The sequence below is a fragment of the Dermochelys coriacea genome, chromosome 7 (assembly GCF_009764565.3).
Source record: "Dermochelys coriacea isolate rDerCor1 chromosome 7, rDerCor1.pri.v4, whole genome shotgun sequence".
Taxonomy (NCBI): Eukaryota; Metazoa; Chordata; order Testudines; family Dermochelyidae; genus Dermochelys; species Dermochelys coriacea.
In genome coordinates this window covers 107002430-107074132 of record NC_050074.1, presented here as the reverse complement: position 1 = coordinate 107074132, position 71703 = coordinate 107002430, and the positions used below count along the sequence as shown (strand labels likewise).

Here is a 71703-nt window from a genome sequence, read left to right as displayed (position 1 = left end):
AACTGGTGGGGTTCTCCACCTCCCCAAGAGGTGGTAGCTAAGTAGAAGGAAGAATTCTTCCATTGACATAGCACTGTCTACACTGGGTGTTAGGTCTGCATAGATAGGTCTCTCTTGAGTGTGACTTTAATATTCCAATTTTTCATGGAGGGAAATACCTAGGTAATACCAACTGCTTTGGGTCTGATATTGCATATGGCAAAGTCAGTGGGGGTTTGCCAATAAAAGCAGAACTAGGGCCTTAGCCCCGGTCTGAGTCAGGAGTAATTTCCAGAAATAAGATATTGGGCTTGCTTTTCCCATTGAAGTCAGTAGCAAAATTCCTTTTACTGAAATAGCAGTGGGATTGGGCCCACAGTGTGTAATGGCCATTTTTAGTATGCATCTTCAGAATAGCACTGCTGTCCTCGTAACAGCAGTCAGAGCAACAGCAGCCCCCAAGCAACAGCACAGCCTATGAAGTAGTCATGATACCTTCTTGTTCTGTGGGAGTAGTAAGAAGCTAGGTTTCTTTAGAGTAGCCAGGAGTAAGTAAGGCTTTGTCTATGCTAGCACTTTTGTCAGCAAAACTTTTGTTGATCAGGAGTGTGAAAAAACCACCCCCCTGACCGACATAAGTTTCACCAACCAAAGTGCTGGTGTGGACAGTGCTATATTGGCAGGAGACATAGTTCATGCAGGTCATTGGGGGTGGTTTAATTATGCCAGCAGGAGAGCTCTCTCCTGCTGGCAAAAGCAGCTACATGGAAGACCATATAGTAGCACAGCTGTGTCACTGTAAGATCTGTAGTGTAGACATAGCCAAAGTTTGGGGGCAGGCCATAAGGGAACTACATAAAAATCTGGGGACAGCTTCCTTAATGGAACATGATCAAGAGCATTGCTAGGCCTAAAAACTGACCTACCTTGACAGCAGTTTCAGCTGAAAAATCTTACCTTATGGATTGACAGTATGTTTTTGTTGGTTTGTTTGTCTTGGCAACCGGACCTTTCTGGTCGATTACACAGAAAGATATTCCAAAATGGACAGTTTTAATTATGATTCACTATAATGTGTTAAACCCACAGCCAGAAAGAGTACCATGCCCTTAATCAGAAGTAGCAGCACAGGTTTGGACTAGATGGTCCAGAGATGCATTTGAGTACTTAACAGGTCTTTCCCATCTCTTATTTATATGTTCATAGGCTGTTGTTCTCCTTGTGACCTCACTATTTGTCTCTGAAGAAAGGGGAAGCAGCCTGTCTTCAGGCAGTGAGGAAAAAGCCAGGATCTTCTAAACTGGGTATCCAAAGTTAGGCTTTAAGTCCACTAGGTATCTAAATAAGTGGCCTGACTTTCAAAAACTCTGAGTAGTCAGCAGATCCCAATAAATTCAGTAGATATTGGTATATGATACTTTTGAAGAGCAGGTCACTTACATAGCTGCCTAGGTATATAGGCACCCATTTTAAAAAATGTTGGCTGGAAATGTAATGCAGTGGGAGACCAGAACCTCCAGTTTTTTGTGGTACCTTAATTTTAGGTTAATGCCCTTTGTCTTTTGGGGCACTGTACTAATAAGGTACTGCTTAAAGCAGTGCTTATATGCTGAATAGAGAGGAATGGTGTGTTTCTTTAGATCAGACTAGGGTGACCAGATCTCAAGTGTGAAAAATCGGCACAGGGCGTAGAGGGTAATAGGAGCCCATATAAAAAAAAGCCCCAAATATCAGGAATGTCCCTATAAAATCTGGACATCTGGTCACCCTATATCAGACTGATGTGCACTTTATCTTAACTCCCCACTACTAACATTATTCAAATGTGGCACTCTGAGTCCATGTGGCAGGACATGGCATGCAGTGGAGCTGCACACCGTGTTGTCTGTATGTTTGAGGACACAGATCCTGACTGTTGGGGTTGAATTGCTATGAACCCCAGTCACTTGTGAATGAACTTTGCTCAATTCTGGGAGGAGGAAGAGATGTACAGTTTGCTTGTGTGCCATTCAAGTGTACTAGATAGAACAACTGACCTACCTGAGAATGTGTGTGTGTGTATGTAAACAAGCAAGTGTGTGAGAGAGGACATCACACACTGTATACTGTCTGTTCTAAAGCATATAAACCTTCAGACTGCTACAACTAACAAAGTTTTCCTGAAGTGCTAAGAGACCTGTACAAGAGAGAAGAGAAGCTTGAGTTCTACCCCAGATGCTCTCTGAGGGCAGTTTAAATACCAGTCATGATATATTCAGCCATGGATTTGTTACAAGATGCATTAAAATAAAGCAATATCAAAAAATAAATTAATGTGGCTGCCTCTATGAAATTAAATGCAGAATGTTGCCAAACTCCCCAAAGGTTTCTCATGAGCATACTATTGCCCACCCTGTTTATTTATCTCAGGATAAAGTATAAGCTCATGATTGCTCTCAGTTGAGTATCCTACAACAGAGGGCACTGAATTTTACCTGGGACAATATGAAAAATCATAGAGAAAGGTCAGAGATTAGGTAAAAGAGTTGAGTTAAGGCAGCATGAAACCATAGGCTATTGTGCAAGATTTATTTTGCTAGATTTATACCAGCTTTTTAGGCCAGATTCCAGGTCACACAGCTACAATTCACAGTGGCAAGCACTGAAGCTGGCTGTTCATTTCATCCAGGATAGGATCTTTACGACAATGTCACCGTTGTCCAATCGGGTGGTGTTTCTTATTTGCCAACAATGCTGATAATGATTAAATGGAGTTTCTCAGCTCAGATGGGAGAGTTATTAGTGACCCTCGCTTCTTGCTATCGTTTTGAATGCAGAGGTTACAAAGCTTTCAAGAGCAGAGTGATTTTAACAGAGAAGGCTCTAATAGAATAAGAGGGTGAAACGATACTCTTAAATCTGTGAAAAACAAAATACTTGGACAGTATTACAGCCAAAATTTCAGGAATTACAAATATGTAGCAAACAGGCCAAACTCAACCTGGGCTATGCAGCAAAGATGAGTCAGAGATACCTGTATTTCCTGGCACAGAAATACAACTGCTGCAGGAGAGGATTCCACAGAGTATACCCAGTGGCCCACTTGGGGGAATGGACATGCCGCCTTGGACTATTCCCCTCTGGGAATAGTAACCCAAAGTTCACTGAAGTCAATGGGAATCCTTCCATTGACTTCAGTGGGTTTTAGGCCCTTTATGCAGGGATTGACCCCTTACCTGGCTGTACTTCCTGGTGCATTCCTGTGTACTATGGAAGTAATCTGCCTGGCTGCTTGCATGCCGCTTTCCCGTATGAGCATGCATGCACAGCAGAGAATAGGATTTAGCCCAAAATAAGGTAATTTACTTTAAGTCTCTGCAGAGCATGTTTCATTTTTGCATAATGCTCCAGTCATATTGTTAGTTGTTATATGTACATAAAATCATCACCTTTAAAAATAAATGCACTAATTATTATGCACTATGAAATCTAGGAGCATAAAACCTTAGCACAAAAATTGTTGTATTTTGCTAACTGCAAATCTAAAACTAACCTAAAACTCCAACAGAAAGAAATTGTTCATATTTTTGTATCATATTTTTCATCATTTGGTCATTAAATAGTGATGGATATAAACCTATAAAGTACCTAAACTGAACCTTTTAACAATCCATGAGCAATACTATCATTTGTTTAATAGAACTCGCTGACCGTGCCTTTCTTCAATGCCATTTGTCATTTTCAGCATGCAATAATCAATAACTTGGCTTTGAAATAAATAATATAACAGTCACAATATATTATCTTTCAGGCTGGCCTTATACTAACCATGAAATAGGACTTGGGAAGACACAAACTTTAGGTAAATGTTAAAAACTGAATAACACTGAAGACAGGAACTAAAATGAACTAGAAACTTCATAGCTTCCCTACCCAATTCATTTATAATTCTCTTCTATTTAGAAAAAAACAAAAACTAGTTTCTAAACAAAACAAAAAAATCTTGAATGGTCTGATTTCAAGTGCAGGGCTACCACTATGTCCATAAGTCATTCAATTGTGCCTACCCATTGGAGGAGTTTCAGCAAAGTGAATCATCTCCCAGACCCCAATGCAGCAAGGCTTTTAAGCACAATCCCTTGTTATTCAACAAAGCAATTAAACATGCTAAATTTTAAACATATGCTTATTTCAGAATATGCTTAAATTAAACATGTGCCTAAGTGTTGGAGCCAAAGTTAGAAGCCTGTTTATGTGCCCAAAGGTGCAGTAGGCACCTAGTAGGATAAGCAGGTTAGCCACCTAACTCCCAAATCAATGGGAGTTAGTTATGTACTAACTTGGGTGCTTTTGAAAATCCCTTATTTGTCTATCTGCATTTATGTGCCTAAATACTTTTCTAAATCTGGTCCTTGACTGCTGAATCAGAGTCCCAGACCACTGCAATACACAGGGCACAACTATGGAAGAAATGGCAACCTTCATTCTGTGTTTCCTTGTTTGGGTGGACTTTGTTTAAATCCCTAAAATGGTGTGCACCTATTGCCCTTTATTTATGCTAATTAGATATGGTCCAGAGCCAGAACATCCAACCTGAAGCCTGCTTCTGGGGCAGGTGCAACACAAGAAAAAGCCAGTTTTCTGGATCTGTTTTGGGTACCACAGAACTTTCAAGAGAACAGGTGATCTTATGAGATTTCCATCATTCTAGCTGGCCTAATTTAGGGATGAAATCTCAGAAGAATAATTTGCACAAGTTTAATACCATCAACTCCAAATACATGTTAATGCTGGTTTACCCTTGGATAGGAACTCTGAACCCCAATCTAATCCTAAAGCAGATCCAAGCAGCACAAAGGTCTTCACTAATAATGACACACACACAAAAAATGAATACAGTAGAAATTGTTTGGCGTATGCTTGTTCTTTTGCAGCCATTACATAGTTGTGCAGTTGTCAGTGTTGTATTCCACAATGACCCACTATTACACTTGCTAGACTTGTGCATAGTAAAAATACTATGGGCCTGATTCTGTGCTACCAGTGTATACATCAGGAGTAACTTCACTAGAGTAAATGAAGTTACACCAGTAGAAACCAGACCTAAAATACTGATGTGGTATACTCCCCATTCACATCCAGTCTTGACTGTTACATCTGATATGATGTTTCTGATTATCCTGTATATATTCACTATATATCTTATAAAATGAATATATCTGTACTTAGTATCCAATTGATATCAGTGAGATGATGTATCCACATCACACAGTTCATAGTACAGAATATTGATGTGTGGATGTATGTGTTGTGTGAATGTGCCATTTGTTTGCCATCGAGAAAGGGAAAATATAGCAGGTACTTACCATTCAGCAGCTTCCACTTCAAGAGTTCTCACTTTAAAGCTGCAGCCTCTTGGCTCTGCGAGCTTTAAAGGGCCAGCCCTCAGAAAGGAATGGTGAGAAAAAAAGTTTCTATAAGAGAGAAACCCTTCATCAGGAAGAGTTAGTAGGGAGCAGGCCTGGTGGTCTGGAGGAAGGGATTCTGTCTATCACCATTGTGTGACTTATAACTTAAAAATTTGTAGGTAGTAAGAGAATGTTAGGAAGTGAAACTGCATGATACTTTAGTAGAAACATCTAAAAAACCAAAAAGGCCTTAATCCTTTGCAAAGATAAAGGTCTAGGTTCTTGTTTTTGCACTTGGAGAGATGTGCAGCTCGAAAGTCAGCCAGAATTCCTCCTGCCGCTGCAGCCGTTCCACCACATTTGCAGATATGGCTCCAATAATTAGGTGACTGGACCCTGGAGAAGAGGAACATTTAAGGTGAGGTGGTGGCCTTGCGGGGAATAGGGGGTAGGGGCAGTGGGGTGAGAAAAGGGGGTGGGGGGAATTTGGGACGTGCAGGACTATAGTGGCCAGAGAAGGAGGTGACTTTCCCCAGCTCCAGGGCTGCGGCTGCCAGGGAGAGACTGCCCTCCTTCCCAGCCCCAGCTCAGGGGCTGACGTGGCGCAGGAGAGAGGGCACATCCATCACATTAAAAAAGGTAGGACTGCTGATATTAAAATATGAGTTGTCTACTTTTATTTGTAGAAAAAAATATTATTATGCGATTTTTTGTATCGCGTTTTTATCCAAAGCGCTTTACAGTTGTTAGCTAATGGTACAAATAACATTTTGAAAGATCATTAAGTGGTCCACCGAGACCCTAGCAATTTTCAAGTGGTCCACAGGAAAAAAAAGTTTGAGAACCACTGGTCTAGTGGATAGAGTACTGGGACTCAAGAGATCTGCTTTCTATTCCCAGCTCTTCTAGTGACCTGCTGTGTGTCCTTGGGTAAGTCACTTTTTCTCTGTTTCTTCTCCTATACTTTGTCTCTTTTGTCCATTTAGGTTGTAAGCTCTTCAGGGCAAGGACTGTTTCTTACTATATGTGTGTACAGTATATGTATGCACTATGGGGCCCCGATCTTGTATGCAGTCTCCAGTGTTACCCATAATACAAATAATTAATAAAATGTCATCTTTTTAGGAAAAGTGGAACTTTTATTACAGAAGTAATTTAATTTGATTTACTCTACTATATTTAAGTAGAAATATAAAGTTACAATGGGAGGCAGGAGGGAAATTCCTAAGTCTACTAAAGAGAGATGATTAGAATCAGTACAGCATTTATTATAAATAACATCAGCATGTGAATCTAAAAATAGTCTCCCTGATGCTGTGTGTTTATGACTGATTGATTTAAAAGAAAGTGATTCACCTCTGTTGCCAAACAAGAAGGTAGGGCTCTAGTATTCTCAGACTTAAATGCTGCCAGTATTTCATGTTAGAATAGTCATAAAGTTAAAGGTTAATAGGCTGTACAAATGACAGAGTTTAAAGGGGAAAAAATGAGGATGGGAAACTCTTTAGCAGTTAGGGAATATTTTTAAAATGAAGCTCATCTGTATAATGTAATTTTTCTATGTTCCTTCTCATGCTGTTGATCATTATTGAAAATATTTCTATTTGCATAAGTGATTTCTCCTTCACTACTCATCTCTGTTTGCTTTTTGGATGATCATTACTTCCTACAGTACATGATGACTCATAATCCTGCCAACTGACATAACAATCTGCTACCATGAAAATGTAATAGTGCAAAATTAAAACTGTGGCCTTAGAGGGGTGATGAGCAGGGAGATATTGTGAATGGGAGGTGCTTTTATTTAATTGTGAATCATTAAAATTGGTGGGGAGTAAAGGCAAACAAAAGCATTACAGGTAAATGGAATTTTGTTTTGGTATTTCAGATTGGATCTACACAGTTAAAGCTTTCTACAGTTGTAGTGATTAGCAAAGGATATTGCACTAAAGTCCTTGTTGCAGTTAATTGCATACATTTTGCTGTTCCTAGGCTGTAAGATAGTGATGAGATAAATATGACCTGATAAGAAAAATGTTTCTAAATGGAGACCATTGTTTGTCACATTTGTTTTTATATTGATAGATGAAAAGGAATTCTTGCTTGCATCGTCATTATTATGATTGTATAATCATCATCATGATGTTTATTATAGCAGTGCCCCACGGGTAACCAAGAGTAGGGTCCCATTGTGCTAGGTGCTGTTCAAACACAGAGTAGTAGATGGTCCCTGCCCCCAAAGAGCTTACAATTTAAATACCATTCTGTATAGACCTCAATGTAACTGGTATACATGAGTTGATGGCAATAGTTTTAATGGCATTTATTGGTGCAGTATTGGGATTAAAGTGGAAAAGAAGTATGACTCTGTTTAAAATGCACTGTTTTTTGGATGCTATTCCTTTAGGGCCTGATCTAGTGCCCACTGAAGTCAATGGAGTCTTTCCAATTTGGTCCTTAATATATTAGTTACAAGTTTACCAACTTTCCTTACAGGGCTGAGTTTTCAAAGAAGTAGTTGCCATCATCCAGTGCACCTTCAGGCAAACACTAAATGGTGGGATTTTCCAAAGGCTTATGAATGGTGAAGGCAGGCTGAACATCAAGCCCATTGAGGATGAGTGCAAGATCTGTGCAGGTAGGCTCTGAGCATGTACATTGCCCAAGAATTTGTAACAGGAAAATCAGATTGACCCTTGGTTTTGCTGCCTGCTGCTCCTTGCACTACCCATTTCCCCTCCTGCATCCTCCCCACAAATTTTAGGAACCCTACAACATGCCCTGAAATAAAAGCAGTAAACAAAGCCTGTTAACTAAGTTGAATGTGACTGATTTACTCTTAATTGAAGCGGCAGCAACTCAATATATAAAATAAAAAAAATAAAAATAAAAGAACAGAGTGCTGCCTGATCCTCCTTAGTTTCTGAGCAAGAGGCAAGTAGGGAAAGGGTCATTAATTGATGGTCCAGTGTGGGTCCCCTGCACAGGGTTTATTTCATGCTTAGAGACCAGTTCCGTGAGCTGTTCTACACAAACAGACCCCTATGTCTTCACAGAGCCCTACTGAAATCACACAGGGCTGGACATGCAGAACAGCTGGCAGGGTCAGGACATTAGTGAATATTCTGCACGTATTCTGTGCACAGATCAAGGCAAAATTGGAGACTCCTCCTAGGCATATTTTTGGGGTTGCTTTGCAATTATTTGGCACTGACCCAAGACTGCATTGGAGTCATCCTTAATGAAGAGGGTAGCACAGAACAATCTTGCCTCTATTTCCATGAATTTTAAAGAATAGCCACATTTTCCCCCTTTCTTTATTGCCCTGCCTGCATTCAATATCTCAACTTTTACAGCATCACTTTTCTGCCCATTTTAATAAAATTATTTTAAATGGACAGCATAATGTTGAAGCTCTTATTTAAAATGTATGGGACCATAATGCTCTAGTATTTTTTACATGTAACACCAAATGGAGCACTGTAAAAGTACTTTATCGAGTGACACCAAAGGAGCCTACATATCTTAGCTTACATTGCATTCTAGATTTTGGCACCCACTGTTTCTGAGATTAATAAATGCTTATAATCAAAACAGATTACCTGTGGCATTAATTAGGGATATATCCTGCTATTGCTTATGCACAAAAATACTGATTCAAAGCCCACTGCATTAATTGGAAAGACTCCTACTCACTTCAGTGGGCTTAGGAACAGGTCCCTAATTCAGATACTGAGCAACATATTCCTTTATCTCAAACTGTGAGTCGTAAGCTACTTTTGGGGCAGACTGAGATATCCTAACATTGAGTAGTACATCACTTCACAAGTAACTTCACTGATCTCAGTGGGACTGCTTATGGTCTAATGGTGTGAATAAGGGTATCACAATTGGGCCCTTTGTTCTTTTGTGCACAATTGCTATTGAGGTCAAAGGAGGCTTTGCTCACAAGTCACAGATAGACTATGCCCTATGATCTGGCAGCCATTAAGCAAGATGGTGGCTTCCTGTCTCTCTAGTCATATTCAACTGATATTACATTGAATACTTTGGGAGCTATCTTGCGATTCCCCCTTAATCCCCATGGGTGAGCAGTTACCGATGCATGGGATCCCGCTGAAGTTAATAGGATTACTTGTGTGAATAGCTGTTCACCAATGGGAGTAACAGTGGATTGCTCTCTGGCTTTTTGTAATTACTAGTCCTTTACCCATTTTTACAGCCAGATAGAACAATTATAACACTCCAACAATAAATTGCACTTTCTTTTGAAAAAGAGGCCAGGCCTGAAAGTTGAGGGAAAAGAGTGATGCCTATAATCGTTTATTAGCTTCACTTGTGATAATATATCTGGCTTGTATGCCAAGAAAAGTATAAATAAATGGCAAGTTATTGGTTTTTCAATAACAAGGTTTAAACCAAGGCAATAAAAAACAATTCCTATATGATATTATTTATGAAACAGTTAATATTGTCAATGTCTTTTCCATCTGCTCAAAGTTCCACATATTGTATAAACTTTGATCTATCTCTAAGAAGAACAAAATATTCGCTGTATAGTACACAGGGCAGTGAGTCACTCTGTTGGAAAGGGAAACAATGTCCATGTCTTCTTATAAAATTCTCTGACATTAAAATAAACAAAACTGTAATTTTCTTGAACTTTGTCTGAAGAATTGGAGGGCACAACTAACACAAAACCTTGTTTTTAGTCTCTAATCTTAGAATGTATACTCAAATGTGACTACTTAATTATTTTCATGTCTGAGAAATATATAACACCATAACATTTCTAATTCTTAGTTTTGACCCAAGGGACAAAAGCATTTTAATACTTTGCTCATACAAGCACACAGAAAACCTGATCCTGCAGCCCATGCATACATGCGACTACCACTGAAGTCAATTACAGGTCTGTGAGCACAAGTGTTGCAGGATTGGGCCAAAGACAATAAAACATGCAATCACTGACAAAATTCTGGTCTTTACAGTGCTGATCTCTACTGTGTATTCTGTGCATTAAGTTGGATACCTAACTCACATTTATTCCTTTGAAAGTCTCCCCCTGAACTTCCATTGATATTAGTGAGATTCCAGCAGATAGACTTTGTGCAGAACATAGGAATATGGAATAGAAATCTGCACCAGGAATCACACCACTAAAATCTAGTTTGTTCTGGAGACATTTGCCCTTGTAAAAAGAAGAGGAGTACTTGTGGCACTTTAGAGACTAACAAATTTATTTGAGCATAAGCTTTTGTGAGCTACAGCTCACTTCATCAGATGCATCCGATGAGATGAGCTGTAGCTCAGGAAAGCTTATGCTCAAATAAATTTGTTAGTCTCTAAGGTGCCACAAGTACTCCTTTTCTTTTTGCGAATACAGACTAACATGGCTGCTATTCTGAAATTTGCCCTTGTGTATAGTATATCTATGAACTCCTTCACAGACACACATACAAATTCAGTGGGGCAGATCAGAGATGGAGTGCCTGTGTCACTGTCCAAAGTGCTGAAAACAGGATCCATGCCATTCAAAGTAACTTTTTTGAGGAAGCGTGAGATAAATTCTAGGCAAAGTTGGTAACACAATGGGAAGACCAATTTTTCTGTGACTGAAACAATTGTGACTTTAGAGACTAACAAATTTATTTGAGCATAAGCTTTCGTGAGCTAAAGCTCACTTCATCGGATGCATTCCTGGATGTCCATCTGTTTGCAATACATCCGATGAAGTGAGCTGTAGCTCACGAAAGCTTATGCTCAAATAAATGTGTTAGTCTCTAACGTGCCACAAGTACTCCTTTTCTTTTTGCGAATACAGACTAACACAGCTGCTACTCTGAAACCTGTCATTGTGACTTTGACATCGACTTCAGTGGAGCATGTTTGAGCCCTAAAGCATATACATTGGGAATTTCTGGCTCATCCAGGGGAACGTATGTTGAAACCTAGTTATTAGACAGAGTTCCATAGAACCCAGCTGAAGTCAGTTAGCTAGAATAGTCACCTATAAAATGTAGGGTTAAGTCCTTCTCACAAATAGATGGTTTTGTTAACAAGGCCAGATATCTCTCAAGCTTTCTTAGATATGGTTGCCACCTGAGCATTGTATTCATGGTTTGCCATCTCATTATATTTGTCTCGTGAAAATTCAGAGCTATCATTCAATAATTTGCTCTCTATCATACTGCCTCAAAGCATTCTGATCAATGAAATATCATTTCAAATCTTATTTACGAATGTGCAGGACATTATCAATGACATCCAGAAATTTTGAGCAGTGTTCTGCAAACCCTGATCATTTTACTTGAATTATTAAAAAAAAAATCACCCTTGCAACAAAAAGCTCTAACATTCTATAGCTAAACAGTAAGTATCTTATCATCTCTGTTTGATTGAAATTTCTTCCTAATGAGGATTTTTTGTACAGTTGATCAGTCAATATCTGTCCCTAATGTGAAGGAACTGCCCAAAGGCCTTACCTTTCAATTAAATGAACTGACTATGAAGCAGATTCTGCGTTGGTTACAACTTGCAATAAAGCTCAGGAGTAAGATATTACTGGCAAATATTAAGTGTTATATCTGATGAATAAAATGGAAAAGGCATTGGAGATGTCTGAACATTTGCCCTGGATTCTTCCAGAGTAGTCTGTATATCCTTCGTTCCTTTGCAGCTCTCAAGCATAGCAAAGTTGCAAAGCATAATGAACTCTGCACTATATCTTGATGTGTGCAATGTACTATTTTTCTGACTGAATTATATAAGGAGCAAGGTGATCTATCTGATTTTCTTAATACTCCTAGCTCTGCTATAACTTGCAGTAAATGCATTGTGCAAGTCCCTTAGTCTTTCTGGGACTCTGTTTCCCCATCTATAAAATGGGAATAATAACATATTATAAGAATACATATCTGTAGGGTGTTGAGGATGAATTAGTTATCATTTGTATAGGGCTTTGAATATATAATGTGCAACATTATTCATATTATTTTGTTAATTGTATTCCATTGTAAATAAACTGTTGTGTGTATTAGTATCACATTTCATGTACATGCTAAGTCATAATCATGTCACTTGTTGCCTTTCACAATAGTGAATGAAACTTTAATTCTCTTTGTCTGCTAATATGAACATGTCGTTCAATCATACACAGTCCCTCTTTACCCATTCTTACGACAATACTCATGGATGGTCTTAAACCGAGGAAAAACTGTAATATCCAGATCTAAGATGGAAAGTCCTTGATTCTGTAACTAGCCTTCTTGTAGCCTCACATGGTTTCTCAGAAAGGAGCAAATTCTAAGCCCAGATCCTAGGCTGCAAAGCTGAGATGGGCATCGGGCACATGCATGCAGGTTAACAGGTGTTTCATGGAACCATTGCATGGCTGCTCCACAAAGGTTACAGCAGTCCCTAATGAAGCTATGTATTTATGTAAATGGAGGATTTCTATAGCAGTGGATCCTCCCATCTCTCCATGACTCTCCACTGGCCCAACCATGCCCCATCCCTACACCCTGCCTGCATAATCCCACGTCCACCTCCCTGAACAGTAGGACCACACCGGTTCCACTGTCAAGAGGCCCTCTGCAGATAATGAGGCAGGAGCAGCATTTGGCCCAGCATATGAAATATCCATCCTTGTTCAGAGATCCCTGGGAAAGGATCCAATCTGCTGTGATAAGCAGGCATGAGGTGATGAATTAAAGATGGTTTATTTGCCAGTTTAGCTTTAACTTTCCTGGCAGGTGTGGGTTTAAGGCAAATTGGTGATGTTATTTTGATTGAGTTTATTGTTGGAGAATTTCCAAGGTGTTTTTCATAATGCTCAACTAGAACATACAATTTTTTTAAAAAGTCTTCCATATATATGTACGAAATGTATAACAATGAACACTTATCTAAATACACAGTTAGCAGAGAGGGACAAACTTAGAGGTTTTGAATTTCATTTTGGAGGAATGGGCAATCTTACAAGCTCAGTCATGGGCTTCCTAGGTGACCTTGAAAGTGCGTCTCTCTGTGCCTCAGTTACTTCATCTGTAAAATGGGCATATGAATACCTACCCACGGGGGGGATAAGAAGCTTAATTAATTAGGGCTAGACTGTACTCAGCCCTAAGTGGGTGTTTAATCGGGGAGGAGAAATATAGAACTTCCCTGGCTATTTGTCCTCGTGGAGAACCCAGGCTTGGGTGAGTTCCTACTCTCAGAAGAGTATAAGGACAGTGTGATCTTATTACCTCCGCAAAATACATTGGACAGTCTTGGTCTATGGCTGCACCAGCCAAAAAAGCCAGTAATTATGGGAAGAGACAGAGGAAGGGAATGAACACTGCAGCCTATGAAATGAATTCTTCCTGGGCTTCTTAAAATTCCAGGAATCATTGCACCTGCCTGAGGCACAGGGCTTACCATTGCTCCTGCTGGAGCAGCCTTCCTCTGCATAGAAGTATTGGGGCTTAAAAGCATGACAGAGCCCTTTATATTTGAAAGGCACAGTGAGATTATTGGATGGAAGCTGCTATCTATATATGAAATACAAACACAATTAGCTTATGTTGCAAAACCATAAGTTATTTTTTGGTTTTGGTAACCCCAGACTGGGCTTGTTCCTATTCAGAGTCCGTTTATCCCAAAGTTCCAAGAAGGGGTAAAAAGAAAAGGAGTACTTGTGGCACCTTAGAGACTAACAAATTTATTAGAGCATAAGCCTTCGTGAGCTACAGCTCACTTCATCGGATGCATCCGATGAAGTGAGCTGTAGCTCACGAAAGTTTATGCTCTAATAAATTTGTTAGTCTCTAAGGTGCCACAAGTACTCCTTTTCTTTTTGCGAATACAGACTAACACGGCTGCTACTCTGAAAGAAGGGGTAAGGTTATCTTAGTATCTTTCCATAAAGTGCAATATTTAGCTGATATCTATAACTGCTCTTGTGGAATTGCCAGGGTCTATGATATAAATCTAATGCAAGAGTCTTTTTAAGAAACTGATTTTTGACTCAATGGACCGTAACAGCTTTTAAATCAATGATTATCTAGGAACTCCTAAAACTGCAGATAATTTAGCTGCTGTACACACATATATTGTCTATTCTGTTCTCATTGAGTTGCACATAAATAATCTATATTTGTCTGGGTTTTGACTATACAAGTGGTAAAGTGTGGATTATACCAATTGTTTTTCCAGTCAGTTCAGTAAAATGTTTGGACACCACTCTCCTTCGGAAGGGGGTTAAAGGATACCGGAGAGGTTCTATATCTCTTGTTGACTTCAGGTTCTCTGCAACTCCTAGAATGTGCTCAGCACAGGTCTGGTCCCAGTATGCCTAAGAAGTGAACTATTTGTGACAATGTAGAAATTTTCTTCTCCATATTATACAATAACGAATGTTAGCATAACTTGTATTGCTTTTTCATCACTTATATATGTTATTCAGGAGGTTTTGGCTTGGTGTCATAAGCATCAGGCTCGGAATGCTGGGTCTCAAGAACCACAGGTTCCAAAATCAGCAGGGATGATTCAACTCTTCAACCTGCTGAAACAGGTGAATTGAGTTCCCATGAAGTTTACTTCATGTGGGTCATTTAGATGAGACTTTGAGAGGTTAGGTCCTTTCTGTTCTACATGGATAGCAAAGATCCCATTACAGTTTTCATAAGACCAGGTTTTGCCCCAGCATCTTTAGGCAACATTTGCTCTTCCTCCAATACAGGTCTGTGAGTTTGCTTCTGATTGTAAAGGATGATGGATACATGTTTAATGGGGCAAAGTGAAGGAAACAACCTTCTAAGTTGTTGATTGGGTAGAGTGCAATATAAATTGACTGTAGATTTCATGGGCTTTTAATATCTGGGTTGATGGTTGCTTATTTTATAAACTTTTACTACTACACAGTATAGTACTGTAAATATAGGAAATAGACTAGTGCATGCATTCATGGGGAGGGGATAGCTGTGCAGACTTGTAATAAGTTTCTGACATAATATCACCTCCTCATACCTGTGCAATATTATACATAATATGCTAAGACCATATGACATGCCTACTAATCCCTTTTTCCTGGACTTAGTGTCACACTCCAAACCACAGAGCAGCTTCAGACGGATGGCATTTTACAATAATAAACCCACCTAGAAATGTTTTCTCCTTCCTTCAAAAATTACTCCATCCTGAAGACCAGCACAGGTCAAGTTCAGCCCAGGTTCCATAAATAAAAGTGTCAGAAATTAAAAGGTCTGTTTTCTCACAACCCCACAGGGCTAGAAAAGAGAACTTTATCCTATTTTGAAGGGAGCTGTTAGCCTTCCAGTGGGTCACTTCAGGTCCTGGAAAGGTCTGAGACGTGAGACTTGTAAAGTCATTCCATTTGTAGGGATAGAAAGGTTATTTTAGATCATTTTTGGAGGTGTTTCATATTTGCTACTTTTAATTTTTCTCTCATTCTGAGCCCTTGACATTGTGACTCCTAGTGATTAAGGCACTTGGCTTTATTGATGAAGGAATATGAGAAAAAGTTAAATAACATAAGAATTTAAAACTCTCTAAAGCATTCTTAAAATAGCTTTCTCATGCCTTCTGTTGCATAAACACAGAACAAATCATAGTGGAGTGGGATGTCCAAAATAACTTGCTCATGAATTCTACACTCGTGAGTAATGCATCTATCCCAAACTCATGCTGATGAACTCTTTAAACTATTCTACACCACCAAACATTCTAATTGAAATTAAAGTTGCTTTCCTTTTGCTGGTAATTGACATTTGATTCCAGTTGGATATTACAAAGGAAACAATTGAAGAACTGACAAATACAGAAGATTTTGTATATAACTGCAATTTAAAATATCCCCTTTAATTATTTAACAATTTGCAATAAATAAATAAGAGCTACCATTTGTAATGTTTATATCATAAAACACCCTAGACTTTGGTGGTGGTTTGAAGCCTGCACTGATCCATCTTTGGTTAAGGAAGGGGGTTTTGCTGCTCAGATAAAATAAGGAAAGAGGCAGCCTTAAAATGTATCTGACGGTGGAAGTATCCATTATAGATGACTGCTGAAGGTTGAAATTAGTCTGCCCATGCTGGAGGAATAATTTACCCACAGAGACAAACAACTGTTCTCTGTGTTCCTGGTCCCTTTTCTTCTGTCTCTGCACAGACATGTTGCCACCCAAGTAGGCCCCAATTCAACAAAGTACTTAAGCACTCCATTACTTTAAGCACCTGCTTAAAGTTAGCCATCTGCTTAAATACCTTGCTATATCAGACTGCTGGGCAGATGCACTAGAATGTTAAATGCAAGTCTGGTCCAGCCTAATCCTACAACTCTTCCTGCAAGTGTTATGCTTCTTCAGTAAGTGGTCTGGGGCATGGCCCATGGTTAACAACTCTATTCCTCTGACAAACAGAACTTTCTACTGCAAAGGCAAAGCTTGTCTGTGGGGGAACTAACTCCCACAGGAGCTAAGAAGTCTCCAAGTCTAAATTGCACTCTTCCAACTTGCTTTCTCTAATAGAAACACAAAGCAGCATGGGCCCTTTTATAACAAACAAAATAACTTTCAAAATATTCTACTGCACACACACACATACTGTGGAGAGGATGAGAGAAAGAGCAAACCCTATGTTTGTCAGATCACTTAATTAACTTCTTGAAGATGCTCAGATACTGTGGTGGTGAGAGTGGTACAAGAACCTGAATAGACTAACCCAGAATATCTTGCAGCTGATAATTCTCCAAACATATAAAGTTGGTATGGCTTATAGTACTGCATCATAGAGCAAAGATGATATAACATGTAATCTCAAAATCACATGGTGCAAACATGTTCCATGGCTCTACAGAAATGTTTCTTTATAAAAATAAAATTGCAAAAACAAACAAACAAAAAAACCCCACAAAAAAGAGAATGTATTTGGATAAGACAAACCATCAGATAAATCACTTTGCAGTATAACACAAGGCTAAACCTAAAAATAAGCAATTACTCTCAATCACATCAAGCAACTATTGCAAACATCACAGTTACACAAGTTATTCATGTGTAGATTAGCCAATTAATTTTGAATGGAAACACTAATGAAATGATGATTATGTATTTAAACCACAATGATAACAATCCAGTTCTAGAAACACAAATTAAATAAACAAAATTAGGTGACGCATGGAGCTACCCTGATTTACACTGGCTGACGATGGGGTCCATTGTGCCCACATCCTGTTGTAATGGATGTAAAAATAAGAACGGTGTTTCCTTAGCCTGATAACAAAAGAGACCTGAAATGGGAAAAGAAAAAAAGGATGGAGATGTACTTTTTTTTTTTTGCTTCTTTATGATATATAAAAGAGGACTGCAAGATCAAGGTTTCTTTCGACAACAACAGAGGAGTCTGTCCCCCTGCTTTTTACATTAATAATTCAGGTCTCATCTACCCTGAAAGACTTCATGGACAACTGGAGAACTAGTAAAATTATGACAGGTTTCAGAGTAGCAGCCGTGTTAGTCTGTATTTACAAAAAGAAAAGGAGTACTTGTGGCACCTTAGAGACTCTATACCAAGGGAGTAAAAACTGAATAAGAAGGGGTGTCCTTTTAGTACAGCCAGTTAAAACGCTCTTTTGGATGGGGAGTTTTGAAACCTGTTTAACTCAAACACTGAGGAAAAGGGAGCCTTTGTAACAGATTTAGCACCTCTGCCCTTTCAATTAAGAGCAGAGAGAGCACCCAATCCACATTTTTAGTCATCTGAGGGACACTGCCAGCAACACAGGGGCGATCAGACTTGATTTCTAAAGTGAAAAGCAAGCAGAAGGTGGAAACACCCCACTTGCCAGGCTGCCTTCCCAAAGAAACAAATAAAAAAAGGGCATAAGCCTGTATCGCCGTCCGCCTTCCCCTTTTGCAGGCTGCCTTTAAGTGAAAAAGATGCCTATGTGCACAGAAGGTGCTCATAAACAACTAATGCCAATTGCTGGCATCCCCTTCCCCTCTCCTTCCGCAGATATGCCTTTCAGTTTAGTCATTTCTGTATCTATCTTGGGACTTTTTCTGAATGCAGTCATTTATTTGCAGGACTTTGTAACTATAGTGAAACTACAGGGGCCAAACTATATAATATATAGGTGACCAAGAAATGTAATATACATTTTCACTGGGGACTTCATTAGTTCCAGTCTAATGAATGAGGAAGCCATTCAGATACTACCGTGATGGGCAACGGTGCAACCCTCTAAATTGGATATTTAAATTTGTCTCTAGTTCTATCCCTACCATGATTGTTACAAGCACATAACTCAGTAATACCAGAGCAGCATTTATTGCAACATGCTGTATGAGCAATTCCCATTCTGTTCTATCACTCATCATGGTCTGAAAAAAGTTACATAAATTGAAGAATATCTGTTCGAGATTGTAGCTGTCGCAGATGAAAAGATTACATTGCTGGATCAGTGTAATCCATTTGTGCGTTTATAGACCCCAAATTTTCCAGGGATGACATAAATCCTCAGGCTGTCCCTGGCTACAAGAGTTTGCTTAAAAAACTCACATTGCTGGACAGCTCCTTATTGTGAAAGGAAGGTTATACCTGTTTGTTCCATGTACTTTCAATGAAAGCTAGATTCAGAATGAGTCAGATTAGTTTTTAAAATGAAAGGACCCAGGAAAAGGAATTTTACATTTTGGAGTCACTGAATCGTTTAAAGAAACATCTTCCTCCTCACCCATCCCATTCTCGAATCTACAGCTGAAAAATTGATTTTCCTCTTCTTATATGCCAGACTAGATGTTCATTATAGGTCCTCACATTTATTTCAGATTTTCAGAATAGTACTTGGTTTAAGTGGGTGGGATACTTTGTATTTATTTTTTCCTTCAGAATGTTAATCCAGATTATGGATTCAGTTGTGAATTGAGAACCATATCAGATTACCAGTCTAAAACCCACATGGGTAATTCTTTTCTCGGCAGCTTGGGCAACATCGATACTATTCTGTGCTTAATAAATCTTTCAAGTATAATGGAAAATGCAGGGCCCAGAATCTGGTCCCAATGGTTGGGTGGCTCAGGCCATAAGCAGACATGTGCCCTACCTCTTGATGAAGTCAAATGGCAAGCCTCTCCCACGGCATTGTTCAGCCTGACACACCCCAAAACCCAGCACTTGCTTTATCTCTATTTGGTCATCTATTTTCATGCACCCATCACCATTGCACCTAGGCGCTCTGAGACAAGAGTATGGTTCACTGTCGGGGCTGCTTGGCAGCCTACAAGCTAGCCAGTTGCTGTGTTCTGATACCCATGCTGGGAAAAGACAGACAAAGAAAACCCGGTGCATGCTGCCTGCCGGTGAGCGCAGAGACAGCCTGTCCTTTAAGTGCTGTAGACAGTCGGCCCTATTTCCTACATAAGATTGGCATATCCCGTATGATAAACAAAACTGATAGAGAATTTGATTTAGTTCTTTTTAAAATAAAGGTTTCAGAGTAGCAGCCATGTTAGTCTGTATTCGCAAAAAGAAAAGGAGTACTTGTGGCACCTTAGAGACTAACAAATTTATTAGAGCATAAGCTTTCGTGAGATACAGCTCACTGCATCCGATGAAGTGAGCTGTAGCTCACGAAAGCTTATGCTCTAATAAATTTGTTAGTCGCTAAGGTGCCACAAGTGCTCCTTTTCTTTTTTTTAAAATAAAGTATTTGTTTTTCCTTATTAATCTTGATCCACATTCTGATTGTACCATATGTTTTTGTCTACACTGTATTTCCCATTCACAGTTTATGCCTATACCTATATCCCTCTACATATCCTCCCTTCAACCTGCCTGTTCTATATACATGCAGTTCTCCCTACATATTCTTCCCTTCAACCTCCCACTTCTGCGTGCATGGATATTCCTTATTTAGTCCTTTTTAATCTGCTTTCACACAATGTTGGCATATACTGCGAAAGAACTAGAACTATTTCCCCCCTGCAATACAACCTGTATTTTCTCTCACTTCTCACTCCCTGTTCTCAGTTAGAAGTCACTGATGATCAGGTATTGTTAAGGCTTTTCAAAGAACTCGTGGGAAAATAAATGCACTACTTGCTGCAAAACCTTTACATCTTCAGATGAAAGGCCTGTTTTAGCTCAGGGCACACACCCTATTCCTAATTCTCATTCTGCTGTGTCGTTGCAGGCTTGGCACTCCGGCCGTGAGGCCTATTCTGACAGTATGAAATAATGTTTACAAGACGACTCCTGTTAGGAACAAAGGCCAGAAATTGCAATGCCTCTGAACACAGTTCGCCCCGTTCAACCAGCCATATTTTATAAAGAGGGGCCAATTCAGTGCGACTGAAGGCGGGACCGTAACTGTCTTGATCTCTGCACTTTCTTCCTTCTGATCGAATTCACGACGTTAAAAGCGAAGTCCGCCCAGTGTAGTGCTCTTCTAGCAGAGGTCTTTTTTAAACGCTCAGTTTAAATGAGATAGTCGTGTGCTGATGCAATTCTCCTGTCCCCTGTACACAAAACTTGTGCTGGTTTTACAAATATAGAATTAAGATGGATCTTGGAGAAGGACATTTTCCCCCTTATAGCCTTGTAAAGTAGCAATGGATTTGCTTCCGTTCTGTTTCTCATACTGGAGTTGCTACCGAAATATGGGGGATGCCAACAGAGGGCGCTATGCGCTTTAGTTTTGTACTAGAGATAGCTGAAGCGGGACTGGAACAGTCATAGAAGGCTTTTGTTTAAAAAAAAGAAAAAGAAAAAGTGTTTTTCACATGAGCCGAAGTTCTTGAAATATCATTTAAAGCGAGAGAATTCGGTCCGGAGTGACGGGAGGGACGCTGAGGTAATATGTACAGACAACTTGCAGCTTTTCTCTTTCTTCTGACCTGTTCTCCCAGGAGGAGACCATACCAACGTTAAAGTTGGACAATCAGGACGACATCATCGAATGAAAGTGAAGGAGCTGCACGCTTTGGAAATAGGGGACCAGACATTATGTGCTGCAAAGACCCTGAGAAATAAACTGGTCAATCTAAAGGGGAAGTATATACAAAAATAGAGGTGTCCTGACACGTAGTTTTAATGTCTACATTTCTTAGATGTACTACATCAAATATCCTTGTGAGGGCAAAATACCAACCGGTCCAGTAATTCCCTGCCCCAGATTCTGAGTCTGTAAGGATAAAGTCTTTTTCACTAAAAGCATCAAAGGTACAACTTTTTCTGGTGGACTAGAGCTCCGGACTAGCACTGAATGCATCCAACCCGTGGAATCAATGATGTATTTTATTCTAAAAAAGTCACTATACACAGATCATGATTTTATTCTTTTATTGCTGGACAGAAGATTACAATGACGAGACGTCAGTATTTTGAAATCGAATGGACACGTGGGGCAAACTTTGTTGGAGTTTCTCAGAATAAGCATAGCATCATTGATTCCAAGGTACAGAAGCTTTCTAATTGCTTTCTAATTGCAGGAAAGATTATTGCAATATCATTTATATGAATATTGTCTGTGTATGTTCATAAAACCTACATATCCGTATAATATCGAGACAGATATTCCAGTAGAGGAAACTATGTTTAAACATCTTCAGGACACAAGCTAGAATGTAACTGAGATTCATGAAAATCCGCAGAAAACTATGCTCAGAAAATGCCTGAACACAACATAAAATTGGGTTCTTTTAAATGGTGTTATTTTAACAGAAGTTTTTTTATAGGAAATCAAGCCAGCAAATTTTGTAAACTTAAAAATCCCACTCCAAATTAACCATTCATATAAAAAAAGTACAATGTAGTTCATCTGGTCTTAATTTTTAAAAAGTGCCAGTTGTAGATGCCAAGTCAAACACAAAGGTAGCAAAGGGAAAAAAGAAAAGAACTCGTAAGAGTGCCCAGCAAAGGAGTAAACGCTGTGGGGTTTACTTCGGATTCTACCAGATCAGCTTTCGTATCTATTTGTTACCATTTCCACTTGAACTATTTAAATAGATGACAAATAATGTTCGACCCTGCAGGTTAAAAGCTATTGGCACATTGGGCAAAATTTGAAGTGAAGTGTCAACAAAAAACTGCTGGTTTTGGCGTATAAACACAAGAAGCGATCTTCCAAAAAAGTACTGGCCGTGTGAACGTTGCTGGTTTTTCTCCCATTGTAAAAAATTAATTGCGAACAATAGCCTAGTTCTTAAGAAACGTTGACAATAGGTTTGTTACAGCGCTACCTGTCCCAAACTCTGTTGTGTTCTACTTCAGAACATAGGTGTGGCTAGGAAATATTCGTAAAGGGAAAAGTGTAGCGTCTGCTATCAAACTGATAATCATCTGTAAATAGGACCCTTAAAGTATATAATCCAGATCATACTTTCATAGAAATATTTGTTAAAAGTGTTTTAAAACCAAACTACACTCTACAAATTACCTGTATTAAAAGAACTACAGACTTTTCGGCTTCCCTCATTGTTAGCCCTATATGTAACAGGTTGCCGTGCTCAGTATCATCTATCTATCTAATCTATATCTATCTAAAATAACATAACATAGTTAATATAATAAGTGCCATAGCTCTATAATAGACTTGTAGCCAATATTTTTTTCTGAAAGGAGGATTTTTGTTAATCTAAAGACAACGTTCTGATCTATTGATAAAGGTCAATTTGTCAATGTATTTTGGGTGAGTCGAGGACACCGGTTTAAAATCCGTGTCTACACAGCTGGGTGGGAAGGCACAATAGTCCCCATTCCGCGGAACGGTGCGTCACCTTCCTGTGACACGTTTGGGCCAGGGATCTGTAGAAGCTCGGTTCCTGGGTGTATGTTGGAGACGCGGGTCAGCGATCTATGTGGGAGTGATACATTTGTGGGACAACCAGCCCGCCTAGATTGTTGTTTGGATTCATGTTTAATCTTCCTTCTGCCTTGGTTCTTCTGATGATCTCTCTCAGGGAATGACCACGGGCTGCCCCGGGCGATGCGTGCCCCTCTTCCCAGTCGGAGGGACTTTGGGATGGTTCTAGGAGGAGAGACAATGCATAGCTGAGCCTCTCCCCCTCCTCCCCCAACCACCCCAAATCCTACCCGCGCTAGCGGCGTTTTCCAAAGATCTCCAAGCCAGGGGGACCTGTGCAGCTGGGGAGGAGAAGATGGGGGGGGGAGAGAAAGGAGGAAGTGTGTGTGTGTGTGGGGGGGGGGTTTGTGGCCTGAGCGGTGAGATCCGTGTCATTTGCCTCCTGCGCGTCTAGTGGTGCTTTAGCAGAGCCAATATCCTTTTGTGCTAATAGCCCTGTCCTCATTTGCTGCCTAATTGGACTATATAAAGCCAATAACAGGCGAGCTCTGGGAGCCCGAAGCCAAAGCACCAAGTCTCAAGGGGTGGGGGGCGGAGGGAGGCGGCGGCCACCGCTGCGGCTGCTCGTGCGGCACGGGGCTGGGGCGGCGCGGAGCCCTCTCCTGTGGCGGGCCGCCTAATCCCATTTGCCATCGTGCGCGCCCAATCGCCGTCTGCGCCCCGCATTTCACCGGCTTGACATTTTGATTTCATCATTAGCATCCGGCGCCAGGTTGACGCAGCCGCGGCCGCCGCAGCCCGGCTCCGATCCTCCTCCCCGCGGCTGCCCCCGGGCCCGGGCTCTGTGGGTCTGAGTGTCCCGCGGGCCGAGCAGCCCCCCGCGGCCGCCCGCCCCGTGCGCCGAGGCGCTGCCTCCTGTCCTCGCCCGGCCGCCCGCCCCGCCCGCATTGGGCGCCCAGCGCCGGGGGCGGCTGCCGCTGCCGCTCGCGTGTCCTTAGAGGCTGGTTTAGGGTCTGAGCCGCCGCTGCCCTGCCAGGGACCGGGAGGAGGATGCCTGAGACGGGACCGGAGACCCCCAGCAGCCAGCCGCCGCCGCCGCCGCCGCCCAAGGAGTCGCCTTTTTCCATCAAGAGCCTGCTCAACGGGGACCACCACAAGGCGCCTCCCAAGCCGCCCCGAGCGCTCTTCGCTCCGGCCGCCAAGGGGGCTCTGGATGGAGCCGGCTTTTCCCTCTCCCAGGTGGGCGACCTCACCTTCCCCCGCTTCGAGATCCCGGCTCAGAGGTTTGCCCTGCAAGCGCACTACCTAGAGCGGTCCCCGGCCTCCTGGTGGTACCCGTACACCTTGACCGCCGCGGGAGGCCACCTGCCCAGGCCCGAAGGTACGGAATGAGTCTGTCTGTCTGTCTGTCTGTCCGACCCCGCGAGCGCGGATCAGAGATGCCCAGCTGGGTGTCTCATCTCCCGGGGCAGGAGCGAGGGCTCGCTCTCCCCACGCGGCTACCCCTGAAAACAGGATGGTTTGGTAACTGCTTTCCCGGCACCGTTAAGTGGCCCCCAGCAGGCTCCTCTCTGGCGGGGGGGGGGGGGGGAGGTGAAGGTGCCAGGGAGGCCCCGTGGTGAGACAAGCGTCTCTTCCTTTGCCCTTTGTGGCTTAAGTTTGCAGCGAGGCATCAGGCTGGTTCCTAGGGCCTGGGTGCGTTTGCGGCTGGTGACAAAAGTGCGGTGTGGTTTTGGTTTTCTTTAGCTGCAGAGAAATCTCTCCTGCGAGACTCCTCCCCGGCCTCGGGCACGGACAGAGACTCCCCGGAGCCCCTGCTCAAGGCTGACCCGGACCACAAGGAGCTTGACTCGAAAAGCCCCGAGGAGATCATACTGGAGGAGAGTGACTCGGAGGAGGTGAAGAAGGAGGAGAACGGGGAGGACTGGAAAGGCAGGGAAGACAGCCCGGAGAAGAAGCCCTGCCGAAAGAAGAAGACTCGCACTGTCTTCTCCCGGAGCCAGGTGTTCCAGCTGGAGTCCACCTTTGACATGAAGAGGTACCTGAGCAGCTCGGAGCGGGCCGGGTTGGCAGCATCTCTGCACCTGACAGAGACCCAGGTCAAGATCTGGTTTCAAAACAGAAGAAACAAGTGGAAAAGGCAGCTGGCCGCGGAGCTGGAGGCTGCCAATCTCAGCCACGCTGCAGCCCAGAGAATAGTGCGGGTGCCTATCCTCTACCATGAGAACTCCACCGCCGAGAACGGCACCTCGGCTGCCAACGTGCCCGTCAGCCAGCCCCTCTTAACATTCCCTCACCCCGTCTACTACTCCCACCCTGTAGTCACATCAGTACCACTCCTGCGACCCGTCTGAGAACTGACCCCATTCAGCTTTCTGGTGCCGCAGTGGGGAGGGGGTGGCTTAAAAAAATCACCAAACCTCTAGGTCAGGAGAGAGGCCCGAGGAAACGGAGCAGCTGTAAATGATCAGTAATTTTTGTAAGTACTCAAATGATTTGTGCACTTCATCAAGCGAATATTTGATGCTCTTTTTTTAATGGGTGGTTGTTAGGAAGTTGGGGGAAGGGTGGGGGGGGGGAGAAAGACCCTAAAAATAAAACCAGAGTTGAAGTGGAAACTTGTAGAGAACACTAGAATTGTTACATCTTTTGTAAACGTGAACAAAATATTGCGCTGATCTTTGTGGCTTTAGTTTTATTTTTGTAAACAACAATAAATAAATGATCACGGTTTACTCCTCCATATATGCCAAATCAAACGGAAAATGGAATTTCTTTTCCTTTCATGCCTTCCCTTCTTTCTCAAACTTGTTAATCCTCGTGGTTCTATTACAACTCAAAGACTCCACCAACCATGGCTTTTAATTTAATCAGACCTTTGTTCAAATTTGCCTGGTCACTTTTCCGTGTTTTGTACCCTTAGGTTTCTGTGATGGGACTTTATAACTCGAAAGAGATACAGCTAAAAAGGAAATGCTTAATTATATACACACTTTGGGTGATCCTTATTTATTACCATTTGTTTAGATTTAAAAACAATTGATTGTGGATTATTATTGTCCTTGGGGTTTTTTTTCTTTCATTCAAATGGTATTGCAGCATTAAGAAAAATCTGTACCCTTTTGTTTTCTTTTGTAAAACAAATACAAACAAAAAATTATTGTACTTTTGAACTGTGCAATATTGTACGACAATTCTTGAAGCACTGCTTTTATTTTAATGGTGAGAAAGGAGGTTTTTTCATTGTATAATTGCGTTCCTTTATGTAGTTAAAAAGAAGGAAGGAAAGTGAAAAGAGAGAGATAGGAGGGGGAATAAACACTAGTCCTGATTAAATAAATAAAAGAGGTTCAGTGTGCTGAGCGCTTTAAGTGAAGGACAATCAATCTTTGAAAAATGTTAACTTATTTGCTATTATGTACAGTTTTCTTGTAGAGTCCATGGGGTGTGTGGATTTTAATAGACTGAAATCGAGTGCTGTGTGGACACCTCCATTCTCTCTGTCTTTCCTGCTGTCTGCTCCCCTGTTGTAGGACAATTGTTTACTATCATCCCAAGGTGGTTTTTTGTTTGCTTGTTTGTTTGTTTTTGTTGACTCTCTAGTTCTGCCAGGAATCGATCCTCTTTTTAAAACAACCCATACTGTTATAACTGAATGTTGTGGTGGAAAAATAAATAAAACCCGTTCCTTATCATTTTTAAGTGTGGCTTTGGAAAATGAGACAGAACAGGTGTCTTTCCAACCTTCCCCATTTCCTCCTATTGTTAGACACACACACACACACACACTCCCTCCCACTGGCTCTCATTCCAGGAACTGGTGAGACAGAGGGCGCCTTGTTCTACTAAATGAACAACCACTTTGCTTACTCCCCTGTTGTTATCACGGGGAGGGGGATTCGAATTTAGCTTTTATACAAATATTGTCAGGGTCCGGGCTGCCGGCACTATGAGTGGTCTGCCGCTGTTTATTGGCCTTGCAGGCGTATGGTAGGTAGCAGGATACCTCCCGGAGTCATAAAGCTTCCTAGAAAACAGAAGTGTGCCAGCTGCACCCGCTCCCTCTTAACTTCAGCCCGGCGGGTATATTTCTGGCAGAGATGATGTATGTAACTGCTGGAACTGGAGGGGTTTAAACGCCCTTCGAATCAAAGGGAGCTGCCCAGCGACACTTCCAGGGCCGGTTCCCTGTTGTTGAAATAATAATTAGAGAGCGGGACAGAGGACATTTCTCTACCCAGGGCCAGCCCGGGAGGCTTTGGTGCTTTTGACAAACATCCTGGCTCGCGGGACTAGATGAAAACTCTCCCAGGTGGAATCAAAGCCTAGCGTTGCCCCGTGGCCGATGCTCTGTTCCCCGGAGCAGCGGCTAGGGGGTGGGGGTGCTCAGGTTTCCCACAGGGAAGGGAAATGTGGCTGGGGCAGCCCTTGGATTCCCGCGCTGCGCGGCTGCGGGGGAGCCCCTTGGCCCATGCGGTGACACCCCGCAGCCACCGCAAAGTTCACTCCCTGGACACTGAGCCCCGCAAGGCGGCCAGGAGAGAAACTTGCGCTTTATTCTCGGCTTCTCCGAAACACTGGAGGCCAGACGCGCGCACACCCCGCCTGGCTCAGCAGCACCCTGCCCCCAGAATTGCTGCGTGGGGTGACTCCTGCAGCAGCAATGGCTGTAGCCCGGGGGGACTTTTCTCCCCCGGGAGGTTATCAGCGAGGGGGGTGTCAGCCCGTGGCAGGCAGCGGCAGCAGCAGCCGGGGTGCTCGGGTCGGGCAGCTTTCCTCTGCAAGCCGCGCTGATCCGCTCAAACTTCCGGCTTCAGCCACGCAGCCTTGCGGCGCATCCCAACTTCAGCACCGCTGGGCGGGGGCTGCTCGCCGCCTTCGCCCGTTTGCCTTGGGGCGGCCCCTGCGCTCGTTCCGGAGCAGAACTTCTCAGCCCAGTCCCTAGCGAGCAAAGCGAGCAGCTGCGAAAGCAAGAGCACCCCCTTCCCCTGGGCCGAGTGCGGGGGACCAGCCCGCCCTGGCGCTGGGGCACTGCCTCTCTGCAATCCTCTGCTGTCAGCAAGTTCTCCCCGCATGCAGCCGCCTATTCCTGCTTCCTTTGGAGAAGGTCACGTTTGAAGTTCACGCCTGAGAAGCGGCCCCGAATGTCTCTCTTGAGGATTTTGCTTCATCTCATGCGCTGGGCTGGCACTGCGTGCATCGTTATTATATTATTATTATTATTAATTATTATTATTATTATTAGTTCAGACTGGAGAGATAGGATCGGTTCCCGTTTATAGAAAACTGCCCCGAATCAATGTGTGTGTACAGTGAGGGCAGGATTTCACAAAAGCCCCACTGAAAAGAGATAGTCGGTCATTTTCTTTGCGGTTTGGGAGCAAAAGCCTGGCATGTGTCGTGAATGAAAAATAAACAGAAATTCTCAGTCAAAATATGCTGTTCCGTGTGTCACCTACAAACAAAGTGATGCCTTTTGCTGTTTGCAATACTAACTTTGGGGCAAGTCAATAGCAGCCCATTAAAAAGCATGTTGTAATAGCAAATACATCCTGGGATTTCACAGCACGATGGCACGATGTTATCAAACGCCAAGAAATAGTTTATTTGTGGTCAGTGCCTAGAAAACGGTTATTAACTAACCCAGTTTTCCCTAAGTCGAGAAATGACTAGTTTGTTGCAAACACAGGTCGTCCTCTGTATTTCTTTTATCTCCTCAGCTCCTACACCTGCTGCATCCATCAACACTCCAGTGGAAGCATCACCGTGGAATTCATAAGAATATAATTGCAGCAATAAAATGACAGTCCTTGTCTAGCATGCACGAAAGCATCAAACAAGAAGGACTGAGTTTAGAAATACACAGGCCAAAACTCCTGAACAAAAAAAATGTAAAAGAGGACAAATGCAGGTATATCACGCTGCCTTTGCTTGCACCTTGTGGCTTAACTAGGTCCAAGTATAATCAAAAGCCATTTTTCCTTTACATTTTATACTTTAAATTGAGTAAATACTTAAATTATACTTCCATTGAGTGAGATTCGCAATAACGTGCCAACACCTCATCTTTCAGGCGAGCAGCTTTGTCCTTTCATCGGAGCCTATTAACCAGATTAACCCGGCTCTGGGAGGATTTTCTGGTGTGGTTAGAACATGCTAAGAGTTTGCTATTTGGGCGTTTGGAAATTCACACCACAATCTTTTAAAACTAACTGCTACTCATAAATTACATTTACTCCAACGTTAAGGGAAGTGATTGCTTAAATCATTCCTGCGATTAGCAAAAATGATTCCTCCTGTAACTTTTCCTGGTGGTTTTGAATAGTTGACAACCCTCTAGTAAAGTCCTACACTGATCTGCAAAATATACAATGGAGAAAGGCTCCCGGGTAAACAAGAGGTAAAGCCCTCTTCGCTTTCTTTCGAAGCAGGGCCAAATTCCTAGAGGAAGCACGTCTCACCATTTGGCGGTGGTGGAAAGTTTCTTGGGAACTAAAAGCAAGTACTGCACTTTAAAGGATTTAAAACAATCACTTTTCAAATAAAGTAAGAGACTGTTTGGTCTCAGGGTTTATGTAATTCAAAGAAAGTTGCTTCATTTCTTAATCTGTAGCAACTGCATCACCACTTCTGTTTATTGCTGCAGCTGTGCTCTGCAAATCTGTGCCTTTGTTTGCAATTAAAGAGATACATAGTTCTTCATATCCACTGTTTTGAGCGTGGCTGAACAGAACTAGCTTTAGTGTTTGTATTAGAAACATACATGTATTTCTTTTATTTGGTAGTAAATAGAGACTTTCTGTGTATAGCAAACAGCCGAGAGAAAGATATAAACTTCTCAACCACCAGATTATTGGATTCAGAAGTCTTTCGCCTCTTGAGAATTGAAGTTGAGATTAGAATCCAGACTAGGTTGAGCAAGCGATTGATCGGTGCCCATCTCCAGGCAACTGTAGACGTCTATTGAAGAAGTTTAAGAGGTTGGTATTTTTTGCTGCAAATTATGTAATGCATGCTATCTGGTAATGTCCCCTTCTGCTGGAAATAGGCATGCCTAAAAGGTAATACGATGAAGATGCAGAGGTAAGAATGTTGAATCAGATTATAGAGGAAAAGGGCTGTAAAACAAATACACCTATTCTCAGCTCCGAGTGAACTATTCATCTTTAAAATAATGGTGGGGGATACATGTTTTTTTTCAAATATGCTGCAAATGTCTTTGTAATAATCACTTTACTCTATCGACTTAATATAGTGTGCAACCGGAATGAGAAGACCATTAAGAGCATTAACAGATTGGTACAGCATAATGCTTCAGTTCATATTGATCGTGAAACCTCTGTAAAATATTGTTTCAAATGAATCTATTGTTCATGTGCTCTTTCGTCAGTGTTGATGACCTTGGTTTGTTCTCAAACATCCAAATTAGCCTTTCATGGCTCCAATCTGATTAGCAACTTTGCAAAACAGCAGTGGGGCCGCAGGACGGACGGAAAATAACAGGAGCCGTGTATCCTGCCAAACAATATTCCTTGGCAGTTTTTAGATTAATGGATTCATATTTGGAGCAGCTTCTCAAACAGCACTTAGTTAATGTGATCATTTCAATCCTCTACAGGTTTTTTTTTCCTCTACACTGCCCGTAACACTGCGCTTTGCTGTATTATAGCACAAAGTCCTGCATTTCAGAATGAATCTCTATCATCTCGCTCTTTCTTTAAAATCCACACCCACATCTGCATCCTTTCATTATACCATCAGGACACCTTACATCAATAGCATTTAATAAAAGGCATGGTTAAGAGAATATAAAATAGTACACACATATATGACAGAATAATAAGGGATAGAAGTTAAACAAGTAGGAGGAGATTAAAAAAACAGTTAAATACACATGTTCTGATTTGCTTTTCACCTGTGTGTGGAAAGAATATTGACTAATCCAAGAACTGCAGTCCGGGAATATATCCGTCCCCCTTACTGAATAGTTTAAATAGATGAAAAATGCCTTTAAGTATTTGATCATTGCTTTTTATACATATGCCTGAAAGTTACATAATTAGCAGGCAAAACGAGTTCGATGAATATTAACAAGAAGAAAAGAGTATGGATCCAAATCATGCAGTCCTCACTCACACAAAACTCCCCACTGAGTTTGGCCTCAGTAGGTAGACAGAATTGCGGGATTCTGCCCTCGGTGCATAGGGAGCGCTGCAAGCTTGTGTCTTCCAGGGTGAAAGCAATACAAGTCGAGGTAAAGGGGACGGGGAGGTTACGCGGTACCTTTGCTGACTGTTAAGAGTTACTCCTGCATATTTCAAAGACCAAATCAACCAGTCGCAAGTTTGCCTCTTTACCAACATAAGCCACTTTAGCTTTGATTTAGACTGCCTTGTCTTTAGTCTTTATAGTGATAAAAGGGGGTAGAGGGGAATATTTGTTGTATTGACTGCCCACCTTCCCCCACATCACATGTGTGACGCCAAATATATAGGCAGGTGCCATCATCCAGGCATTCCCGCTGACTTTGAACGTGGCAATTTGATGGGACTAAAAACTCCGCTTCTCTGAGGTTTGGTCACCTGGTCTTGCCTCTTCTGAGCTCTAATATTTTAAATAAATATAAAGAATCTCTTGCTCTCCTAAGCTCTATTCGCTTTCATGATGGAGTGGAACCATCAGATTTTCATCAAAGTTCTATTAAGTGAAACATAGGTTGCAGGGCAACCTCTGATTGAAACAGTTTAAATTTTAATTGTGTTTTTAATTTGACATATAGTTGCAGAAAGGAATGACACTACAACGCCAAGGGGCGGTCGATTTTCTTAATTTCTCCCAGAGGAATTGATGAGTCTATCAGGCCACTAGATTGGAAACACATTAAAGCTCTCTGGTTAGGTTGTTAATTGGAACTTGATGGATAGGGGGCTTTGGATAGGCTATACTGATCCAATCTTCATGACTTTCTGTTTTCCAATAAATTACACAATTCATTTTCCAGCCACAGATTACATAAATTGTACACCTCTAGGGCTCTCTTTTTCAAATAGGGAGCCCTTTCCCCCAAAAGCCTATTGTGAGATGTCATTTGCACCAAGAAACGAGCAGCAGAGGCTCTTGAATGAAAATCGAAACATAATCAACGTTTATACTTAGAAAATTTATTGAGATCATTTTCTCTGGTATTTCCTTATTTTAAAGTTTGGACGCGCCATAGATCATAATCCACACGTGTAAAGGGGACTGTGTTTAATATTTATCGAAGCTTGATTCCAAGATCAAACTTGTTTATGACTTCATCTGTCATTTCAGTGGGAACCTTCTCCCAATATTACAGCCGCTCAACAAGCCTATTATCCAACTGCTGCAAAAGCAGTGGAGATCAATTTTTATTAGGCTCCTTTGAAAGCTTGCTCTGGGCCACTTTAATACTGAGCATTCTAATAATCTGGAGAGCTAAACTTTAAGCGTTCATTCTGTCTTGGAAAGTTTATCTCACTGTAACATTGGAACGTGTTTACCCTCTCACACAGGCAGGAGCTGAGTTGCATCCCAGACTGCGGGGAAAGGTGAACATCCGAAACACATATAAGCGGGAAAAGACACAGAGGTGCAGATTCTATTTCACATTTATCCCCAATACAATCGCCAGCGTCTGCGCTACTAAATATTTGATCATTTGGTAATGAAAGTGCAGTTGGGATGCTTCAACCACCTGAAAGAGAAGTCCAAGAACCCCAGACACATCTACATGGATAACGTCAAAGCAGCCATTCAGGCTGAATTAATTCCACAACAAGATTGGTATGGATAAATATTTCCAGAAGTAAAACGGACAACAAACATAATAGTGTAGCTTATCTTTCTCCTGACAGATGTGGTCATTTAAAAAGTTGAAACTGAAATGGGCGTATAAAATCTGCCCATTTAGCTATGACGGGGCAGATTTCACGCCCTGTCTGCACCGGTTGTAAATTCTGTTCCAACTCTGCTCCAGTCAGAAGTCCCAATATATCACCGTTTCACAGAGGACTCTGCCCTATGTGAGCATATGCCTCGCTTTAACTCGGGGTGGGGGTGTGTGTGTGAAATGACAGCGTTGTGTGTTTCACTCCCCAGAAGCCGGTAAGGCGATGGAACAATAGGATCTGCTATGATGCCCTTCGTTATCCTCTCAGTCTGAAAAGTCCCTTGATTTTCAAATGGTCCAAGTATTATTTTCTACCCGCTCCCCTCCTTTTTGCACACTTTCGTAGTGCGTTTGATTTGGGGGCAATACTCCTTCTACTATATCTGTTTCTCAAAAATCAGGGAGAATACTTAGGGAGAGTCCCTCGCAAACAGCGGGAGCAAACTGCACGGTTAATAGATTTGCAATTAAAAAGGGGCATTTAAAAAGAAAAGGCCCAGCGGTCCTTTTTTTGTAACAGCAGAGTAGAGAGAGTATTGGTTAACTCTCGGTCCTGTATGAGGCATAGGGCCTTCCCAAAATCGCAGCCAGTTGGCTCTGAAAATCACAGAGGCAGCAGAACTGGTCGGATCTTTCTGCCACTTGGTGCAGGGAACTTCCTTGCGTTGCAGTCTCGTAAAGATGTCTGGCTGGTCGCAATAGGGGAAGTAGCAGGATCCCTCCCTGGCCCAGTAGACCTAGGCAATGGCTTATTGCAGGTGCTACCAAGGGAGACTCGAGCGTCCCCCGGCTTTGACTGGTGTTAACAGAGCGGAGATCCTTGGGAGGCCCTTTTTATTCTCCTTCTCATCCCCACCACCTCTTCCAGGCCGTCCTGAGTCAAGACTAGGGCTTGATCCTGCCCCTGTTTAAGTCAGTAAGCCAAACTCTGGCTGATCTCAATGAGAGAGGGATCAGACCTATAGACTTCATGGAGTTTTCCTCACCTTTCGGTGCTGGGCTGCACAGATTCATTGTGTTCCCCTTCCCCAGCCCACCGTTTGCTTTCATCCCTGTCTGTTCTGGCCCTCCGCTACTTTCTCTGCTAGAGTAGGAAAAAAGGAAACCGTTTGAACACGATTTATGCAACGATTCCTTCTCGCAACACGCTGGAGTTGAGATTTCAGAAGTAAAAATTCTCTCTGTGCTGACGCGCGTTCTTCCCCTTTCTATCAGACACCCCGGTTCTAGAACCGAGTGGCTTGGGGACTTGGGATTTTGGCAAACGGGGCTAATCCACAACCAACAGCCAATTCGCCCACCTTTATCAGACGACAGGCTGGCGAGTGTGTTCGGTAACTTCAGGGAAAGTTGTTATTTCTCTCTGGGTAGAGTTTGGCCGGGCTGTGCTGGTACCTGGGATGCAGAGCTGAATGAAGGACGATTTCTTAAATTGTATTTCAGTGAGGGGTCTTTCCGGGTTAATGAGCTGACATCATGATTAAAGCTGACCATTTGTAATGTGTCTCGACCCCGTTGAAAAGCACGGAAAAGGTTAATGTGGTAAAGCAGGACAGCACCTGCCCCACGCAGGGAGAGGAGTTGGAACACTTTTCCTAATCAATTAGTCCATTAATGAGTCTATCAAGTAGTTAAGTAGTTAAAGATTATGCAGCTGGTCTGGGTAACAGTCGTCATCTCGCTATACCTAATTATATTATAAGTACCTTATTCAATATACCAGACATAATACGGTGACTTGGAGTTAATGAAAATGTCATTTTAAAACGTCTTGACATTTGTCTATATTGATTTGTATATTTCCATCTCATTCACTCTCTCCCACCCCACGCCCGGATTTGTTTTTTTTTATTTTTTGGAGGGGGGGCGGTGAACAAACATGTTATTAAAAGAATCAACAGATTGAAGCAGGGGGTCCCCAGTATATGTGACCAGAGGAAAGAGAAACCCATTTCCTCCTCTCACCTCAGCCCTTTTTGGTGGGATCCACTTTGCTTGAAGGCAGAAAGCAAGGATCTCTTTCCCCTGTGTAACCTGATTAGGGACAGTGTAAGACTGGGTTGAAAAAAATGTTTTGAGCCCATCCACAAGCCAATAAGGATATCGGAAAACGTATGTAATCTAACGCACGGGGACTTCTAGTTGGAGAATAGTTATCCGCGCATTTCTCTTAGTGGAATAGCTTCCCCGTTGTACGCGGAGTCTTCAGTGTGGTTTTCCCAGACCTGTTTATGAACCTTGTGCTTTCGTGTCAGATGCAGTTCTGTAGCTAAACAAGATTTCGAAATTCGCCTGATCATATTGCTTTCAAATATTTCATATGCCAACGGTGACATGGTGCTATCCCAATCAAGTGAGAATATGATCTTTGGATAATATATTGCAGCATGTAACATGTTCACTGTGTGATTGCACGGTTAAAAATAAGAAGTTCGGGGGGAACAGGAATTGACTGGCTGTCCAATTAATGCAGAGGTGCTCACGCTAGAAGGCCCGGGCCACAACATTTAGCTTTGAACTTTAGGAAAACCGCCAGCTCCCTTTGAAATGTCTGTAGAAGGTAAAGAAAAAAGAAGTAATAATATGCAGACTTCCCTGCTCTGATAAGGCAGATTTTGACCAGGTGTCGTTCTGTACCTGTGCTGTGCATTTGTGTAAATCCTGAAGTAGTGGCTTTAAGTAAACCGACACTGAACTGAGCTTTCAAATCGCTGCCGATTTGCCACTAGTACAGGTTACATCCTTCTTCATCTCTGCCAACTAGAAAGCACCTTACGTACTATTTTAAAATAAGTAACCTCCTATCCTAATGAAATTGTAACTGGATTAAGGAGCGGGATGGTTGCAACCCTTAATGATCGTGTTATCGTTGTACTCCTCTAGAGGAAGTGGTTTTAAGACTTTGAAAGAGAGAGTTTTCCTTTCCAATTTCATGTCTTGGATGAAGGATGTACAACCCCAGAGGAAGTGAAGCGAGTGCCAGTGTAGTTACAAGGATCGCAATTAATTTTGTAAATCCCAATAGAAATGCCATCTGAATTTAAATATAGATATAGGTATCTGGCTGCACCACAAAGACTTATTACATCCCACGGGGGAGGTTAGGGATGTACCTGCATCGTTTTGGGATAGGAAATGCGTTCCTAGGTTGGATTGCATCCTACCATTGATACCTTTACTAAATGTCCCTTGCCTAGGCTTCTTGGCGCCAGGCAACTCAAATCCATTTAGTCTTTTCATCTCTGCCGCAATCTCCCAGCCGTGTACAAGCGGCAAATCTGGCTCACCTGGAAAGGAGTCAGATCTTTGTGAGCCTGATATAACTCGTGAGCCGTTTGGCTGGCTCAATGTCTTAAAGACGAGCAGTTAAACTTGGGATGGAGATTCATTCAGTCCTGCACGGGGGCCATTTCGATCTTTCGGTGGATGTTGTTAGATATTATTCAGGGGCCCACTGAAAACAGCCAATAATTAATTAGGACGTTGTTGGGGAGTTACTCAGCAAACGCTTCTTGTTTAAATCACCTCTTGTTTAGGTCGGAGAAAGGATATTAGTTACAAAACGGAAGCCGGTGCCTTAAGCAAACCAAATTCTCCTCTAGCACCCGGAATTTTCTAAATCTAATTTGCTTGCGTTTTTATTTTAAATAATGGTAATAAATTAGAGGCTTTTTTTCTCCTCCCAGGTTTGCCTGTTTTTGCTGGGGCTGCGTTCTCTCTGGTGTAGGAATGCTCCCCGGCTCCAGAAAAGTTCATTTGGAAATATACAAAAACATTTTCCCTTACACTGGGAAGGACAAAATGAAAAGGGAGTCATTTACTCGACGTCCTATATCATTTTAGGTGCAGCATCAAAACTTCTGTCTTTAAATCTGTATGCTCAAATGTTGCTTGTTAGGCAGCAGACTAGCAAATCAATTTCACGAGCAAAAGGGTAAAAACCCACGGACATGTACAATGTGTTTATTTAAACAACAACCCCCTGTTTTAAATAAGCGATTCAGACTACATCAGTTCACCCCCAGTTTCCACTCAAAAGGTTTCAAACGAGGTGATGGAGAAGGAACAGACACGTAGACAGACGCTTGTTTGGCATCTATTTTATCCCTATTAGCGGCCGGCTTTAAACTGAGCCCTTCCCTTGTAAGTTTAATGAGCGGCTGCGATCCAGTTCTGCTGGCTTCAGCTAGCAGCCCCCCGAAAACCAGCGGGCTTGCGGGGGGCTAGAATTTTGAAACTTTCCGGGGCTGCTAGCAGTCTGTGATTGGCCCTGCCAGATGTAACCTCCATGCAAATGAAGCCACGCCACCCTGCCGCCTGGAGATCAGTAGAGATCTGAGAGAGAAAGGAGCATGCATTCAGTCTGGGCAAGCTCAGGGAAAACCTGCAAAGACACGCCAAAAACACACCCCAAAACACAACCAAAACAAGCCCAGACAAGAAACCCAAGCCCCCCCCAGCCGCCCCGGATCCTCAGGCACACGCATTCGCACACACCTTCCCCCAGAGTGGCTCTAAAGGGAGAGCTTTCTTCCTCTTATTTCTTATGAACCCAGGATGAGCAACAAAGAAGACCCGAGCAAGTGTTGCCCCGCAGCCGCTCCGATCTCCAGTTTTACCATCCAGTCCATCCTGGGCAACGGTACCTCGGAAGGGAGCAGGGAGCCCAGTTCCCAGGCAGCAGGCGCCTGGCCGGGCAGGAAGCTAAGTCTGTCCGTGTCCTCAGAGGAAGAGGAGCCGGAGGAGAGCTGGAAACATCACGGCTGCTTCTGTCCTGAGTCGCAGGGCCCCAAAGAAACTTGCCACAAACACCAGCCCATCAGTTTCACGTGTCTCAGTAAGTACTGGACAAATTTGCCTCCTTAGGAAGTATGTAGTTCTCCACCTAGCTAGATGTTAATATCTAGAATGACAGCTCTCCACCGTGCATTCGCTCTGCTCGCTCGGGCTTTTAGCTGGTGAAACCTTTTCCTTTACATCTTAGCGTGGAATATACAGTATGTTGTGACCAGTTTCTAGGGGTCTGTCTAAACGCAGGGGAACTCAGTGTCTCAGGCGTTTGGGTGTACAAGCCCTTTGAAAACATCTATTGTCAAACGGTACCATGTACATACCGTGTCCTTTTATTTCTTTTTTGTTGGTGATGATGTTTCACGGAACATTTGGGCTGATTTCTGGCCAAATTGAGTTCGTGTCGGTTCCTTACCGGATTTGGTACAAAGGGTTTAGAGATACCTTAGATTTTAGTCCTTTCCCTGCATATTTTCCTCCTTCCCTTGTGAACGATTATCCGTTTGACATGATTGATAACTGTGCTTTTCTTAGATTGTTCTTCTTTACAGCTCCCGCGTAAGGGGAAGAAAGATGTTAGTTCTTAGCATTATTTGGGAATAAACGGGCTGTGAAATGTTATGCTATAAAGTAAGATCTACCAGCTCTTCTGCTGTAGGAAAGAAACACCTTTAAAAAACAACCAACCAACCATTCCCCCTCTCCCCCGAACTCCTGGTTATTCACGTATCTTCACTGAGGATAGAAGGGATGTATTTTTAAAGTAAAGAACCTCTTCATTCTGGAAGCTGATTTTCCTCAACACCTGAGTTTGGAAACAGGATGAACTGGAACTTTGGAGCTGCGCATTGCGGCTGTGAAACTGACTGATTTTCTTTAGCTAGTGTCTGTGCACTGGGGAGCTAGCAAAAATGAGCGTGTGCTATGTTTAGAGCTGTAGAGTGTCTGATGCGGAATATCTCTGTTTGTTTGCTTGTTTGTGTGTTTTCTTCAAGGCAATCCAAAGGGGAATGGAGGAGCAATGACGGTAAATACAGACAGGACGCAATTCCTCTCCAAATCCCTACAGGACTTGAAGGAGGAAAAAGAGAAACACTTCCCTCCAAACTCCCCGTCTTCTGGGGAGAGACAAAGGGACGGAGGGGACAGGCAGGCTAATTCAGCCAAAAAGAAGACCCGCACTGTTTTCTCCCGGAGCCAAGTGTACCAGTTGGAATCTACCTTTGACATGAAGCGATACCTGAGCAGCTCGGAGAGGGCCTGCTTGGCCTCCAGTTTGCAGCTGACGGAGACCCAGGTGAAAACCTGGTTCCAGAACCGCAGGAACAAATGGAAAAGGCAACTCTCGGCAGAACTGGAGGCGGCCAATATGGCTCATGCCTCAGCTCAGACATTAGTGGGGATGCCCCTGGTTTTCAGAGACAATTCCCTTCTGAGAGTGCCAGTGCCCAGGTCTATCGCCTTCCCAGCCCCTTTATACTACCCAGGCAGCAACTTATCAGCCTTACCTCTCTATAATCTCTACAACAAGATCGACTACTGACTCTGAAAGCCGATGGCACTGTCTCCTTTTCTGTATAGCTCTCCGATAGCCGCAATGACCTTCCATAGATTTCACCCGTCTGTATCCACTGGAAACCAAATGTGCTTCTTGCAATGTTAAGAAATACACCATGTGTATTCATTATTTTTATTTATCGGATCTTCTCGATGTGTTTGTTTATGTTCTAGGCTGGCATAGTGTTTTTATGTACGATCGCCATGCATTATCCCACCAGACATAGCTGACTTTCTGAGCTTCACGGGACTTTAAAAACAAATTGCAATCGTCTCTCTGTCTACATGTGCAGGTAGGAAAAGGCCCAGGGCACTTGGTTATTTGTCTCTGCAATTGTATAGGCCGATTTCAACACCCCCCCCCTTTTCCTGAATATTATTCTATCACTTGAAAATAAAATTTAAAAAACATATTTCAAATCTGTAAATATTTTTAAAGAAAATAAAACATTTTAAACATCGTTTGTAACTTTTGCCAAGTTGATTGCATATTTCAGTTCAAAACGCAAAGCGCACTGTTGTTGAACGGCATGTGTGGTGTTAGCCGTGAAGGAGGTTACAATTAGCAGGGAAGAGGGACAGACGCCCCTTGCGTTGTGCCGCCTCTCAGTTCACGAGAAACTTTCAACAGCTGTTTCCGACTGAATTCAGGAAATGTTGTATTTCTTTCTTTAGAGTTACAAGAGCCCCGGACGTCCACCGGCGGGATTCCACCTACTTCTGGAGGCACTTGCAGCAAAGTGAACCGAATATGAACTGTGCACTGATCAAAACAGGGCTGGAAATATTGAGTAACTCAAAGTGAAGTAAACTGGCAGCTGCGCTGTAGGAAGAGTAAAAAAAAAAAAAAAAAGGCTAGTGGGAAAATAAAATCTTAGCCTAGGCAAGTCACTGTAAGACCTGCAATAACTGTAATAATATGTTAGCCTTTTCGATCTTATATAGGCTCTGCCAAGCGAAATGCATCATAAGTTATCAACACCAGTGACTTTTAGTTTGTGTAAAGACTCTAAATATTGAAAATGCTGCAACTAATCATTCATTTTTAAATAGAATATCTAAATGTAGTTACACCCACCACTATGTACCCCCTAATCAGCATTGTCTACATAGGTGCACACTGTTGTTTGATATTTTTCTACTTCATATTTACACTCCTCTTCTCGCCAGAAAACCATACTGAGGCTATGCATGTGAAGAAGTATTTTTCTTCCTCACCTCCTCCATTATAAGTATCGTGAATGGGAAACGTAGACTACAGACTGTAATCCCCAAACTTTGCAAATGTCAAATATATTTGGATCACAGCAGCTCTGGTGTCTTTATCTGGAAATAAGATGAACCTTCTTTATTAAGTGATCAGAGCAGAGAAGGGTTTCCGGAAATGAGGGGTGTTTTTATAGTTTGCAGTGTATTCTGCTAAATGCCACGATCACATGTAAAGTGCTTGCCAGCTCCTTTTAATAGAAATGTGACATTCGGAGCCATGATTGATTTTAGCGCTTAGCCGCTTCTCTTGCAAGTGCTAAAAACACCTGCAGCCTCCTCTGTACAGAGGATGAAGTGAATCGTTTAAACAAAAAGTAAATACTTCATCAAGTGTTATTTAAATTGCAGGTACCATTGCATTTTAATCAGAGCCACCTGTTCCTTAGTTAAGGTTTTGAATACAGGAAGATATTTTAAGAAGCAATAACTTTCAACTGACATTGCATTTACGATAAAAAAAAAAGAGCCTGTGGATTATAACGGTATCATCCTGATAAATGAAATGAAATGAAAACTCTCTGAGTGTTTCCTTTCATGTAAAACCAAACATTTGAAAAAGACGTTTAAAGTATTTTGGAGTATCAAATTCAATAAACTATAGTGAAGGGCTTCGGGTGAATATTTTTCAGATGAAAATCAAACTCATGGTTTGCTATGATTCAGGATCATTTAATCACATTATCATCTTTAATTTTTGCCCAGGTTTGGCATTTAAAAAATAAGAATTCATTGAAACATTTTGCATTTTCACTCTCGATTCTTCCATAATTCCGATTTATTTTGCCTGTTAATATTATTAACAGCTAAATATCAGCTCTTTCTAAAATACACCAGAAATAAGAGGCTGAGATTAATGTGAAGTTTGACTACAATATTATTGCATTTCAAAGCTTTTTATGATCACAATCATACCATGCTCTTCTCTGTACGTACACACATACAAAAATAGTCTTATTTATTGCATTATATTAAGGAAAATAAAAACTAAATTCAAATATCTCACTCGAGATTCATTGTTAATAAAAATATTTCAGATTCCTTTGTAACCCCCTACATTTTAAAATAATCTTTTGACATACTCCTCCAAGCTAGAGAAATGAAAGGACGCCTTTTCTATTGTCCATTAGTAATTACCCTTGTTAGCTTGGTGAGAAGCAGACATCTTGAGTCATATATACAGCATGTTTGCAATAGCAAGACTATATCGGTGTGGAATTGGCTGCTTTCCACTCTCTTTACATTGGTAAACGCAGAAGCTTACTCCTAGGGATGATCCGGAAGGCAGCCAGTATTAATTCCAGATTGGACTGAAGGAACCTTTACAATCAGAGTATCTCCCCCTCACCCTTTCAATCTTGAAACTTTTTGATACTCTCTGGGTAGTATTAAGATGCAATAAATCAGGGGGTAAGCTTCAGTTCATTCGCACTATTTTATATAACTGTCTATCTTACTTTTGGGAGCAGGCGTTTATAATTAATTTCCAATTAAAACAAATTTGACTTTTCTTAGAGTCGAATTGTCCTTTGCATTTCTCATTAATACAACCCAATGCGATATAAGATTATGCAAATATATCAGGAAGAGCTTTTGATGTCCAAGAATTAAAGAGAGTGGGAGAAAAACGAAATCGCTTAAAACTGTAAGGGGAATGCCGCAGCTACATCACAGAGGCATGAAGAGTACAAGTGGAATAAATACTATTCCCTTTAGAGGAGCGAATATCATACAAAGTGTGTCCCACAAAGCTTTAAAGAGTTGAATAATATCTATTTATAGAGTTAAGTAACAGTAGAGAGGAGGATACGTTTTCAGCTGAGGTACTTATTTAAAAAGAAAAGAGAAGAAGAGGAGGAAAAACAGAGAATCCTACAAGGCCAGTTCTAATGCAACTGGTTTTGCTAAGACTCCGAATTAAATATATATAAATACAAGTAAATAGAAAAAGCAAATAGAATCGAAGCTAGAACACTAATAACATGCCTCTCTATTTCTTATTGGACCCATAAAAAAAAGTGCACTTTCCGACAGAGGGGGCCGTGGAGACAGCCAGTACATGCATGCAGTTAATACTAAGATGCATGCATGGACAAATGGTGCATGAGTGGACCTGGTTTATGGATAAATGATGCAAAGAAGGAGCGAGAGCTGGTGTAGGGACAGACTGGGTGCATGAATCCCCATGGGGGATCTATGTCTATCTATGTCTTCCCCATGGGTGGATGGGTGCATGAATGAAACTGATTCTTTGCTAACAATGGAGCATGGATGAAGCCGGTGCATGGAGTTTCCGCACAGGAGAACACTCTGTGGGGCGAGGGGATCGCCCCCAGCGCCAGTGATCCCACTTTGGCTGCTTGTCCTTGACCTTTCACTACTGTTCACCAGCTCCCTTCTCCTCTCCCCCCAGAGGAGAGCAGCAGCCACTCCAGCCAGATCAGCACAACCCACCTTCCTTATGTCCCATAAAGCACCTAGGCAAGGAACCCCTTGGCCAAACGATAACTCCGCCTGCACCAGAAGGTGGCCGAGGCGCGTACACTGCAAGTCCCAGCATGCCAGGTCCCAGCCAGAGACCGGTTCCTTTGGCATACTGGGTCCATGGCACACTGGGACATGTAGTCTTCGCCACGAGAAGCCACCGGTGCCGGTTAGCGCGTTGCATGCTGGGAGTCGTAGTTGCACAGGTGCACGCGGGGTATGCTGGGATGTGTCGCCTCGTCATTCAAAACTGCCAATCGGCAGGACCCGCGCGGTTGGGGGGCGGGGCTGCGGCCGCGGCGCGCGCTGAGTAGTGGCGGTTGGTGGCAGGCCCAGAGGCGCGATAAACGGGACAGCCAGCAAGGTAGGCCGGGCTCTCTGTGGGCCGGGCGGGAGGGAACGACGCGGAATGGAGAGCCGGGGGCCGGGGAGCTGTTTCCCCGCTTCTTTCGGGGCCAGCGGAAAAGGGCTTAGGCCGGGCCGGCTGCAGCGCCTCGCCTGGCCCCGCGCTGGCTCAGGACGGGAGGCTGCCTCAACCCTCCGACCGCCCCTGCAGGGGAACGATTCGCTTCGCCGAGCTGGGAGTGAAGCCAAACCAGCCCCCGCGTGCTGCCCCGCTCCCGGAACCTCCCCGCCCGGTCCCGTCTCTGCTCCCGCTCCCCGTCACGCCCCTGCTGCTCTGCCCGCGGCTCGCCTCCCCGCTCCCCTTCGGATGCTCCCTACATTGGGGTCCGCCCCGTGAGACCCCCCCCCCCCGCGCGGCTCCCCACATGGCGGGGGGCACCTCCCGTGAGGCTCCGTGCACGAGGGCCCGGCTCTCCTCAGATCCTGGCTCCCGACTTCCCCCGAGGTTCCCCCTGTGTCCAGCCTCCACACGGGGGGACCCGTGTCTGTTGCGGGCCCTGCCTAACCGCTGCCCATGCCTCCGCCTCCCCATCCTGTTGTGGGTACAAGCGTGCTCCCCTCTCTGCAGCCTCTCCACACGAGTCCGTCGTTCTGGGCATGGGTGCCTCCATCCAGCTCCATACACGGGCACCCTCCTAATCAAGTCCTGGGTGCGTCCAGAATCCTCGCTGCAGCGCATGGCCCCCGGTGTCGCTCTGGGTGCCATTCATCCTTAACCTCTACAGGTGGCCCCTCCAATCCAGTCCCTGGGATGCGTGGCGCTGCCCCCTCAGTCTCCACTCAGCCTCTCTTGTGCCATCCTCTGCACATGACTCCTTAGTGCTTTCCTGGGTGCCTGGCCCCCCGACTTCTGTTCTGGGTGCAGGTCGTTCCAGCTTCTGCACACTGCCCCCGATTCCTGTCTTGAGTTCACGCCCTTCTAGCTTTTGCCTCCCCTCCCCACGTCTTGTCCCAGGCAGGGCCTCCACCCCAATAGACTCCAGCCTCTGCTCCCACACCCTCAATTATGGGGGGGCCTTCTGGTTCCCAGCTTCAGTCTCTGGAGGTGGCCTCCCCACACCAATTGCATCCTGTGTGCTGGCATGCCTCCTGTCCCATTGTCTGGGCACCCTCCCCCCATCTCATCTTGGGTGGGTCCCCGTCTAGCCTCAGCCTTCCTGGCAGCCTCCACGCACAGCCCTCAAATGCTACCCCAGGCCTGTGCCTGGGGCGCTTCTGCCAGCCTCCATATACAGTCCCCGAATCCCATCCTGGGTGCCCCCAACCTCTGCACGTGGTTCCTCTGATCCCATCCTAGCGGCTCTCTTCCCCACCCAATGTTTCACCCCCGAACAGCCTCAGCACGCTTTCCAGTCCCCAGGAATTTCTCCACTCCAAAACAGTCTCTAAGCACTCTCCCTGTCTCCTTCCCTTCTTCCCCCCCAAATAACTCCCTGTCTTACCATTTCCTTCCCTCCAAGGAGTCTAAATACAAATCAGTCCTTTCCTCTGGAAATATCTTTTGGTGTTCCCTCCCCGGCAAAGGATCTTTATTTAATAAATTATTAGAAAGCGTAGTGTTTGCATACATACATGCGTGCTTATGTATTAAGCTATCTGAGGGATTAAAACTTCTTGCTGTTTCTTCATCTAAATTACAGCATTCACAAGATCCAATCGTTCCTCTGTTCCCCAACAGATAAAAATATTGTCCATACCCTCACCTTCTGGCTTGGTTATTGCAACTACTTCTTCCTTGGGTTTCCTGATACCTACATAGCCCATATTCAGTTTACCCAAAATTTAGCTTCTAAAATTATCTTAACACGTTGATTGTACCTTGAATCTCTGACTCTTCTCCACTGAATCAAATTTAGACTTTCTGACCTCCCCTTCGCTGCCTACCTACATAACTGCCCCTCTCTACTTATCTGACTGTCTATACTATGGAAATTACCAAAAAGTTAAAACAGTCTTAGAACTTATTGGAGCAGAAGTGTAGACAAGCTAGAATTGCTCTTATAAATAGTGTAACTAAACTTCCTTGAAGCTTATGGGAGTGGTACCAGCTTTAGAAACATTTTGTATACTGACAGGTTTCAGAGTAGCAGCCGCGTTAGTCTGTATTCACAAAAAGAAAAGGAGTACTTGTGGCACCTTAGAGATTAACAAATTTATTAGCGCATAAGCTTTTGTGATGAAGTGAGCTGTAGCTCACGAAAGCTTATGCTCTAATAAATTTGTTAATCTCTAAGGTGCCACAAGTACTCCTTTTCATTTTGTATACTGTGACTCCAATCGGTGACCCCCCCCCCCCTTTTTATTTTCTTTTTGGTTCGGCTTTTTGGTAGTTTTCCTCCAATAGACAATACAGTATTGTATTGCCCTCCATTCTTCTATTTATTTTTTTTATGCCACCTCCTGTGTATTTGTGGCATGCCCTTTCTCTGGTGTCCCCCAAGCTACTCTTACACCTTATTTAAATTCTGCAAAACTTGCCTCCTCGGAGTGCCCACAATAAGTGAATCAAGGATATTTACTCTTATTTTTTTTTTTTATACTAAAAAAAACTTCACCAGCACCACCATAATGTGCAGGTGCTTAAATTGAGTTATGTTGCTGTAAACCTTGTTTTTTTTTTTTTTTTTTCCCTTTTCAATCCCTATTGATGATCACTTCTGTAATATTTGATATTTAATCCCTGAATTTGAAAATACTTCTATGAGAAAGGTCATACTGGGTCAGGCCAACGGTCCATCTAGTCCAGTATCCAGTCTTCTTCCAGTGCCAGATGCTTCAGAGGGAATGAACAGAAACCTTATAATTATTGAGTGATCCATCCCCTGTCGTCCAGTCCCAGCCTCTAGCAGCTGGAAGTTTAGGGGGACACAGAGCTGAAGCCCTGAGACCCTCCTCTCTGCTGGGCAGAAGCCACTACCTTCCTACCCCACTGCAAGGCAGTCCTGAGCTCCCCACCCCTAATCTGGTAGGTGGAGAATGGGGTGGGGGCGTGAAGGGTTCCATGAGTCGCACTTTAATGGTAAAAGAGTCGCATGTGGCTCGTGAGCCACAGTTTGGCCATCCCTGGAGTATGCCTTTCTGTGATTTCTGTGTAGTGCCTAGCACACATTTAGGTGCTATAAAGTAATAAATGGAACAATTTTCTACAGTTTTTTCTATAGTATGTTGTTAGCTTTTAGATGTAGTGACTATTCCACAAACTTGCCACTTCTAACTCCTATTAATTATTGTAATGACAGCTAACTTTTCTATAATCTTAATTCAGATGACTGGATCAAACGAATTTAAATTAAACCAACCACCAGAAGATGGTATCTCATCCGTAAAGTTTAGTCCTAATACATCTCAGTTTCTGCTTGTTTCATCTTGGGATACTTCTGTCCGTCTCTATGATGTGCCTGCCAACACCATGAGACTCAAGTATCAACATTCAGGAGCAGTGCTCGACTGTGCATTTTATGTAAGTATGTCGTCTTGGTTATGTGGGATTCAAGTTATTTAGCAAAGCTACAAAGGGAGTACTTTAATCTCTTAAATTAAAGGGGACAGTGGTTGCTTGAAATGCAGTCTGCTTTTTAAAAGTGTGTTTAAAAAAAAAAAGCTACATTTGCCCCTACTATTTTTGTGGTTTTATGACTTTTTAAATTTATTCTTTCTATTGCTGTGTCAAAGATCCATACAAACAGAGGTAATTGATTGTAGTGAAATGGGTTATACAGAAAGAAAGTGAAATATAGAGAATGTTGCTCTAGTTTTTGTCTCTGATCTTGGGTGCTTCTTTTAAGTAACATTCAGACGGATGTGAATTTTTTTTTTTTTTTTTAAATTCAGAGCAGATGGCCTTGGGCCTGCCAGAGCCAACTGGAGGCAATGATCTTGCTGTAATATTGAGGGGTTGCAACAATTCTGAAACTCATTATTCATATTCTAGAATTGTCTTTTAAACTATTAAAAATTGCTTTAAAAGACGACAAATCAACTTTACCCATCTGTTATTTAATATTTAGCCTCTGAGCCTCATATATACTAGAGCTGCTTCAGACCTCTCTGGTGTGCAAAGCTGCCTTAAAGATGCCTTATCTAATGCTGCTGGTGGAAGTGGTTTTATTATGTTGACCAGAGATCTCTCTCCTGTCTGCATAGAGCAGCTACATGAGCAATCTTACAGCAGCATAGCAGCATTGGTACATGGGTTTAGTCATGCAGAGTTCCTATGTCACCCTGTCTTTCTGCAGGGTATGGGACATAGATGGGGGAGCTCCTGCATTCTGGTAATCCCTGACTGCCATAACAGCCCTTTGGGACCATCTACAGTTGATATAGGAATGCTCTGATTTACAATGAGAGACTGACCTGCTGCCTCTATGCATCTTCTCCTCTTTTATTCCCTCAACCTTGTGATGTGCTGTGTGCCCCTCCACCATAGCTGCAGACCAACTATTTAACAGTGCAGTTCCTCAGTTTATTGTCCAGTTCTGGAAAGTTAAGTATGAAGGTAGCTAGTATGGCTAGGTGAGAAGTTAGTGCATTATGAATAGTTATAGCTAGTACAAGTATCTTATGTTCAGAATATTTTTCCTTAAAGATCATTAATTCTTGACACAGGAGAAGGTTGAAATAATCACTTGCATCTGTCTAATCTTTAGGTCAGGAAGTTTCTTAATTAATCTTGTAGGGAAAACAATAGGTGCATTCTAGACAATTTATAGTAATTCTACTATTGTGCAGACGTGTATTTTTGGGGGGACCCCTTTAACTAAACTTTGGAAGTTCTCTTTGAAATAAACTGATAAACTGTATTCATTTAATATAGGAACTAATTAGAAGGTAGATCAGGCATTTCTGTTTACCGTTTCTCATAGTACAACAACAAAGAGGTATTCAGTGAAATTGAAAGGCAGTAAATTTAACACAAATAAAAAAAAAACTTTTTAATACAACAATCAACTAGCATGAGGAACTTATCACCTTAAGATATCAATGTGGCTAAGAGCTTAGAATTAAAAAAGGATTGGGCTTTTATATGGATAACTAACACTGAGTCAGAATGGTATGGATGTGTTTAAAAAAAATAAATTTTTTTTTTTGGAAGGGATAGAAACCCTCAGGATAGAAGCCATTTCTAATTAATGCGGTTGGGGAAGAAACATTCTATTGGGCAGGTTATTCCATATCTGCCTGTTGCGGGGTTTCTTTCCACCTACGTCTGCTACTGGCCAGTATTGGAAAACAGGATACTGCATTATATAGGCTACTGGTTTAATCTGGTATAACAATTTCTGTCTTGCTAATTGACCTGTGCTTTACTTCACTGAGAACATGCACAGGAATCAAAGCATCCTTTAAAAAGTCTATCCAGTTGTCACTGCTATTTATAATATTCTTTAGGGGAAAGCAATTAAATTTCTATTCTCTTTTTGGTGTTCTGGAATACATTAAAAGAGAGCAAACTATTTCGAATGTCCTGCCCCATACATAAGCATTCTCTACTGCCTTGATATTGATGCATTCTTGGAAGGACTTCCAGTTAGGACTAATTAAACTTGCGCCTAAGCCTTCTATAATATATCCTTGGTTCTACTCAAATTTAACACACAAGCATTTGTGGGTCTGGTTTTCAGATTTACTTTAAAAGGGACCTTCACATGGCTTACCCTTTAGTGGGTGTCAGATGCCCAGTGTACTTGTAACAGTACACTGAAGGGCGTGAACCAACCCTAGTCTTCCAGGGGATAGTTAACTGCCTAAGGCTTTATCTACAGTACCTAGTTTTGTCGATGCAGGTTATGCCATCGCTGTAATTAAACTGCTGTTGCATGCCCACACTATGCTGCTTGTGTCGGTGGAGCGCATCCACAATAGCAGCTCTTGCATTGACACAAATAGCAGTGTACTGTGGGTAGCTATCCCACTGTTCAACTGGCCACAGGGTGCTTTGGGAAGGGTTTGCAATGGCTCATGGGGGCAGGTATAACACCACAATATGAGGATTTCTCAATTCTATCGTTCTATGGATATCCTCCTAGATTGCCAGCCATTTTTCAACTGCCTGGTTACTGCAACTCAGCCATGTTTGTCAGAAAGGATGGATCCTGCACTGCTGTTCAGTATTGTGCTTGCAAGGCTATAAGAGGAGCCCAGCGGGGGTGCTATTTGGCTGGGGGATGCCTTGAAGGAGCAAATTAACACTGAGATTCAGTAATGTGTGTTGCTGTAGTGTTCTGAGCCTAGCATTGTTTGTTTGAACTGTGCTATGAACCTTGAAATAATTGCTGTGTGTGCCCAAAACGTAACACTTTTAAAATCACTTTTTAAAATAACACTTCGTAATATGACCAAACTGACACTGCTGAACATTAAAACAAGAAGCCCATGATGTATGTGGGTGGGTGGGTGGGAGAGTGTTTAACACGTGTATGAGAGAGACCAAGATGGGGAGTGTGTGTGTGTGTGTGTGAGAGAGAGAGAGAGACACAGAGTACGTGTGTCGGGGAAGAGTGAGTGTGTCGGCATGCTGTCTCTTTAAGTTCAGACAGCAGCCAGAAACAACCAATCCTGACGCAGAAGCTGGCGCACAGACAGCTGATGTCCCCCTATCCTCAGACTCCAGCTCAGCAGAGACTGGTACACCGGTGGAGAGAGGGGGACACCCAGATATCAGCCCCGGCCTCCCTCCCCAGCTCCGCACAGCACAGCAGTCGCTCTTCTCTCTCCCCACCTCCCGCAGCAGCAGCCTGCCCTGTCTGCCAACTGCTGCAGTCCTGTATGAGCTCACCACACTGAGCAGTTTCAGAACTTCCTGAGGCTTTGAAAGAGGAGTGGCACATGCCTGTGTAACTGGATGCAGGGCAGCGGAGTTCAAAACAGTGAGCAGAGCAGTCACGGTGGGCATTGTGGGTTACTTCCTAGAGGCCAGTTATGATGATGTGCTGAACGCAGTGTCTATGCTGACGCTTCGTCAATCTAACTTTTCTGCAAAAAGCTCTATGCCTCTTGTTGAGGTGGTTTTATTTCTTTGGCAGGTGGAGCATTTTAGTGTGTACACCTCCACTGTTTTGTCGACAAAAGCTGCCTTTTGCTGACAAAACACACTGTGTGATATAGACAAGGCCCAAGTAACTGGAAGGCAAGTAACTAAGGAGCATCTGGGCCTAATAAAAGGCTTTGGAGGACTCAGTTGGGGAAGTTTCTGAGAGGAAAGGAGGCTCTGTAGGAGGGGAGCTCCCTTGGAGCCTGAACTAGGCAAAAGCTCTCCAGGTAGAGAGACCTTGAACAAGACTACAAAAGCTCTTGTGGCAGTGGAGAAGCCTGAGACTATACAGCAGAAGGAGCTGCTGCTAGAACCCACAGACTTTTTTGTTTTGGGACTTTATCTGGTCTCTGAAGCATTATACAAATGCCCTTTTATTGAAGGGAGAGGTACTGCTGTCAAGTAGACTTTGATTTCTCCTTTACTGGGCTGTTATAGTGATCTCATTGACAGGTGGAAACTGAAGCAGGCCACCACAGCACCACACTCGGCTACAACAAGGTGCTTGGGAGGTCATGTGATGCCCTTTGTACATGGACATACCAGAAGTTAATAGGACTGTTAACCTGCATTGACAGTCATTTGAAGAATCTTCATGTGTCACTAATTCAGATAGAAAATGGAAAAAAGAAAGTTTATTTGTACAATATATAAAATTGCAATTTCTAGTTTCTAATTATTTTCTTCTACAGAAATCAAAGCACTCCACCTAATATTGTAAAACTCTTTCATTCCGAAATATTCTCAACTCTTGATTTTAGAAGTTCTGAATGGGTACATGATCTACCTGTGTGGATCTGATTGTAGGTTCAGGACCTTAACCTCCACCACCTGTACCTATGAATCTCCATCTTCCTTAATTTCCAGCAAGAAAGGAGGTACTTTGGAGTGTGCCCCGGAGGTTAAGGGTGACACCTAGACACTTATTTAAGGCAAGAAAACTGAACATATACAATAAAGCAGAATTTCTTACTTCACAGGATCCTACACATGCCTGGAGTGGAGGATTAGATCAGCAGTTGAAAATGCATGATTTGAACACGGACCAAGGTAAGCTGGCTGAATACTGTAATAGATGATTTTTAAGTGAACAAATAACCAGTGGAATTTGTTTGAATTTTATAACTATGAATTAATTGAAAATAAAGTAGTATATGGCTGTGGTTTTTTAGATGGTGGATACTGGCTTAAAGAATAAAAGTTGTTTGATTCATGAACCCTCTTTGTACTTAAGTATAGTGTTTTAGAAAGCAGTCACAGGTATAATGGGAGAAGCTCCATTTATTTTCATACATTATTATATACTTGTATTAGATAAATTAAACCTTTTAATTAGCCATGGACAACTCTAAGCAGAATGAAAAGGAGTACTTGTGGCACCTTAGCGACTAACAAATTTATTTGAGCATAAGCTTTCGTGAGCTACAGCTCACTTCATCGGATGCATCACAGATGTAGCTCACGAAAGCTACATAAATTGGTTAGTCTCTAAGGTGCCACAAGTCCTCCTTTTCTTTTTGCGAAAAAACCCTATGTTATTAAGGTTGCAAAGTCAAGCACACAAAAATTAGGAAATGCCAAAATTAAGGTTACTTGTGGTACCAGCTTTGCCTACTATAACCATAATTTTTTATTTTGTCTTATGTTTACATTTTCAACTCTAAAATAACATTCAGTTTTATACATTTAATGAGGTATATGCATGCATACCACCTGTGTAACTGGTGATAAATGCAATTTTATCATCTCCCCTCCCACCTCCCCTTTTACGGCCTCACATGTGCTCTGCCTACTAATCAGTTTCTGTGAGGGAACATTCAAAATTCTGAGCACTATCAAACAGCTTGCTATGTTCTTTTTAAAAGAAACCTGCCAGAAAAATATTTTCTTCCCCCTTTGTTTTCCAAACTACTCTAGCTGGAGTTGCAGGAAGATGGGCAATACTGAGTCTTGCTCCAGGAATGTGATTAAGATTTGACTTCTCATGACATAGTGAGGCCAAAATGGGTGCAATGTGACATTGGGAAGGAATGGTTCCCAGCTTTCCAGCAGGATACATGGAAGGTTTTTCAGTATGGGACCTTGTGTCTCAGAAGGCTATTTAAGGGAACTCTAGAAGTTTCTATAATCTTACTAGCTACAATTTTCCTTTCTGTTCAAAGATGTTTGAATTAGGGTAACAAAAGAAGCCAGGTTTTATAGAGAGAGTACCAATACAATTTTAAAAACCTCATACTGTTTTTCTGTATTATGTGGTAGGTAGGTGTGAAATGAATAATGGTGTGCTATGACTGTTTCATTGTTGCCTTTTGTTAGGAGTGCCTAATTACTCTCAAATGGCAAAGCCATGAGTTAATATAGCTGTCCCACATTTACGCTGATTAAACTTTTGTAATACACAGTCGATGTCTGAGATTTTCAAAAGAGCCTAATATTTAGGTGCTCAACTCCCATTGAGAGTCAATCACAGTTGGGCACCTAACTCCCCTTTGTGCCTCTGAAAATCTCCACATAGCTGCCTAATGCCCTTAAGCTCCCTTGAAAATCTCAGCCGGTATCTAGACAGTCTACATTTAACACTTTTAAAAGGGTATTTGATTGCAAAGATCAGAAGACCAAGCATTCTTCAAAAGATGTCTCAGCATGCCAACACATTAGTGAATGGCAGATTATAGTTTTACTTCTATATTAATATTGTTCTGCACTTTTCATTCAAGAAATTGTGGATTTTAATGGAACCAGTAAAGTTGCATATAAACTTATTCTCTTGTAGAAAATCTAGTTGGCACGCATGATGCTCCTATCAGATGTGTTGAATATTGTCCAGAGGTAAATGTAATGGTGACTGGAAGTTGGGATCAGACAGTCAAATTGTGGGATCCCAGAACTCCTTGCAATGCAGGAACTTTCTCTCAACCTGAAAAGGTTTGTATTTAAACAATAATTATTATATACATTAATACTAAGTGTATAGTATCATCTGTTAAACTACATATAATGCATACAGTGACTGGTTAAGAATGAATGTCCTCCAAGCAAGGCATTTCCTTTTAGTCTACTGGGTGAGAGGATGTCTTGTGGCGCTGTCAAGGGCCCTTGGGAAATGTCCTACCTTGAAACTATGGCTATTATAAGATCTGAAACTTGTATGTTAGCTGACATATGAGAAATAATCTCCAAGGGAAAATCTAGACTACAAATTTACAGCAGCTGCACTGTTGTAGTGCTTCTGGTGAAGATGCTCTAAACTGATGGGAAAGAGCTCTCCCATCGTCTTAATTCCACCTCCACGAGAGGTGGTAGCTATGTTGGTGGGAGAAACTCTGCCGCCGACATAGTGCTCCCTATGCTGAATTATTCACCCCCTGAGTAATGTAGTTATATTGAAATAATGTTGTAGTGTAGATCAGGGCTAAGTGGAAACATATGCTTTGGTGTATAGTGTTCTGTATATAGTACAAGTCTTTAGCTAGTCTGTGAAGATTAGTACAGTAATCCTTAGTTTAAGGATTCCAGCTTTCATTAGGAAAGTAGGACTTTATTCTCAACACTTCTTTGTAGTCTTTGGTAAACAAATCCAATTCTTGTACATCGAGACAAATTTGAAGAAAATGTAGAGCTCATGAAAGTAGGACTAATTTCATTGGCTTCAGTGAGATGTATTGAAGGATGCGGTGTGTAAACTTCCCCCAAACAATTCTACCACTGTGCCTCAGTAGTGATCTGCATCTCTGCTGTTCAAATTCTGGGATTTTACAGACTAAAGCCACCAATAGTTTTGAATTCTGTTGTGGTCTTATGATGTACAGTAAATTGGATGGTGGGAGAAATTAGAATATGAAAGAAAAATTTACTTCGTGTGAACTAAATCATTTAATCATTTTTGTGATAAGTTGAATTTTAGTTAGCATTAGCAGAGATGATGTGCTGCCATCTCTTCGCTATTATTAATATGCAACTCTGCTGCTGACAAGTGTAGATGGAAAAGAATAAAATATGACATTGTAAGCTTTAGTTACATAGAATGCTAACCTTTTCATTGTAGGCAACAGTCTCACTGGACATACATGAAGATTATATATTATATCACTATATCTTCATAACCAGATAGCTACTTTTAAAGAATACTTTACAGTTCTGCACTACTATTGATTTCATCCATTTCTTTAGACTATACATGTGGTCCAGTTGTAGTTAGAGCTATCAGTATGTTCCATGTTGCATCTAAATAGCTATTATTTTTGCCCACAACACTACTGAATCTATTTCTGGTAAGAACTTTATTCTGAATAAAATAATTGCATTAGTTCTAGTTTATTTATGGTTGTGTGTAGCATGTAAAGAATTATGATAAATTGCTGACAGAATATCGTTTTATGGACAGCCACACTGAATCAAGCTGCTTATTGGTTCAGCAAGGTTCATTATGTCACTTTTTTAATATTGTCTTTGATAAATGTGTACATCTAGTCAGCTACATGGTAGTGGTTTCATTTGATTTATGATTGCGAGGTGTAGAAACAATGCTTATTATACAAGTGTGACACCAGTTTGTAAAGAAGATTTAGGGTGTTTAACGTTCTTAATGTGGTTATTTCTATATATGTGAAAATTTATATTGTTTGTGTGACTGTCTGTTTACACCTGCATCAAATTTTATGTAATAGTCAAAAATGATCATTATTTAAAATGTATAACTCCTTGTGATTGTCAATATAAATGTAGACTATTAAATTCTTTTCATTATATAATCTGAAATAGAAGAGTTTTTTGACCGTCCTATAAAACTGTTGGGAAGTATTTAATTCATGTTTAAAACTGAATCTTATTCAAATGCTTGTCCTGGCTTTGTGCTCCTATTTTTCTTGCTCTTTTCGTAAAAGGAAGGCAAGTGGGATTGGGCCATTAGATTTCTTTAGAAATTTCTGATAAGTCTTAGGTAGGCTGAACATTAGAGAGCCAATCCATTAAAAAGCGAGAACAAATTTCAAATATTCAAGCATGTTTTTAGAAACAAAGTTAATTAGCAAGACAGCATGCCTGAATGTAGGTAGCATAATACATAGAAAGATCATATCAAATAGTTTAGGACCAAAGGTGGCTTTGTAAAAACACTTTTACAAACCCTGAGATACATGGAACTGTGTTAAATAAAACCAATTTTTCATTTAATTTAATGAAGCATTTCCTTACAGTGTTGGCAAAACTCAGCAGCATCATGGGTAGTACATGAAACCAGAAAATGAAGTTAACTTCTCTAGTTTTGCTGTACAAATAGATGTCAAAATTAAACAGCATAAGTGGTGAACAATATATTTAACTTTTTTTAGTTCTAATGAGATGCTGACAACATAAGTAGAATGTTATATATTTAGCCATGTTAACTTGCTTTAGCAAAAGCTTGTTTTTACTACTTGCCACTTTTACTAACATTCCGGTGGCAGCAGCATAGCTGTGTGTTAGCTGTTTTTTTTTTTTTTTTTTTTTTCTGGCTGTGTCATCAGAATGCTTAATTGAATTCTGATTTCAGAATCTTTACTGATGATGGGATACAAAAACAACCCAAGCTTCATTTTATTTTTTCTTTCAGATCCCAGGTTGAGTGTATACATCTAGTAGTTAGAAACCCAATCTCTTGCAAACTTAAAAGATTCTGTGAAAGTTATTGAGGAAACAATAAACATGAACCCTTATGATGTCATTTATCAGAGTAGCATTGCACTTTATGGGCTCCCCCCCCGCCCCACGATATGCCAGGTAGCTCTGCTCTGACTTAATTTAGAATTGTAGTTGCTCAACATCTTTGAAAATAGGTTTTAATATTTCTTTTTTTAGCAGCATACCCCTTAATGATGCTCCCTTTTGATTAACAAAGCTCATGTCTGAGAGAGGATTTTTTTTAAAGAAACATAGGATTATAAGGGGGAAGAAAATAAAAGGAAAATATTTGGTAGAGTACTGTGTGATTGGTCTACGGGGTTAATATGATAGTGGCTGCAGGTTTGTGCACATTATGAGTAAAGACGAGTTCCAATTTGAATAACCTTTTCTCTCTTTCAGTTTATAATTTTTGCAAATTACTTTTTTTTTGGTCTGAAATTTTCCATTTATGTATGTAAAAATGTTCTCTTGTTACTCAGAAAGTGCACATGGGTAACACAGTAGCTGAAGGCAGAAATATCAAACTTGGCTTGTTGTGTGGATCTTACTGAGATAAGGAATAAGATAATTTTGAATAAAATTGACCGAGTGATTAAAGTTTGAAATGTCGTATGTACATATTAGCTAAAATACAGCACAAAGTTCAGTTCTACATATACAATGCTACAATATTAAGCTGTATTTTAAGGTATGCACTAAGGCTTAGAGTTAAGGCAGAATTTGCATCTTCATGTTGTGTACTGCCAGACTGGCTATGCTACAGACTACGGCAACTCATCCAGCACTTAAATTACAGGTTGAAAAAAGAAAAAAAAAAAAAAAAACCTATAGCTATACTTAATTGAAGAGGTCATCTGTTTTTTAATTCAATGTTCCAGTTAATTCATCACTTGATGATAAAAGGTGGAAATCCAGGTGAAACAAACTGGTAATATTTTTGTAAATTTTTTTTGAGAAGGTGTACACTCTCTCTGTGTCTGGAGATAGACTTATTGTGGGGACTGCAGGTCGGAGAGTTTTGGTGTGGGATTTGCGGAACATGGGTTATGTCCAGCAAAGAAGAGAGTCAAGTCTGAAGTATCAGACCCGTTGCATCAGAGCATTCCCAAACAAACAGGTATGTATGCTGTGTAGTAACTCTATCCCTGATTCAAATAACTTAATCTTCTGTAGCAAAAATGGATTTGTGTTGATTTCTAACTCGGCTCAGTACATTTTTTTTTACTCATTTAAAAAGTTATTTAACTTGAATTCATAGTTTAATCTCTTAAAATTAAGGACAGCTATTGAGCTACTTGTTCCCATGTTCTTTTGCAAACACTGTGTAGTTTTAAAATGTTCACTTAAAAAGCCCCAACCCTTTTTTCTTTGCTGTCCTCGCTCTTCTTCTTTTAATTTTTCCCTCTTTAGCACCTTTAAAAAAGGATGATTGTTAATGCATCAGAACACTGACAATTAAGCCTTTCCAAAATAGCAAAAGAGGCAGAGGAGGAGAGAGAAGAGAAGATTACTGTTGCTGTGTGACTTTTAGACACATATGCCATCAGTTCCTCAAGAGGTGCTCAATTCTTCAACGATAGTGTGGCCTGGGGTTATAGATAAGTGTAGTAGTATGCAGCATATTTAACTAAAAATTGTTATAAGCTTATTTATTACTTGCTCCCTTACTGTTTTGACTCCTTGCTCTACTGGGTTCCCTCTAGAATCTTTGATGGCCATGTTAGCCTTGTTAGCCAGAGGGAATTGCATAAGAATAAGTAAGGTCATCTTTCCTTCCTTCATTCCCTTCCCAAGGGTTTAATTGGGTGCCTCTGCAATGCTCCTGGAGTGGAAAGCAAGGAACAATTTGGAACAAACTTTTCAGGTGCAAGTAGTGACAGCTGGATAATACTTGCAGTGGGAGGCCTAATTATTCATTCTAGAGCTAGTTGTGAGTAGAAATAAACCAGGCGCACCAGGTGTGGGGCAGGTAGGCTCAACCAGGCAGGATCCAAGTGTGGAGGAGCTCAATGTGGGGTGAAAGGATCCTGTGTAGGACAACCTGGTTGCAGACAGATCAGTGGGGGGGTCTAGGTGTGGGGGGGATCTGGATGCCCAGAGGTTCGTTTGGGGGAGAGGGGGTTTCCAGGTTTAGGGGCAATGAGACTCTGCAGGGACTTCCAGGTGAAAGTGGTTGAGGCTCAGTGGAGGGGTTTGGGTGGGGTGGTCTCAGCAGGGGGTCTGGGTGCTGGGGGAGTGGGGATTGGGGTGGGTGTCTGGGTGCAGCTAATTGGGGGTCTGATGTGGGAGCTCAGGGTGGTGCAGGAGGGTGGGGGTTTCAGTGCAGGGAGCTCAGTGGCGGGGTGGTCTGGGTGCAGGGTGGGGGTCCAGAGGCAGGGGGTCAGAGTTATGGGGGGCTCCAGATGCAGGGGTTGAGGTTCAGTGGGGTGGGGTTCGGGTATGGAGGGCTAGGGGGGTTCTGGGTGAATGGGGTGAGGCTTGGTGGAGGTGTCTGGGAATGGGAGGTCCAGATGCATGGGGTTGGGCAGATTGGGGAGCAGCTCCCCATACAGTGACCCCTCCCCCACAGTTGAGGAGTGATGGGGGCAGGAAGCAGGGGAGGATGCTGAACTTCCTGTGGCTGGGGGAGGTTTCTGGAGGTGGGTCTGACACAGCCCCAACCACTCCTTGCAGGGGAAGAGGAAGTCTCATCCTCTCCTGCCTCCAGCCCCGCTGAGACTAGCAGCTTCTTGGCTCAGGGTAGCAGCCACTGGCTGGAGTGTCCCCAGCCCTGTGGTGATTTATCTCTCTGCCGGCTGCTCCAGGTGCCTGTGCAACTAGGGCGTGGTGCACGACTGCTCTTGCAGCTTCCCTTTGCTTCCCTGTCAGAAAGTCATTTTTCTGCGGGGAAGCAAAGAAATCTGGGGGGGGACATTAATACTGTATATGCGCAGTGGCACAGAATTCCCCCAGGAGTTTAGAAAGCTTTATCTTTCCATCTCTGATACTCGTGGTGGTGGTCCAGTTACAACTTGATGCTTCAAACTATACTGTAGTCTGGGATTTGAATAATCTTGCTTCAGGTAAGCCTCATTATTTTTCTATTTCTGAGAAACTTTTATACTAAACCTATGGCAAAGTTACAGTAAAAAGACCTCTTTATATTTGCTATGTGCTAGTATTATAGTTAGGTAGAGAAGCAGATGCTTTTTTGGAGTGCAAGTGGTGTGCTCTGAAATTGCTATTCTGATTTATTTTGTGCATTTAGTTGAATGCATGTGTGAATTTAGTTGCTAACCTGAACTAGTTTTAATGAAATAATATACTGGAAATATGACCTGTCACCCTCTGAGCTTCTGTGAAAGTTGTCATCAGTAGGGTGCATGGGGCAGGTGGCCATATATGGAGTGTTCAACTCTGTAACTTGCTGACCACTATGCGTGTGAAATCAGCGGTGTGATTAGGGCCTGTGGGTAACAGTTCTAGACCTCACTAAGCTTTTATTTGAGGTGCAGTTGTAGGGAAGCTTTTTCTTGTGACTCTTTAATAATTAAATCATGTGGATGGGCCCTTAGTTGTATACCTGGGAACCATAAATATGAAAGAAAATATTCATAAATTTTTGTGAAGTGTTTCTTGTGTCTGGTTCTAGAAATATATAAGATTAATCGTAGTTAACAAAACTTCTGCATACAAATCTGATAGGTGTGTGTGTGTGTGTGTGTGTGTGTGTGTATATATAATTTTATATTTTTTTTGGCAGGGTTATGTTTTAAGCTCTATTGAAGGCCGTGTTGCAGTAGAGTATTTGGATCCAAGTCCTGAAATACAGAAGAAGAAGTATGCATTCAAATGTCACAGATTAAAGGAGAATAATATTGAACAGATTTATCCAGTTAATGCCATTTCTTTCCATAACATCCACAACACATTTGCTACAGGTACAGTAGATACTTATCAGGTTGTATAACATTATTGGTACTAAAGATGTTTAAATAAATCTAGTTCTTGTTAGGCTTCAATTAAGAGGTTTCAGCTGTTACTGGAACACTTAATACACTATACTTAATGCTTTTAACAAGATATTGTAATTTTTCTTTTGATGCAGTGGGACCTAACCTTAACAGGTTTATTTCTTTAACACATTAATTGTGGACTCTTCTGTGTTACAAAACTGCTTCGTTAGTGTCCTTGGACAGACAAAATTCATTATAATGTTTGTCACTGTCTGGTTGCATTAAATGCTATAACGGTTTGGTTTTCTTCCAGTTACAATATCTTAACTCCTTTTTTTTTTTTTTTTTTTTCCCCCTCCCATAATCCATTTGTAGGTGGCTCTGATGGATTTGTAAACATTTGGGATCCATTTAATAAGAAGCGACTGTGCCAGTTCCATCGGTATCCCACCAGCATAGCATCGCTTGCCTTCAGTAATGATGGAACCACCCTTGCAATAGCAGCATCATATATGTATGAAATGGATGACATTGAACATCCTGAAGATGGTATCTTCATTCGCCAAGTGACAGATGCAGAAACAAAACCCAAGTGAGTATGCTTCACCTGTATTTGAACCTTTTTGAGTATTCATCCCAGGATTTATTAATTTTCCTGAAGTCATGAATAGCATTATTGATGCCTAGTAGATAGTGCAGCTTGACAGTAGGGTTGGAGTTGATTTTATCTTGTTCTCCCAAGCTTTCAATATCCGTAGGTTGATAGATGTCTTATGGCTAAAATTGTGTCTAGTTGTTTTGTAACAGGAGAATGTCAAATTCCTATTCTTTTTGAATAAGCACTTTTATTTGAAGCTAAGGAGTTATTGCTGACTGACTTCTTTAAAATTAAGTTGAAGATTTCAAGAATAATTCACTTTGAGCAAATTTTGCTGTATTGGATCTTTAAGACTTTGAAGTATTAATCTTTTCTTTACACACTGATAATACATCTAACCTTTCCCCTTCAAAGCAAATGCATTGAACTGGTTCTACGGAATGCATAAAATCAAGTAAAGGGGTTCCCATCCTATCTATCTTGGAGAACAGTCTCTTTATATTTTGAGTATTTAACCTTTAACAACAGACTCTATGCTACCATTTCTGGCAAAAGGAAAACAATGATGTTTTTGGTGCCAGGCAGAATAGGCTTCTGTTAATGCCCATTTGAAAGAAAGCTAAATGGAAACTGACATCACAATACAGAATTGTACACTGGAATAACCTCTATAGTTTGTGATCTGGCACTCGATTAAATACACAGGTTTAACAGCCTGGTTATTATAAAGGTTTGTCCCTGCTGACTAGTTTTTTGCTTTTCTAAATCTCAAACTGCTTTATTTTTATGTTTTGACTATTTTGTTCTGGGAGTTACTATTCTACCTATTTGGTATAGCCAATCTCCAGAGTTTTGGATTCTCTGAGCCTCAAGACTATGTGATTTATTAAAATCAATCAATATTGCATCTCACTTTGGAACAGATACTCTGACATTGTTCTTTTTTAATGCACTGCTCCACAGGCTGTCATGCAGTGACACTTGTTTTAAAACATCACAATTTTATGGTTATTTTAATAACACTGATGGTAGAACACTAGAATAACTGGCAAAGTGTCTGGGATTTGTCCCCTGCTTCTTACAGTCTGCCCTGAGGTTAGCACCCACATTTGTGAGCCGCTCCAAACAGGTTGTGTTCTATACTTAGATTTCAACAACCAAGTATCAATTGTGAACTCCTCAAGTACTATAACAGCCATAACATGGAGTATCAGACAAGCCCCTGGAGCACTCCAGACTCTATCTTGCCACCCAGGCAAGCCAGCCTGTGTGATAGATGGTCCTTTATACCAAAAATCACAACGATATTCAGGTTACTCTCAGTCCCAATGAACCAGTCACTTACCCCAGTTCAGTTGTACCTTAGATCTCTCACCAAAGACAGTGCTTGTAGCCAGTCCTATGATAAACTATCTAAAGATTTATTAACTAAAAAAAAAAATTAGTAATTTACAAAGTTAAAGCAGGTAAACAGACACGCGAGTTACAGTCTTAGGTTCCAAAAAGTAATGGAAGCTGCTTTAATATGCAAGCTCTGTGCCTCCTTGAGGGCTAACCCAAGCTAAGCAGCTTGGGGATCCCTTCCTTATGCCTTCTCCAAATTCCAAGCAGCATAGTGTTACAGGTCCTTCTAGTCAGGGATGTTTATTCCCTTACCCCAAAGTTCAAATTGTGGTGGGATAAAGGTTTGTACATATTCCCTCTTCATGCTTGTGGCAGGAGCAATCAACAGTATTTTGTCCCTTGATGTTCCACAGTGGTTTCTCTGGTCTTTTGTTGTTTGGAAGATGACACCTCTTGGTAAACTTGTTGGGATTTTTAAAAATAAGTAATTGTAAGGTAGAACAAATACTTACCGTTAGGAGGCTTACAGTGGTAAGAGCTGTTTTCAGCTATTTTTATCTATTGTTGGTTGTGGTTGCTAATTCTGTAGATGCTTCATTCTGCCTTATGAGGAGGTTAATCTACAATTAAACAATATTTCCTCTTGGCCCTCCATTATTTTCTGAAACAGATGGTTCATCGTTTCCTGGGCTGTTAAACACAGTGAGGTTAAGGTTAGACTCTTGGGAATCAGCTAGTTTTGAATCTTATTAGGCTGTAGAAGGAAAACTAATCAGAATACTCCTTAATATCATTTTGTGACTGTAAACAATTATTTATTAGCAAACAATTGATCCCAGAAGGGCAAATTGTTTGAGTCAGTAATAAGCTGAGAAAAGACAGAGCATATCTGTGTATTTGGAAAATAATTGTAACGTAATTGCAATGCATTTAGACAGGCATCTATTTGGACCTGTTTCTATCTTTAAATGAATTTCTGAAAACATTAACAAGGTTTATATGCTTTTCTGACATTTATAAGTTGCTTGTGCCAACCTTAGGACACCAGCTTTCTGGTGACTAAGAATGATTTTTAGTACCGAATATTATAGTGTGAATGCATCATATCAATGTTTGCTCCTAAAATGGAACACTTTTCCACAGCTCTCTGCGTAATAGCTTCAGTTAGTAGTGCTTTTTAGTGACTTTTTCAGGTTAATGTGAACCATCTTACATTTGCAGATATTTCGTTTTAAGCACATGGAAAAATAATGCCTTTTAAATAAAGGATATTTGGGAGGCTTATGACTTGCTGACAAACTACAACGTATTTTTGGTACAGTAAAATAGTTGTCCTTTCTGTGCTGTTTTGGATTAATAACATCTTTATTTTGTATAGAAATTTTGAAGATATGAATGTTCTAAAAAGTCTAACGGTCACTTGTTGAAACATACTTTCTTTATTTCAGATCTACTTAAAGTTCCTGCAAAAAGCTTCATCTCCTTTCTCTACAAAAGATTTATTTACCTGCTCCTAACCTGAAATGGTGATTAAAGGATAATTTTTGGAAGAATTTTTTGTAGTGCTTTTACTTTTTACTGAAAAAACACGTATATTTATGTACCTCAGTATGCTGTCCTCTACTGTCATATCTTTTCTATTTAGAACATCAGAGAATCAATGTTTTCTTTAACCACAGTTTGAAATGTAAATTAGTTCTTTCCTGTAAGCAAATTTACTGCATTTTGTAATTTTTTTTAACTCTGGGAACTTCCAGTGATCTCTGAACTGCTCAATAAATCTCTTTAAAAAAAAAACCTTATCTGTAAATGCATTGGGTAGTGTAATTTTAATGTTCTGTGAAAATCTTTGAAGCAGTGTGGCCTCCAGGATGGATAATTGGACATGAGTTCTGAGGATGTGGGCTCTGGCAAATCACGTAACCTTTTTTCTTTATTCCCCATCAAATAAAATGGGGCTACATACCTCACAGGTATGTTGATTATTCAATCACTGTTCTTACAATGCTTGCAAAGTTATAAAGTATAAGTAAGGCTAGGCTGTAGTGACAACTTTATTGCTAGTGCAGAAAAGTTTCCCATTTGAAGGAAAAGCAAAGTGTGAAGTGCATGAAATTCAGACTGTCAGTGCTTCAGTTACTGCATGTTCAGAGAAAAGCCTGAAATCAATTATGCTTTGGAACTATTGAGAGTGGAGAAATGGAAGTTAACTGGGGCTGGGACTGGGGCTTTTGCCGCAGCAAAGTGGCCTACTCTTGGTTGCAGACTTAGCCTGAGACCCCAGAGGACACACAACAGCACGAGAAGTGCAGAGAAAAGAAGTTTATAAGAATGGGAACCCAGTTCTTCCAAAGAGACCCCCATTCTGCTCAGGAGAGGGCAATGTCCCTTTTCTCTTGATTTAATGCTTATCTTGCTGCTACCTCTTGCTGTTCAGTGGTTTAGGCTGCAGGCAGACTTCTTGATTCAGCAGCTCGGGGGGGGGGGGAATAAACCAAAAAGCAAAAGTTCCCATATGGAAACAGTACTACTAAAATACAATTCCAATTGACAAGTGACTTTGTAAAATTAGCAAAATGTTTGCATATTTATCTTCCTGATCATATCTTGACTTAGAGAAATGTATCTCTTTTTCCAGCTTTTGCATACTCAGCTTGGTGTCAAGCAATTTAGCTAGCCTCTTTCAGTCTCTCATTGCTGATCGGATTCTTCAGTCTATATAGTTACAGAACAATTACCATATTGGATCAGACCACCAGTCCACCCTGACCAGCATTCTGTCTCTAACAATGGCGAATTACTAGATGCTTTATAAGAACGTGCAAGAGACCTCCAGTGCACATAGAATAATTCTGCTGATCACGTCCAAGCTAGAATAGAATCCAGCCCACTTTCACGTAGCTTATCTGGCTGTGCAGTACTAATAATATGGTTTAAAAACTCGGTTTAGTCAGTGAAGCAAGCAGATGTGGTGCACACAGGAAAATTAGTATTAAAGTGCCATTTTTACAATCATTCAGCTTATTTTTTCATTAAAAGTGGCCCTTTTTTTTTTTTTTTTTTAAAGCTTGGTGGCATTTATATTGGGTAATCTGCCATTCAGTGCTTTGGGTAACTCAAAATCCTGTGTTCCTACCTGCATGCCATCCTTAAAGACATCTTATCTATAGTAGAGGTTCAGATGCAGACTCTACTGAAATACGACTGAACAATTTCTATGTAAGTTTTTTGCTTTTGATTCTTGGAACTTTTCCAAGGAAATCTAGAAAGCCAACGAGTGGAAATTCTTTCTGCATGGTGGAGATGAAACACTATCCTTTTATTAAATCTTATAGAAAGCAATGATTTCTGCTACTGGCTATTTAAATAGTGTTTGAAACTTTGTGCTGTGAAATTTCCTATTTTGCTTATTGAAAAATAGCTAAAAATATAACAATTATAAGTGCTAGTGCAGTTTAGTGTCATGGGGCTGCTATAATATTCAAACCTATTACAGGTAAGTCCTCAAAAATTCACATCAGACACACATGGCTCCTATATCTGAATCATCAGAGTCCCAGAAGGGGATGTAGGGTCATATTTGACAAAGCATTTTTACATACTAATACCAGAAAAATCTTTGTATGAGGCTATCCAAGAGTCAGCTTATGGAATCATCTTGTGAACAAATGCTTCTAGCCCAGAGGTAGAACTCTTACTACTCTGCAGTAAGAAAAGCTCTCATCCAATGCTTTGGAAGCCCTTTTAAAATCATTCAAAAAACCACAACACACCAACAGACCAATCAAAAGATGGGATAGTGGGCTACGCAGTTCACCTGAAAGCTAACAAGCTTGGGCTGTTATGGAGTGGGAGAGGCAAATAAGTTCTAGAGTTGTTTGCAAGGTTCTGTGTACTCTGACCTGATCTGGATTGTCAATATTCTGTCAATTATCTTACTCCTGCGGGAATTCTGCACCACAGGGAGAGAACAGAATTCATAGAATTTCTTTGCTTCTCTGCAGAAAATAAACAGGAAGCAAAGGGAAGCCACACTGGGGTGGGGGTACCCATGGCATGTCCCCCCAGAGGTAAGACAATGGGGGCATGTGGGGTTACATACTACTGCCCCCTTTTCTGCAAATGCAGAGCTACCCCTCTAAAAGAGGGTGCTGCTCTGTTCTGCTGACTCTGCGGCTGGATGCTGTCTTCTGGGTCCTAGTGCCAGTTGCTTCTGTGCTGGGAGCCATCCTGTTTTCTGTACAACAGTGAGTGCCTGCCGTAGGGCAGGGTAAGGGGGGGTGGAGTGGGGGAAATGGGATGGGGGTGGGGTGGTGGGAAGAGGCAGCAGGGAGGGAAAAGGGTGAGATGGAGGGAGGGGAGATAATGAGAGGAACTCAAATTGACTGGAATAATTTAGACCCTGGGAAAATCCAAGGTGCAATGATGCAAAATTCTTACCATTTATAAATACAGAGGTACCTTCCATGCTTGTGCCTTATGTATTAATGAATCATATTTTAACATGCATAACCCATCCCAGTTACCAAAGCAAATATGTGGGATGACAATTGATAGGATTCCCCACTGACACTATGAAAGGATAAGCTTTCTTGTTTTATATAGTTGCTTGAAACTAAAATGGCTGGTGTGAAGGAAAAACAGTTAGACAACCTGACATAAAAGTGGTAGAAAGAAACATTATTTGGTCCAGGGCAACAGCTGTGTTGGTATCTGAGGCAGGAATATATATAGTTAGAATACAGACATTTCTTTTATAAGGACAAGTTTCAGAGTAGCAGCCGTGTTAGTCTGTATTTGCAAAAAGAAAAGGAGTACTTGTGGCACCTTAGAGACAAATTTATTTGAGCATAAGCTTTTGTGAGCTACAGCTCACTTCATCGGATGTATTGCAAACAGATGGACATCCAGGAATGCATCCGATGAAGTGAGCTGTAGCTCACGAAAGCTTATACTCAAATAAATTTGTTAGTCTCTAAGGTGCCACAAGTACTCCTTTTCTTCTTTTATAAGGAGATTAATCTGCCTTTTTTTAGCTTTCTTCTAGAAATATAGATAGAGATTTGGAAGCTGAAAAAATCATGAAGCCTTTTTTCTGAGCTATATGAAAAACAGCTGAACAAAGAAGATTTATTTTCCTCACAAACATGACTACTCTGCAATTTCTTACACAGGTGCAGTTCTGCTTAAGTTTAAACTGTTAAACATTATCAGAATAAAGAAAAGGAGTACTTGTGGCACCTTAGAGACTAACAAATTTATTTGAGCATAAGCTTTCGTGAGCTACAGCTCACTTCTTCCGATGCATTCAGTGGAGTGAGTTGTAGCTCATGAAAGCTTATGCTCAAATTTTAGTCTCTAAGGTGCCACAAGTACTCCTTTTCTTTTTGTGAATGCAGACTAACACGGCTGCTACTCTGAAAATTATCAGAATAGACTCCTAAAAATCACAGCAAGCTCGCATCAGGCCTAGAATATGCTTTTGTTCCCAACAGTTCTCATTTTACTTTACTGAGGCACAGGGAAGTCAAGGATAAATTTTCAAGTGCTCAGTAATGTTGAGTACCTCAGTTTTTGAGTGTGCAACCTTGACACAAGGATTGAAGAGTTGTTTGCTCAGCAGATATGAAATTCAATCCCCAAGTGCCTCAAGGTAGGCATCCAAAATCCAAGGCACCACTAATTAGGCCAAAATTTTCAAAAGTGTCTTGCCCAACATCACACAGTGAGTCAGTAGTAGAGGGCTGGAGTAGAACCCATTTCCCCTGTGTACCAGTCATCTGTTCTTATGATTAGATTATAAGCAGCTATTATATGACTTGGTATATTGCAATCATAACCACAGCACTAGTAATTATTCTGTCAATAAGCAACTGACAAAAAACTTCTAGTCCCCATGCCAGGCGACAATTGCTATAAAACATGATCGGCTTTATGGGGACAAAATAAATTGACAGATTTAAATTATACTTTAACGTTATGATAATATATAACTAAATGCTTTCCAACAAAGTAAAATATATATGTCTGAAGAACTCAATCAGCCCAGTTGCTTTTAGGATTAATATGTGCAGATGGCTGGTGTAGAATGTGTAACTGGTATTTCATGAGACTGTAGATGCACTGAAATTTTTCTTTTTGACTACATTAGGTGTGACTTTCTCCCCCACTTATAGGAATGAAAGATGTGAGGGTGCATAGCATAGGAGAACAACACTAAGAGTGTAATAAGTCTTCAGAGTCTCTTGTGGTTTTGAAGAAATATTCTCAACCCACTTGCCCTAGCAGTGAAACACTTACATGTTTTATCTTTTTTTTCTCATCCAAAAGCATCTTTACGGACATTGCCACTCACTCCTGTCCATGGCTTAGTTCCTCCATTACACCCAGCCTGTTCACCGCCCTCTGTACAATCACGTCCTGCTATCAGATTGGTGGGCAGCCTCTAGGTCTGACTGAGCTTGGTTGTTTACACATTATTTTTTCAGGCACCCTATCATCTTTGTCTTTTACAGTGTTTCTACCATCGTAAACTTTACTATTGCAGCCAATCCAGTACTCTGATTTCACAGCCTACTCTCCTTCTAGCTTCATTTATTTTAAAATCATTCTACTTTACGCCAGCCAATTTCTGACAAACTCTCATCTCTGCTGTGTCCAGCCTTCTGATGTCTGTTTCATTATTCTGATAGTCTATGATTCTATGATTTAATGCAGCTGCTGCCAGTCCATAGGTAAGACTGTTAGTACTGTTGATAAATTTTCACTTTGGTACCAAACATAATGTTTTCATCAGTCCATAATTTCAGGAACTTCTATTCAGCACCTGTAGCTAAAGCACATCTCTTTTTAATGTCGTTCTTGATGGACCCATTGGCACTGATAAAATTTCTTAGGTACACATCAGATTTTACTTGTTCTATGTCTTCACTGTTGCTGCATTTCAACTTTATCTATTGTCCCTTTTCCAAGATACAACTACTTCTTGGCATTTATTGTAAGTCCAAGTTGACTATATCAATTTTCCAAGGTAGTGGAGAGTATAATAATTAATTGAAACATGCCTGCCAGTTGTACAATGTCATCTGCACAAGCTAATTTCCCAGATACAGATTGGAGGACAAGTGCTACTAATAATGGTAGAGCTCAGAGGTTCCTGGATGTGATAACTGACAGATTTCTTCAACAAATAGTCATTGAATCAACAAGAGGTGATGCCATTTTAGGTTTAGTACTGGTAAGTAGCCAGGACCTCATAGAAGAACAAGTTGTAGAGGACAGCCTTGGTTTGAGTGATTATGAGCTAATTCAGTTTAAACTAAATGGAAGGATAAAGAAAAATAGGTCACCAACAAGGGTCCCTGATTTCAAAAGGGCAAACTTCTAAAAACTCAAGGGAATTAGTTAGAGAAGTGGACTGGACTGAAGAACTCAAGGATCTCAATGTGGAGGAGGCTTGGAATTACTTTAAGTCAAAGTTGCAGAAGATAGCAGTAGCAGAAGCTATCTGAAGCCTGTATCCCATGCGAGGTGAAAAAATTAATAGGGAAGGGTTGCAGACCAAGCTGGATGAAAAAGCATCTATAAAGAGAAAGCAGAAAGCCTACCAGGAATGGAAGATGGGCTGGATCAGCAAGAAGATATACCTCTTGGAAGTCAGAAAATGTAGGGAAAAAAGTAAGAACTGCCAAAAGCTAAGCAGAATTGGATCTTGCAAAGAAAATTAAAACTATAGTAAAAGATCCTTTATCCGTATAAATGTAAAAAGAGAAGAAAGAGAAAAACCAAGGCATGAAGAGGTGGGATCACTGAGCACTGAGGATGGGGTAGAGATTTTAAGATAATCTAGGCATAGCCCAACACCTAAATGAATACTTTGCTTCAGTTTTTAGTAAGAGTAATGAGGAATTTAGGGACAGTGCCAGTATGGCTAATGGGAATGAGTATATGGAAGTAGAAATTACCACATCTGAAGTGGAAGGTCAAACAGCTTGATTGGACAATCAGGGGCCCTGAATAATCTCCAGCCAAGAATATTAAAGTAACTGGCACATGAAATTGCAAGTCTAATAGCAAGGATTTTAAATGAATCTGTACATTCAGGGGTAATACCCTATGGCTGGAGAATTGCAAATATAGTACTATCTTTAAGAAAGGGGAAAAAAAGTGATCCAGGAAACTACAGGTCGGTAGTAGTTTGACCTCAATTGTATGCAAGGTCTTAGAACAAATTTTGAGAGAGAAAGCAATTAAGGGCACAAAGGTTAATGGTACCTAGGATAAAATACAACATAGTTTTACAAAAGGTAGATTGTGCCAGACCAACCTGATCTCTTTCTTTCAGAAGAAAGAAAAGGAGTACTTGTGGCACCTTAGAGACTAACAAATTTATTAGAGCATAAGCTTTCGTGAGCTACAGCTCACTTCATCGGATGCATTTGGTGGAAAAAACAGAGGAGAGATTTATATACACACACACAGAGAACATGAAACAATGGGTTTATCATACACACTGTAAGGAGAGTGCAAAAAGAAAAGGAGTACTTGTGGCACCTTAGACTAACAAATTTATTAGAGCATAAGCTTTCGTACTCCTTTTCTTTTTGCGAATACAGACTAACACGGCTGCTACTCTGAAACCTGTAAGGAGAGTGGTCACTTAAGATAAGCCATCACCAACAGCAGGGGGGGGAAGGAGGAAAACCTTTCATGGTGACAAGCAGGTAGGCTAATTCCAGCAGTTAACAAGAATATCAGAGGAACAGTGGGGGGTGGGGTGGGAGGGAGAAATACCATGGGGAAATAGTTTTACTTTGTGTAATGACTCATCCATTCCCAGTCTCTATTCAAGCCTAAGTTAATTGTATCCAGTTTGCAAATTAATTCCAATTCAGCAGTCTCTCGTTGGAGTCTGTTTAGCTTATGCTCTAATAAATTTGTTAGTCTCTAAGGTGCCACAAGTACTCCTTTTCTTTTTGCGAATACAGACTAACACGGCTGCTACTCTGAAACCTGTTTCTTTCAGAAGATAACTGATTTCACAGACCGAGGAAATGCACTAGATCTAATCTACCTGGATTTCAGTAAAGCATATGATACAATTTCACATGGGAAATTATTAGTTAAATTGGAGAAGATGGGGATTAAGATGAGATTTAAAAGGTGGTTAAGGAACTGGTTAAAGGCAGGTCGTACTGAAAGGTGAGCTGTCAAGCTGGAGGGAGGTTACTAGTGGAGTTCCTCTAAAGTGGGACTGTGTGCATAAAATTTGCAGATGACACAAAGTTAGGAGGTATTGCTAATACAGAGGAGGACTAGAATATCATACAAGAAGATTCGGATGACTTGGAAAATTGGATTCACAAAAATGGAATGAAATTTAATAGTGCAAATGGCAAGATCATGAACTTAAGGACTAACAGCAAGAAGTTTTGCTATAAACTGAGGACATAGCAGCTGGAGGAGATGGAGGAGGAGAGAGACCTGTGAGAGTCACCAATGGGATATGGCTGTGAAAAAGGCTAATGGAACCCTAGGATGAAGCAGGCGAG

The 71703-nt window shown here is 41.5% G+C and overlaps 3 protein-coding genes across 4 annotated transcripts; all 3 read left to right on the top strand.

Moving 5' to 3' along the window:
* The first annotated feature begins 23724 nt into the window (after positions 1 to 23724).
* Positions 23725 to 26958, top strand: HMX3 (H6 family homeobox 3). Its single transcript, XM_038410791.2, has 2 exons — positions 23725 to 24552; positions 24918 to 26958. Exons 1-2 carry the CDS (start codon positions 24222 to 24224, stop codon positions 25523 to 25525), a joined length of 939 nt encoding a protein of 312 aa, XP_038266719.1. The 5' UTR covers positions 23725 to 24221; the 3' UTR covers positions 25526 to 26958.
* A 10643-nt stretch (positions 26959 to 37601) lies between these two features.
* Positions 37602 to 39890, top strand: HMX2 (H6 family homeobox 2). The gene is made up of 2 exons (XM_038410827.2): positions 37602 to 37918; positions 38868 to 39890. The coding sequence occupies exons 1-2, from the start codon at positions 37639 to 37641 to the stop codon at positions 39413 to 39415; spliced, it is 828 nt and encodes a 275-aa protein (XP_038266755.1). The 5' UTR covers positions 37602 to 37638; the 3' UTR covers positions 39416 to 39890.
* A 3517-nt stretch (positions 39891 to 43407) lies between these two features.
* Positions 43408 to 63954, top strand: BUB3 (BUB3 mitotic checkpoint protein). 2 transcript variants are annotated; one of them, XM_038411064.2, is made up of 8 exons: positions 43408 to 43543; positions 46850 to 47044; positions 51595 to 51664; positions 53388 to 53539; positions 57234 to 57392; positions 60018 to 60195; positions 60586 to 60802; positions 63601 to 63954. In XM_038411064.2, exons 2-8 carry the CDS (start codon positions 46850 to 46852, stop codon positions 63608 to 63610), a joined length of 981 nt encoding a protein of 326 aa, XP_038266992.1. In that variant the 5' UTR covers positions 43408 to 43543; the 3' UTR covers positions 63611 to 63954. The 2 variants fall into 2 exon arrangements, with proteins under 2 accessions (XP_038266992.1, XP_038266993.1); XM_038411065.1 differs by lacking the exon at positions 63601 to 63954 and having other exon boundaries at positions 60586 to 60806.
* Positions 63955 to 71703: the final 7749 nt, after the last annotated feature.

What these genes read in the sequence shown, in the direction of transcription:
- HMX3 (XM_038410791.2), top strand. Translation starts at nt 24,222, where the DNA reads ATGCCTGAGACGGGACCGGAGACCCCCAGCAGCCAGCCGCCGCCGCCG. An exon ending in CCACCTGCCCAGGCCCGAAG is followed by an intron (nt 24,553 to 24,917) that starts GTACGGAATGAG and finishes GGTTTTCTTTAG; the next exon opens with CTGCAGAGAAATCTCTCCTG.
- HMX2 (XM_038410827.2), top strand. Translation starts at nt 37,639, where the DNA reads ATGAGCAACAAAGAAGACCCGAGCAAGTGTTGCCCCGCAGCCGCTCCG. An exon ending in CATCAGTTTCACGTGTCTCA is followed by an intron (nt 37,919 to 38,867) that starts GTAAGTACTGGA and finishes GTTTTCTTCAAG; the next exon opens with GCAATCCAAAGGGGAATGGA.
- BUB3 (XM_038411064.2), top strand. Translation starts at nt 46,850, where the DNA reads ATGACTGGATCAAACGAATTTAAATTAAACCAACCACCAGAAGATGGT. An exon ending in CTTTCTCTCAACCTGAAAAG is followed by an intron (nt 53,540 to 57,233) that starts GTTTGTATTTAA and finishes TTTTTTGAGAAG; the next exon opens with GTGTACACTCTCTCTGTGTC. An exon ending in GAGCATTCCCAAACAAACAG is followed by an intron (nt 57,393 to 60,017) that starts GTATGTATGCTG and finishes TTTTTTTGGCAG; the next exon opens with GGTTATGTTTTAAGCTCTAT.